Source organism: Nesoenas mayeri, assembly GCF_963082525.1.
Source record: "Nesoenas mayeri genome assembly, chromosome: 6".
Classification (NCBI taxonomy): Eukaryota; Metazoa; Chordata; class Aves; order Columbiformes; family Columbidae; genus Nesoenas; species Nesoenas mayeri.
The window spans coordinates 24,470,938-24,543,026 of NC_137545.1; the positions used below are offsets into that span (position 1 = coordinate 24,470,938).

General features: G+C 36.0%; 1 protein-coding gene across 9 annotated transcripts; it reads left to right on the forward strand.

Annotated features, from left to right (window-relative positions):
• Positions 1-8,833: 8,833 nt before the first annotated feature.
• On the forward strand, positions 8,834-47,346 carry LOC308041657 (sodium channel protein type 3 subunit alpha-like; the record flags this gene model as incomplete). Of its 9 annotated transcripts, none has more annotated exons than XM_080346521.1 (26): positions 8,842-9,114; positions 10,808-10,939; positions 11,286-11,380; positions 12,226-12,354; positions 12,802-12,893; positions 13,955-14,191; positions 16,938-17,001; positions 18,246-18,387; positions 20,406-20,612; positions 21,471-21,761; positions 22,398-22,778; positions 24,055-24,187; positions 24,983-25,221; positions 27,019-27,192; positions 27,962-28,318; positions 30,271-30,723; positions 36,052-36,169; positions 37,969-38,123; positions 39,147-39,320; positions 40,375-40,497; positions 40,769-41,050; positions 42,223-42,280; positions 43,072-43,209; positions 45,046-45,143; positions 45,557-45,827; positions 46,169-47,346. In XM_080346521.1, 26 exons carry the CDS (start codon positions 8,842-8,844, stop codon positions 47,344-47,346), a joined length of 5,994 nt encoding a protein of 1,997 aa, XP_080202647.1. The 9 variants fall into 9 exon arrangements, with proteins under 9 accessions (XP_080202653.1, XP_080202647.1, XP_080202652.1 ...); XM_080346526.1 differs by having other exon boundaries at positions 22,398-22,598; XM_080346520.1 differs by lacking the exon at positions 12,802-12,893 and adding an exon at positions 12,993-13,084.
• Positions 47,347-72,089: the final 24,743 nt, after the last annotated feature.

A 72,089-nucleotide genomic window follows, 5' to 3' on the forward strand; every position in this document is an offset into this window, starting at 1 on the left:
CTGTAAGAACGTATAGAAATTTCTATATACAAGATATACAAGAAGAAATGTATGTTCCATTTGTCCGAGCTGTTTAAAATAATTGAATTGCCATTGTTTGTAGATACACATCGACAGAATTAAAGCTTTTGGTGAAGTGGAAATATTTCAGAACATCTTTAGTTTGACTGACTTGTCTTTGGTTGCAGTGTAACCCTGCTCTTCTCCAGGTAACTTTGTGCAAGTTGCTCATGTACTGTAAGGTTAACTGATGCCTGGGGATTTCTGATAACTCAGGTTTTTTCAGGTTTTGGGAAAAGCTTCCGATTTATTCATTAATGTTTCAGTCTTAAACAGAGTGTTTTCATTGCTAGGTAGATAGTCATGCTGGTTCTGTGTTTGGGTGGGTTTTGTTTGTTTTTCCTTTGATTTTCATTTTATGAAACAGTAGTGAAAAAAATCTCTGGCAACAACCACAGTTTACACACAACCTTAAAACTATGTCGGATTTTGAACTCAACATGAAGATACTTAACATAGAGAAGTATCATGGCTGTGGTTTTGCAGTGAGGCTTCTCTCGACAGAATGTAGATGTTAGTCCAAACATTATGTATCTTGTTGCCGCGTCCATTGTATTTTGCAGGAAGTTTGCATTTTATGCATGGAAAAATGCCTCTGCTTTTCATTTAACATGTCCTTCTCTAAGCACATCACTTAATATGTTAAAATATATTATCCTGGTTTATATGGAACTGTAATACAAAGCAAATTCACTTCTTGTAGAAGTTATCATTCTCCCATTAGTTTAGTAAAAAAGTTGCTTATTGTCTCCAAGTTTATAATTTGCAAATGTATTTTCTTTGTAAAAGTTCACTCTTGATGACAAAGACTGTTTGGGAGACCTTAACCACTTTAAACATTGAGGTTTATTTTAATCTTCTTCATATGTTAATGGAGGTTGTGCGTGGCTTTGGATAAAATGAATTTAACATTAGTCATGTAACATAATGCCATATACAATTAGGCTTATTCTTCTGCTGTGCAGGAAAGCAAAGTAGCTGAGCACCTTCCAATAAGTGGTCCATTGTGAAAGGAGAATCTGCATAATCAGTTTTAGATATTATGTTAAAAGCTTCAGTTCTCATATATATGCTAAATCAAATAAGAATTATTGACTTAGGAACTTGGACCAAATTCTGGGTCTTAAGTTGTAATGTAGCATTTGGCAGATAATAAATGAACTTGTGAACTTGAAAGAAATATTTTTCGCATTTCTAATAGTGGAATTTCTGGATTTCTTTGTACTTGTATGTGAATATTAATTTTTCATCCTGTGGATCAGAGTCCTGCTAAGGACCACACAGCTTTGTTAGAATCACATATGGGAGCGGGATCACATATGGGGGCGGGGGGGGGAAAGTGAAGTGAGCACAAGTGCTGGCGATGATGCCATGACTGCTATCTCTAAGAATTCCGCGAGTATCTGCATTTTGTGTAGGCAGAACATTTTAAATCAATACTTCTGCCTGTTGTGGCAATTCTTTTATTCACAATTTTCTTTCAAGGAAATGTGCTTTTCTTTTTCAGCTGGCATTCATTCGGTGCAGGTGAAATCCGAGCCAGAGAGCTTCTGAAAACTTAATCTAGAAGTACTGTAGTACTTTTTCCTTTTCTGCACGTGTTATTGGCTTTTGGAATCACTGCAGCAGATCTGTAATGCAAGAGAAATCTAACTCTGAAAAGTAGCTTGCAGTGTTGTCATTGACATTCTTTTTTTCCTGTGCCTTTGAGGTCTTATTCTGTGAGACCAGAGTAAGTAGTTCTAAAAAAATATTTTTTAAATTTATTATTTTTTTTTAAACATTCGTATCCCCTCATTTAAATTTGAATGCTTAGGGAAACAGACACCCACCTGGAGAACTGTTTTAAGTTTCCTTTTAAACATCCTACTAAGCCTGCCTTTTCTAAAACTTTATTTTCTCTGTTGTACAAAGATAAAAGTTCTTTTTCACTGTGTTTTCACTAACTTGCTGCAAAAGTGTACAGGATTTAAATGATACAAGATGAAGTCTGTACAATTTCTGGATAGGATATATTTTGGATTATCATTTGAAGAATCTGTCAGTTACATTCTAAAGAGTTCCTATAGCTAAAGCAAGTTTAAGTGGTTTATTCAGTTTTGTAACTGAAAACAATTATTGGGCAATAAGTACTCCGTGTGAAGAAAATCCATTTATCCTGTATGATAGTTGTTTTTCCTTCGTGCTCTTTTCTCTAATGAATACAAGGAAACTATGCTACACTGTGCAAGCACCATGGTTATTTGAAAATACATATACAGAGAATTGTTTCATAGCTTAATCTCTAAGCAGCTTCAGTGTAGTGTGATACGCATGGAGATATTTAATTTTTCTATTTATCTTTTAAGCATCAGAACAAAGAGTTAGATGCATGCTCATTTAAATCCATAGACAGTATTTTAAAACTTTGGCAGTTGTCTTTGCTATGGATTTACAGAGAAAAGCTATCTGAAATTGTAAAGGTCACAATGTAAGTAACCTGATGTCATCATCACTAGTGTCATAAAACAGAAGTGTTTTGGAGCAAAGCTCACCCAACATACATTATCAGTACTCTGTGTTGGAAACTACATCAAGTCTTATTTTACCATAAGCTGGTTTAATGACACAAAAATATGGCAGCAAATTGAAGGAGGAATCTGGAGAACTGAGGAGAAAAAAATGCAACATATTGATAATGAAACCTTGAAGACTGAACACCAGGATTTACAAAAGTAAATTTGTCCCATAAAATAACATAAAAAGAAAAAATGTGAAAATAAGTTTCAATGACTGGTATAATTTATTTGATTTAAATAAAAGGTTCACTGAACTCATATTACCAGTTGAAAATGTAAGAGATGAGAATTTTTACTGTCAGTACATTTTCATGTAGGAAGCACCAGTGGCTGATGGGCTACTGAAGTGAAAAACAGCCTTAGTGTTGGAGCAAATCTGATATAAACTTGACTTTAAAGTTTAAAAGGAATTAATGGTTTGAGGAAGATTTAAGTTAGGATTATTATCCAGGGACTTGGCTACATGGCTTATTTGGACATAACTAGAAGCAGGGTCTTGAGATTTTGAGAAGTATTTCTGTGGTCTGAAAAAATGTCATGGTAGTCACTCAGATAAATGACAGAAATATCATACTTGCTAGAATAAAAATATGTGCATGTCACATTTCTGACAACGTGAATCCTAGTTTTCAATGGTTTCCATTGTGTTGCCAACAGAGAAAAAACTTTCACAGTTTTGTATTTGCTATGTTTTGAATCTATTCCAGATTTTCTGTTTGATACACCAGTGATTGGATTGCTTGTTTGTGAGGACTGAATTTCATGGATCTGCCCTTGCTTGAATACATTTTCTGACATAAAGAAAAGAGGCAGATCAGTTTGCCTAAGTGGTTGCAGAGTCTAAAAATGGACTTATATTAGAATTTTTTTCTTTTTTAAGATCAGCTGTATCATTCTCTACCTTTTAAACATTTTTCTTTCCTGCAATGTTAGTATTTTTCAGGCATCTTCTGCGTATTACTATAAATTCACATCTTGAAATCAGAGGTTATTGAATTGAAAATAGCTTGTTTGGAACAACTTTGGAAAAGACACAGGTCATGTAAAGTGAGTTGCATATAAGAAGCTGAATCCCTAGAACTGAACAGATATTCAGTCTGTCTTCCAAAAGCATTTGTTTTAGCCTTTAAAATGATTTTAATGAACAAGCTATAGAGAAAAAAGAAACAACTGATAAATGAAGGACATGGCAAAATCTTTTGTTCAAAGTGACTCCCGCTTAGTCCTATTGTATTGCCACAGTCTTGCACTGAGAAGTATCGGGGCGAAATGTACTTTACGTTTAATTCATTCAGTCTCAGAATAATTCAGAAATGTTTTCATTCTCATTGATGTTTAGTATTATAAGTGGACACAGAGTGTATGTACTGTTAGCATCTAGACAGGAAATTATTTGAAAGAAGGAAGAATACTGGATTTTTAATTGTTGATGAGAGCAGATGCTTTCTAGATTAACCCATTTGCCTAAGAACTTTCTGGATTTGTGCGTTATCCTGCTTCGTGTTTTGCAAAGAGTCACAGAACAGTAATATTTAAGTAGCAGGGATAAAACCAGCTTATTTTCTGTAGAAACTGTCACAGTTTTAAGGCTGCATCATTGAATAATGACAATGTAGTAGTTAATAATGTAAGTCTTAATTTAGCTAGTGAAATTCAATATCCCTGAAAAATGCCATATTATATTATATACACACATGCACAAAAAAGAGCGTAGCAAAGAAAATATGTGTAGGTTTGCTTGTGACTTATCGAATTTAAACATTTACCTAACTGAATTTCACCATACATCTTCAGCTCACTGTCATGGTGGTAGCTTCTTAGTTTTAGTTTTCATACATGTGAGACTTATATGGTTATTGAGACCTGGTAATTTTACCAGGCTTCTTTAGTATGCTGAAAACTTTATTCAAGTTATTCAAATAGCAGTATGAAAAGTGCCATAGTACAGAGAACATTGAAAAATCATATTGTAAAAATTCATCATTATGTTATGGAAGACACAGTAGTAAGAGCAGATATATTGTTTCCAACTCTGAAAAATAGACTATATACACATTTCCTTGGTACTGAGGGTTCATTGCTGTATGGTTTCAGTCTAAACTTGACCATTATTTTTGCAAATGTTAAAACAAACATTTTGTGCAGTCCTATAGAAAACAACAATTTGGTGGAGCAGCAATCTGTTTACATGTTAAATGTAGAAAATGTAGTAATAAAAGGGTCATAGTGTTTCTGAAATGACATAAATATGACCCTGATGCAGAGCGTTTAAAAATTATTCTTGCTCATTCAACCACATTCAATAAGAATATATCCATGTTTACATTACTGGCTGCTTCTTGGATCCAGGAGTTTCCTTCTAGTGCTGTGTTACTAGACAGTCAGTGGCAGCAGTTGTCTGTAGCTTTTGATTTATAACTTGCTTTTTCTGCCCTGTTTGATGGAAAGAGCCTCCATTCAGGCTTACATGCACAATATAGCCATGTTGGGTTAGGAGCGTATTTTTTAACAGTGAGCTGAGAAAATAGTTCTTTTGTGGGCTGTGGTGGTGGAAGCTTTCAGAAAGACCTTTTTAAAGCTCTTGGGGGAAAGAGGTGTCACTTCCTTCAGCATACACATTCTTTCTTGTTTTCGAATTTGATTTGTTATACCTCTTAGTTGGTAATACAGAACCCATCAAGACTGCAGAAAAGAGAGGAAAATTTAAGTAATTAAACCAATCCATCAGTCTTCATAATTTTTTTTCAATCCATTTCTTTATTGGCTAAAATGATTTTCATGAGATAATGATATAAGTGGCATCAGTTTACTCTACATTGCTACAGAGTTTATGTATTTGCAGTACTTTAAAAAAAGTCATGACAAGAAAATATAGTCACTGAACTGTAATTCAAGATGTGTTTAATAGGTGTGGGGTTTATTCCAAGTGTGGGTTGTGATTTGCCTGCTAGGGTAAATCACCAATAGAAGAGATTCCTGTTATGTATTGGAAAAGAACCTTTTTATGATAACACTGAGAGATGTGCTGCAGTCATTGGCTATGGTGTCTCTAGAGAGAAATACCGGAGTTCATCTCAGCCCTAAGGATACCACTTAAGCCTTGCTGAATAAACCAGTGAAATATGAACATGCAAGCAGAAAAATTAGTGTTTGTTCATATAACATCTGTAACAACTCAGAAAAACTGCTGTGAGGCCTTAGTGGCATTTGGTAAAACAAACAGTCATGAACTTTTAGTTCACAAAATTGGCTAGAAAACTATTTTTAAAGTTTTGTAAAGACTTTATCCAAGTGATGAAAACCCCCTATTTTATTTCTGAAAAAAAAAAACCAAAACAGAGCTGTAAGCTAAATAAATGACCTAAGGGTACCTAATAATACTTGCATTACTTACTTTAGCTCTTAGGTGAAAATGAAGCTTATGGAAAATGATCCTGGTGTCCTTCCTTGTAAGACAGATCCCTCTCCCTTTTTACTGGTGCATATTCCCTCAGTATTTAGAGCCAGAGATGTCATCCAGCTTCTGAAGGAAAAGTACCATTTAGACACGGCTGGTTTGCAGCCCGAGCATGGCTGGGCAGATCTGTGGGTTTGAGAAGGATTTGCTGGAGAAGGCCAAACAACAATCAAACCTTTCATTTAAGAATGGCAAATCACTTTAAGATGGCATGGATGAAATTCTTCATTCTTTAATAAGTATGGGAAGACTTGGCATTCTTGGGCTTTCTGATCCACATAAAAAAACATTTCTCTGTTTTCCTAAAGTGTTTTGTGGCTGATGTGAAAAATGTCGGATTTTTATAGCTATTTATTTGGAAATTACTCATCTTTTTTGAGTCTTTTATCATGGTAAAGAGTATTTGCTAAGGACTCAAAGCTGTTGTAGCTCAGCTGAAAAAGCAGGGATGTGAAATCTGTGCACACCCTGGAGTGGCGGCTTTTGATGAAGGGATGGCTTGTGGAACGTTAGGTTGTGTGTCCATGAGAAATTAGTTTCTCCTGGAAGACTTAACATTAGTTGAGGAATTTTTCCATTTTTTTAAGTTGACCTAAAAGTTACCTAAAAGTTGACCTAGAAGAGGCAGAATTCTGGGATTCATAGTATCATGTGTTAATTGACTTTGGTGCTGTTACACTTCATTCCCTCCCAGCACACCCTCACTATTGAGCTCACACTGTGATCAGAAGAAAAATTATGTCTTCAGCCAAATCTCACCTCCTGGGTAGAATAAGCTCAGTCTGCAGCATTTTTGGTGACAGAAGCCCATAGCAAATGGAGCAAGTCATGTAAATCCGTTGCAAGTTTTTTTGTCCTCTTGGGAATTAAGCCTCACAGCCTCCTGACTACTATTTGCGGTATTTCTGATATTTCTGTCCTGGATGCCCGTTTGTGGAGGGGCTGCAGGGGCCTCTGTGGGGAGCGGCTGGGGCTGTCCTGTGCTGGACACGGCCGGTTCCAGCCAGTTCCAGACTGTTCCAGCAGCACTGCACGGCCCCTCCAACAAGATGGTGGCGCCTGTGGGAAAACACATTCAAGAAACGGCAAAAGGTCCCATGTCCGTGTGAGGAAAAAAGTGCGAGACACAGCTGTGTGAATGCTGAAGTCAAAGAGGAAGCAGGAGCAGGGGGAGCTCCAGGTGCTGGAGCAGAGATTGCCTGGAATCCCGTGGGACAGGCCGTGGTGGAGCGGGTGTTGCCTGCAGCCTGTGGAGAGCGGGATGGAGCAGACACCCACGCTGCAGCCTGTGGAGCACTGCAGCCACACTGGATACTCCTTGAAGGAAATGTGGTATGTGGAGAGCCCACATTGTCTTATCCTGAAACGCTGTAGCCTCTGGGAGGGACCAGTGCTGGAGCAGGGGAAACGCGTGAGGAGGAAGGGGCAGCACAGGGGAACAGCCATTGTCTGACCCCAGCCCCCCGGTCCCCGTCCTCCCTGGGCCGTGCGGGAAGGGAGGGGGTATGAGGGTTGAGAATGAAGGAGTGAACTTGAGCCTGGAAGAAAGGTGCAGGAAATTCTTCTAGGTTTTGCATTTGTTTTTCACCATCCAAATCTATTTAAGTTGTCAATAAATTATTTTTGCTCAAGTTGAGTCTGTTTTGCCCATGACAGTAATTGGTAAGTGATCTGCCTGTCTTTATCTTGATACATGTGCTTTTGTGCTTCATTCTCCCCACCAAGCTCCTTTTGAGGCGTGGGAGTGAGGGGCAGTTGGCTGGGAATCTGCCAGCCCACCAGGGTCTGCAAAGGCTCCGGCCCTTAAGCATGTCAGCAAGTGGGACTGGATTCCATTTTGTCTCTGTCCATAACATTGGTTTATTCTGAAGATACTGCACCTGTGAGTGTTAACTCCGCTCTCACTGTAGAAAATGGAAGCCTAGAAAGATCTGTTGTAAAGTTATTGTTTGTTGTAATTTAACTGATTTATTGGTTTTAGGTCTTGAAAATATATGTGACCTCAGGGAGAGTGCTGTAACTTTGGGGACAGTATGCTGTGTTTTTTGTATAACCCAAAAAGACAAAGACTAAACTTCAGTTGCTTTCTACTTGTGCATCTGGCTTTAAATATACCATACATTTATGTACTATCTGTCTAATAGTATAATGTGTACATCAGTTTAGCAAGTATAGTGTAAGCCACCAGATGGAGTAGTGTTGCCATCAGAAATGAAGAGTAATAGAAAGAACATATTTTTTCTTTTTACTTTTGTAACATAAGTTGCAAGGTTTTTTTTTAAGCTACTGTGCCAATTTAATGTATAACTCCATATGGTAGAACTTGAAACCATTGACTGCAGTATATAGCTGTGTTAACACATTTCTTACTTTTTCACAATAAGGTCTACTTTAACTTAATGTTTAGGCTTGGGAAAGAGAGAAAGTTTTTCCTTGTGAGGTTTGTATTAACCTGAGTTGACAAACAGTATGCAAATTTGATCTTTTTATCTTTTTTTTACCTTTCAGTTTTTTTCTTTACCTCATAACTCGCATCTGTTTGCCACGTCATTACTTTAGGAAAACAAAGGTAGCTAATTTCCTATTAAGGATCTGACAATGTTCATATACCTCTTGCTACAGTGCTTTCGAATTAGAAGAGGCAGAAGAGATTTGGAGATTTTTGTTGCTGTTGCCCTCTATTTTCTGTTTCTTTTTTTTCTCCTGTTCTCCTAGGATCTTCTTGCACGAGAGTGTAAAAGCATTTAAAATTTGCAGAATGAAAAGATGGCACGGGCAATGCTGGTACCACCAGGATCTGACAGCTTCTTCCATTTCACCAAGGAATCTCTTGCAGCTATTGAAAAACGTATTGCCGATGAAGCAGCTCGTTGTCACAAAGACGAGCATAAAGATGATGGTGGTCATGAAGAATATCACCCAAAGCCAAGTAGTGACTTGGAGGCAGGAAAGACACTGCCATTTATTTATGGTGATATTCCTCCAGGAATGGTGTCTGAACCCCTGGAGGACCTGGATCCATATTATATCAATAAAAAAGTAAGTGCTTTATATTAAGAGTGTTTTAAGTTACCTTTTTTTTTTTTTTTAAATGAAAAAGAAGCTTTTCTTCTAATGTCTGAGGCTTTTCTTCTAATGTCTGAGGTTTACTTATGATATTTTGAGTTAGTGGATTTTGCATGAGATGTCCTTTAATCTCTTCAAACCTGATTGAATGCTGAAGCACTTGAAAAGTTCCTCTGTGTCTGGCTACTGTATTTCTGGGTTGTATAGCAAACAGACAGTACCTGACGTCTAGTTCAGGAGGGTAGTCTTTGGACAAAGTGCTTGTTCAGTCATCTGCCAAAATGATAATTTGTCAAACATTCCTTGAAATCTCATAGAAATACTTGTTAAATGTTAAACTCTATTTGACTAGAGAGGGACATAAGTTAAAAAAATTACTATTATCGCATACTGCCAGCTTCATGTGATTTCTGTGGATCGGTAACAGCTTATATCACTTACAAATGTGAGTTTGTATGCTAGTCAAGGCTAGAACAGTGTACTTTGTATTTCAGTATTGGGTCTATGTTTTAGGCCCTATGTAGACCTGAAGACAAAATCTAAATTTATATTTCTGTACTCTAATGTGACTCAGATTCTTTTTTAGATACAATGATAACAAAATGAGGAAAGAGCAAGGGTGATGACTTTGGCAAGTCCAGACGAAGGTGTTTTAATGTAGGCATGAGAAGTGGAACAATGTTCAGAATGAAAGCACAACTGAGTTTACATTAACAAGGCAATCCAAAATAGGCAGTGAGTGGTTATTTTACTGTGTAAATCAATAAAATGCTTGTTGAATTGAAAACATAGAACAGGTTTTTGAAATGAAGAACTGGATATTAGTGAGATTGATATCTTGCATGTAAGTAAGTGACCTAAGAGCTACATTGTCACTGTAAGAAGCAACTAAGTTAAACAGTGTTTGTTTTTTTCTAGTACAGAATGTTGAAAACTAATAATCAAATGTATTTTTTTTAGTTACTTTAGTTTTTGTTGTTTCAACTTCACGATTGCTACTGTCAAATCTGTTTCTTCTAAAACAGAATATTATTAGAAAACAAAAACATTCAGTGTTAAAATCTGCTTATTTCTGAAAAGTAGCCTTTTGGGAGAATCGTCATAAGATGTAGATTGAATTAAGATTTCATTAGATGACAGTTTCATTGTGTCTCCTAGTCAAAATCCCAAATGGTTGTATAAATGGTACTAATGATGACTGCACAGGCAATAAAGGCAGTAAAGCCCTTAAAAGCCAAGGATGTCTCACCTCTGAAGCAGTTTTAAAGTGCTGAAACGGTTAAAGGGTTGCTCCTAAGTGTCCAAAAATGGTTAACTAGGTGCTTTGTTTTGCATTGCCAGCTTTGATCTAAAGTGCAAGTAACATAGCTGGATTAATTTTTAATGTTTAAAAATGACAAATTGTTAATTATATTTTTAATGTAATGGCATAATCCTGGAAAATACTGAAATGCAGATTTTGTTTAAGAGCACAAAGACTGTATGGTGTTCAGTTTTCATTGCTTGTGAAAATGTAGAGGCTGATACTTGCTTGGATAATTCTGCTGAAAATAAATTTGGCTACTTACATCTGTGTAAGTGCAGCCTCTATTGATGACAAGTTTGTTACCATGTATCCTTAATTTCCTATTTCCTCCTTCCCCCACCCCTCTGTTTTTTCTTGAAGACATTTATAGTATTGAATAAGGGGAAGACAATCTTCAGGTTCAGCGCCACACCTGCCTTGTACCTTTTATCTCCTTTCAATATCGTTAGAAGAATAGCTATTAAGATTTTGGTTCATTCATATCCTTTTCATGTGGTTTGTTAAAAATTATTACTGGTCTTTTTTAACATTTGATAATATTGGAGGTTTTTTTGTTTAGTGTTTAAGTGTGTTCCTGACCTTAATTCTTTCTCCCAAAATGAATCAGAGCTAAGATTTGTCACTTTAACCCTCTGATTAAATTCAGAGAAAGAGATGCACAGCATGTATGCCTAGATGACAGGCAGTAGTATAGCTAGCATTATTGTGCAACATCTTGCATTATTTATTACCTTGCTAGTGTTGGGGAACTGTATCATATATGTTGTCGGTATTCTATAGCCTCGTGTTTTGTATGATGCAAATTCAGCATAAAAAAGAGTGTATTCCTTAACTACAGTCAACATTGTTCAGCATGCTCATTATGCTCACTATTTTGACAAACTGTGTGTTTATGACATGGACTAACCTTCCAGACTGGACAAAGAATGTAGAGTAAGTATAAGTAAGCGGTTTAAAAATGAAAAGCTAAATTAAGAGCTAGACCATGTAGTTTTACTTACCCTTGTGTGTATTACCAGTATTCTTCTTTTTCTAGCCTGGAGTTTGATCCCAGCTGCAACTCAGAGCAGCACAGACCTGCAAGGAGGAGAAAAGCTCTGATATTTTTAACCTTTTCTTTGAGCAAAACTTTGATTAATATTCTTGTTCAGAATGTTTATACAAGTCATGTTTTTATGCATTATCCCTCTTGAGACGTTCCTTCAGCATTTTTATTAAAAACAAAAAACAAGCAAGAAACCACTCAACTTGAAACTGCTGCTTTGCAGTGTGGAAGATGCTTTCTATAGCCCTTATGAAGCACCTTCATTTTGTGTAACAAAATCTAGAAATGCGACACACTATCTTTAAAGAAAACACCTCAGTTGAGGATTATTTTTAGTCATTCTTAAGTCTCCCTCGTTGGCTACCAACTAACTTAAGTAAGCACTAGGTTTCACTTACCTATGAATTTTACTTCTGACATGGCAACCTTGCTGAAATTTTTATTTGAGCTAAAATATTTTCTTCATGTTAGTCATGATTATTGTTATTTGTGCTCAAATTTCAAAATCTTAGATGCCAGAAACTGCAAAAATATGTTTCAGACAAAATAAATAAATGAATATAACTGATTATCTTACAGAAGAATGGTGGGAAAACAGTCATAGTTATATGAGTTTGTTACTGCTTGTACAGTGCATGTACTGATCACTTGCTTTGAGTGATTTTCCTTTATATTTGTGATGTTGTATCATTGAATGACAATCTTTAACTTCTGCTTTTATGTTTTCTCATAGGTACACTTTCACTGGGATTTATACTTTTGAATTTTTGGTAAAAATCCTTGCAAGAGGCTTCTGTATAAATGATTTTACTTGCCTTCGTGACCCCTGGAACTGGCTTGATTTTGTCGTCATTTCCTTTGCGTAAGTATATAATTTTTTTTAAGGAAAATATGAGTTAGAATTTTTTTTAACCTGTAATGATTTGTTTGAGTTATCTTAGCTTATTTAAAATTAATAGTAGTTGAATTGTCTCAGATTTTTCTATTTTAATATTTTACACTACTGTAGCGCACAACAGAATTAGTGGACTGTTCCACAGTATGAAAGAAAAACTGTCACTGAATGATCAATTTTAAGTAGTATTTAAACAATAAAATCACAGAAATCCATTTCATTTTGTATTTATATTCAGTGAAAATACTTAAGGATGTATTTCTTAGGGAAAACTTAATTGAAACAGGAAAATATGAATGTAAGTCTGTCATGTAAAGTTGACCTTTCCAAAAATAAAAATAGTCTGGATTACAGGTCCAGGTAAGTCGTATACACTCTACCTTAATTCTGAATAACTGTGATTTAATCCTACAGGTATATAACAGAATTTGTAAACCTAGGCAATGTTTCAGCTCTTCGAACTTTCAGAGTATTGAGAGCTTTGAAAACTATTTCTGTAATCCCAGGTAAGAGGTAACTGTGTAAAATGGTAGGCGTTCTACGTAACCTCTGTTTAATTTTGTGTGTGCTGTCATTGTGTTTGTGTGTGGAATCCCTCACTACAGATATGTGACAGAGTTTGTGGACCTGGGCAATGTCTCAGCGTTGAGAACATTCAGAGTTCTCCGAGCTTTGAAAACAATATCAGTCATTCCAGGTGAGAGCTAGGTTAAACACTGAGGCTGACTGAAATTCCACAGAAGCGGAACTCCTATTTTTAACAGAAGCATCAAGGTTTTAGTCTTAACTTCAATTCGACTCCTTTTTCTAATTCTCTAAAACACTCCGCATCAGTGTTTAATACATTCTTGCATGAGAAATTGAATTAAATAGCCTGTGTATATTTCCACTATATGATGTCAAATTTTCTCTCCCACTTTAAGGATCAAAGTTAATTATTTTCATTTTTCTCTTGCTAATGTGGATGTTACTCTTTATTGAAGACATTGGGATTGAAAATTTCACTCTGTTGTGGAAGTTGAATCACTGACAAAGAAAAAGGAATAAGAAAATGAGGGTAGCATGGGAATTGCATGATGAATTTTTCACCTTAAGATGCCTGTCTTCACCAAACCCAACCTCCAGTTGAACAGGATGCAATTGAATGCAATCTTTAACATTTCTGCTACAATGCAATTGTGTTCTGGTTTTGTTTGCTGTTATAGAACTAATACATTGTGTATTGGAATGGAACACTGGCAAAGGTTTGGAGCAAGATGCATCAAGAAGAAAATAAAATCAACTATTTTCTTTACATGTACTTTATATGTATAGAGAGCATGAATAAAAAGTTACTTTTTCATTTGAGGAGCAGGTGCTTTGGAATGTGTACCGTTCATTCCCATTAATATTTTCAAATTAATTTGTCAGGAAGTAAGAGACTTATTGGTAGATTTTTGCTTTGGGAAATATTTTAAGGCTATTTTTGTGAAGCTTGCATGATATTTAAGTGTGTTGGAGTAGTTCACATTCATTTTGGCTTAGGTAAATATTTAATATTATAATAAAAATCTGTCTCTGTTTGCAGGCTTGAAAACTATCGTTGGAGCCCTAATTCAGTCTGTGAAGAAGCTCTCAGATGTTATGATCCTGACTGTGTTTTGCCTGAGTGTATTTGCACTAATAGGACTGCAACTATTCATGGGAAATTTGAAGAATAAATGCTTGTTATGGCCATCAGAAAATTCAACATCTTTTGAAAAATACATAACTCCGTACTTTAATGGTACGATGTTTGATTGGAGTGCATACATCGAGAATGAAAGTAAGAAGTACTGTTATAACTTGCTAAAATTTTTGTGTATAAACTCACAGAGAAGATTACTGTTTCATTTTAAGTGATAGCACTGGTGAAGTTGTAATGCACAATAAACTATGAGATATACTATAACAACTTCTGATTGCCAATAATGTGATTGATTGTTACGTTTGTGTTGGAAGTAGATTTACAGGGTATTGCTTAGGAATTAATTGTAGAAGTAGTAGTATTTAAGGAAAAAGAAATTGGTAGAATAATAGATGCTGGCTTTCCTCCTCAGTGACCCAAAAGCAGAAGAAAATACAGTTGTTACAGGCTGAGTTTTGTTGAGTCATATTTCAGTCCTTACTTTAAAATGCACCTTAACATCTCTGCTGTTTTCTGTGTTTTCAGGTTTTCTTTCTATATTTCCGAATGGTTAAAGTTCTGGAAGTTCTGTGACTCTATTGACATTTTATGTGCGATCTGTCATTTTGACTATTTGCCTAAGAAGGGACACAAAAAGGGAGTGGTGATAGTGCTATCTATCAGCTTTGTGGACAATTTTGTCTTATAGCTTATATGCTGTAAAATACTTGTGAATTCTCTCTTCAAATACAGTATATAAATTCTCTGTTTCGATTTCCCACTAAGTAGCAGTGTAAACCTAAAAGACAGTACTTAAATCTTCCAGAATGTCAGTTGCTTCCTATGCTACAACTGTTGACTTTACTGGGAGTCGCTACGGAGTGCTGATGCAGGCAAAGCAGTTCCATCTAGTTGTGTTTGCATTCCTCCTTTCTGTAGAACCTGTTCTTAATCATTTGTATGTGTCAGTTGTATTACAATTGCACTAGGCTCAGTTGTGGCTCCTCCTGAGATCTCTTCCAGCATATCATATGTTGGTCAACTGTGACTGAGTGTGATACCCTCTAGTGGCTTTTCTTAACATCTGTGTGGGTTCATTTATTTAGGATCAAGGCCAGATCCACTTTTCAAGTCTTGTATCCACATGTCAAAGTACTGACACTTGGCATTTTGATCGGGATCTGAACACTTAGACTTTTGGCCAGCTCTGAAGATATTATGGAAGTGTAATAGGATTATAATTTTTCTAACATTGTATAAGTACTGTTCTTGAATGGTAGGATTTTGGCATCACTAGGTTTGCTTTAGGTGTTCAGTTTAAAATCCTCCTGTCTTCACATATTCTTCATCCCATGGGCTGTTTCTGACGATTTAAATACTGCAATAGTATTTTACCCTGTGAAAGCCAGAGCCATTTGTCAGCTTGAAAGGTACATTAAGAATATTAATTGAGTATGACTGAAGATTAGGTTAGTTGGGATAAATTTTTTCCATATCTGTCTGTTTTCCAGATTTTGGTGTCTGGCTATCCTCATGGTGAAAAGTTTTTCTTTATATCCAGTTGGAACCTCTCTTGTTTTAAATTGTGCCCGTTCTCTGCCATTCTGCTGCCAAACACCAGTGAGAAGAACCTGTTTCTGTCCTGTTAATAACCTCCTTGTAGTTGCTGGATGCTTTCTACCAACTACCCTCACAGCTTGCCTTCCTCCAAGGGCAAGTGCTCCAGCCCTCTCATCATCTTGGTTACCCTCTGTTGAACTTGCTCCCTTCATCAATGTCTTTCTTGCATTGCGGGAGCCAAACCTGGCTGTGATATTCTAGGTACAATTTAAGGAGTGCTGAGCTGAGCGGGACAGTTGCTTCCCTTGCTCTGCTGGCTGTACTTCTCTTCATGCAGCCCAGGAGGCTGCTGCTGCCCTTCCTGGCTGCCAGGGCACACTGCTGGCTCACCTTCACCTCCCTGCCTGTCTGCCGAGACCCCAATGCCTTTTCTGCAGAGCGGCTCCCTAGCCAGGCAGCTCCCAGGCTGTGCCATTGTAAGGGGCTCTTCCTTCTCAGGTACAGCCCAATTTTATGTTTCTTGTCAGCACATTCTAGCAGCTTGCCTAGGTCCCTCTGAATGGGGTCTGTCCTCAGGCATGTCACCTTCTTCCCCAATTTGTTGTCTTTTAGTCTGTAGTCTTTTTTTTTAAGAACAGCACAGTTGTTAATCATTAATAACAAATTCTATTCGTTTATTTCTGAAGGCTACCATCTTACAATTAAAAGAAAAATTCTGTTAAGTTGTTTATAGTACAGCAGCTTTTACAACATTGCCATTGGTATTAATATACATACGTCTTCATTTTAAATTCTACCTACATATTTTCAGTCACAGGATGTGCTAGCTAATGTTGCTCTGACTTCAAAACTGTTAGTCAGGCATTGTAAATAGTTCCATTTTTAAAAAGATAAGTTTTAATTGTCTCATTACAGTCTACCTACTGAATAAGAAGAGGTGTTTTAAGCTTTATACTTTCTCTCAGTTATTGAGATTTTGGAAGGATATTCAGTTTGCTATGGCTCAAGAAGAGAATATAGCCAACTTATGTTCTTCTAATAATTATTCTAGGATTTTGTTTTTACATTGTGTTTTTCTGTTATTCTTTAGTTTTGCAACTTTACTTACCTTTGTGGAAGTGCCAGTATTTGAACCCATTATTGGGAAAACATGAATAAGAGATTATGAGCATTCAAACCATGATATCTTGAACATAGGTTCATCCTCACAAAAAATGCCCAAAACCAAACCAACTCCCTAACGACCCCTCCCAAACCTCACAAACAAACAAACAAAACAAAAAGCAAGGAAAACTCAAAAAACTCCTTCAATTTATAATCATGGCGCTTCCTATATTTTCTTTAGGTCATTTCTATCGCCTAGAAGGACAAAAAGATTACTTGCTTTGTGGCAACAGCTCAGATGCAGGGTAAGTTACACTGAAAATTACATACTAACTGTCTAAAAAAAAACCATTAAAAATATCACTCTAAACTTAAAAAGCTAATTTAGCTACCTAACTTCACAATCAATGATAAATGGTCATGGTTCATAGTAAGTAAACACTTGAATGAGTAAAAATGTTAAATGAGAAAATACTTAACTATAAATTCCTTTTAAAAACACTCATGTAACCAGACAATTCCATTTGAGCAGGTAGCTGTTGCATTATCAGTGACTTAAGAGCACGCTTTATCGTGGGTTTCGTGCCATTTCTCTTCTCTAGAATATGTGTGGGGCACTGGGGCTGATGACCGAAGACATCTTCAGGATTCTTCTATCTGTGGACTGCATGCATGGCACTGTCTTGCTCTCTCTTTGTGACGGTTCTTTTTAACAAAATCACATTATTCTATATTCTAATGATTTATCAGTTCACCCCTTGGTTTTGGTTGGTTATATGTTTAAAAAAGATATATCTTATTTTTTGTAAACATTTTGTGTATGTATATTAGTAACTATCAGATAATTTTATGTGTGTCTGTAAATACAGCTCTAATTTACACGTGCATATATATGAAAATAAATCTTTCTAGTTTCTTTCTGTGGAGGTTTTGTAGGCAAGAACCTCATCTACCCTTCAAGAATGGAATCATAACTGAAACATTGTGCCTACATTTGATATCAAGATTGGATCACCTATCTGATATGTACAGTTTTTGGAGATAAAAGTATTAGTGTGATGTTTATTCGCTGTTAAGAAATTGGTAGAATTTGTTAATTTGGCTTGAATAATTCACAAACCTTAAGAAACAAAACAATCTGCTATGCCAGCTGACAAACAAAATTCAGCATATGTATACTGACTTCCTTTTTATTTGCACAGAAGTATTCACCTTATGGAATCTTTGTGTTAAGTAAACATATTATTTCCATTGAAGAGGTACCTGCAGAGGTAATAACTGAACTGTTGGGAATAGGTTTCACTTTATGAATAATGGTGAAAAAAGTTTGGAAGAAAGATTTTTCATTTATTTGTTTGCTCTTTTCTGGCTTTTTTTAAAGAACACTCTTTATTTCCTCACTACTTTTTAAAATGTTGTAAATCACAAATAGCAGCACCCTTCATAGATTAGATCTCATGAACCTTTATTAGATGCTCAAGAGACAATAATTTAAAAAGAATTTTGTAGATGCATTGCATTACATTTTTTTTTTTTTTTTCCCTCCTAGTAAATGTCCAGAAGAGTTTATCTGTGTAAAAGCTGGTAGAAACCCCAACTATGGATATACGAGCTTTGACACATTCAGTTGGGCATTCTTGTCACTATTTCGACTGATGACACAAGACTCATGGGAAACCCTTTATCAGCAGGTGAGTGTATAGTAAAAATTCTGGTTAGCATCTTACTGGCCCCAAATCAAACATGGAAAGGCCATTTGTATTTATATTACATACCATTGCTATTGTTAGCAATTGAAAATGAACAGTATGAAAGGAAGCAAATTCACAGAATCACAGAATGTTAGGTATTGGAAGGGACCTCGAAAGATCATCTAGTCCAATCCCCCTGCCGGAACAGGAACACCCAGATGAGGTTACACAGGAAGGCGTCCAGGCGGGATTTGAATGTCTCCAGCGTAGGAGACTCCACGACCTCCCTGGGCAGCCTGTTCCAGTGCTCTGTCACCCTTACTGAGAAGAAGTTTCTTCTCAAATTTAAGTGGAACCTCTTGTGTTCCAGTTTGAACCCATTACCCCTTGTCCTATCATTGATTGTCACTGAGAAGAGCCTGGCTCCATCCTTGTGACACTCACCCTTTATATATCTGTAAACATTAATGAGCTCACCCCTCAGTCTCCTCTTCTCCAAGCTAAAGAGACCCAGCTCCCTCAGCCTTTCCTCACAAGGGAGATGCTCCACTCCCTTAATCATCTTTATTGCCCTGTGCTGAACTCTCTCCAGCAATTCCCTGTCCTTCTGGAACTGAGGGGCCACAACTGGACACAATATTCCAGGTGCGGTCTCACCAGGGCAGAGTAGAGGGAAAGGAGAACCTCTGTTGACCTACTGACCACCCCCCTTCTAATACACCCCAGGATGCCATTGACCTTCCTGGCCACAAGGGCCCAGTGCTGGCTCATGGTCATCCTGCTGTCCACCAGGCCCCCCAGGTCCCTTTCCCCTACACTGCTCTCTAATAGGTCATTCCCCAACTTATACTAGAACCTGGGGTTGTTCCTGCCCAGATGCAAGACTCTACCCTTTCCCTTGTTATATTTCATTCAATTTTTCCCTGCCCAATTCTCCAGCCTGTCCAGGTCTCGCTGGATGGCAGCACAGCCTTCTGGCATGTCAGCCACTCCTGCCAGCTTGGTGTCATCAGCAGACTTGCTGATAACACACTCTATTCCCTCGTCCAAATCATTGATGAGTATATTGAATAGTATAGGCCCCAGTACTGACCCCTGAGGCACTCCACCAGATACAGGCCTCCAACTACACTCCGCCCCATTGACCACGACTGTCTGGCTTCTTTCCTTCAGCCAGTTTGCAGTCCACCTCAATACCCGATCATCCAGACCGCACTCCCTCAGTTTAGCTATAAGGATGCTGTGGGAGACTGTGTCAAATGCCTCACTCAGGTTAAGGTAGATCATGGTAGATCACATCCACTGCTCAATTCAGTTGCAGAATTGAACAGACATGGGCACAATTTCCAGAATCTCACATGGTTTTTTAAGAGACACATGAGGTTTTTTGATCCTTTAATTTTTACAGTGTATATTTCATTTTGTGCCTTATGATAAAACATCTTATTTTCAAAAAACTTTAATATTGTGTTTAAATTGCAAAAATACTGTGACAGCAAAATCTGTATCTTAATTTCTGTACCTTGTATCCTATTTTTGATCATCAAGTACACGTCTTGATTTATATTACTTTTCTTACCATAGTTTTTTGTTATATGGTATGTGAAAATCTGTTAATGATAATAAATATTATCTTTTAATTATTTAATCAATTGTGCTTTCTTGAATTCGTTTGACTAATTCAAGGAGAAGGCCTGCTAATGCCTGCTGAGCATACTAAGCATCCAACCTATGATATGTGATTTACATTAATTGCTGTGATCCCATATCCTTTTGAAGAGTATTAGGTATAAAGAGGATTGTCTCAAAGCAGCATGATCCTTAAACATGTTTTTCTCATACATGAGTGCTACCCTTATTTTGATTACTTTGTAATTCAGAAAGCTTGTATGATCTTACTACAGAAGGAAGAACAACTCAACAGTAGTTCTTCACTTTTCAAATTCAGTAGTTTTGCAGTTCATAAGCACTTCATGCATGTTTTCACCACATGGCTCATTTATCTTCTTCTCCTATAGACGCTACGAGCTGTTGGCAAAACATACATGATATTTTTTGTTCTGGTCATTTTTCTGGGTTCCTTCTATTTGATTAACTTGATTTTGGCTGTGGTTGCCATGGCCTATGAAGAACAAAATCAAGCAACTATGGTTGAGGCAGAACAGAAGGAGGCAGACTTGCAGCAGATGCTCGAACAGCTGAGGAAGCAGCAAGAAGAAGCTCAGGTATTTTCTAACAAGAATTTGAGCTTTAGTATATTCCTTTGCATGCTATTTGTTGAAAACAAACCAAATAATTAAATTAATATGTATTTTAAAAATCCATTCTTTTACATGCCTCACAAGTACTATAGACTGCTTTGGCTATGGCTTCTTATCGGTTTTAAAATGTATGATGTCTGAAGTGTTAATGAATTTCTGAACTGAGAACAAAAAGTACTTCCCAAATCAGAATAATAGTTTTAAATTAAGTATTTCTTATCTAGAGGTAGTATGTAATAACCTTTTATGATAAAATTTCCAATCGTCATTTTAGAAATAATTGCTATACTTGTGAAATACTTGTCAAGCCTTGATTAGAGTTTAAAATATTTTTATCCATAAGTTTCTGACTGATTTTTGCTACTTGTGTTATCACCGGTGAATGAAAGACTGAAAGTAATACCCCAATATTTTTTCCTAAGAGCAGCTTAAGGAAGCTGTTACGTACAATAACAGTTTAAATTACTTTACTAAATTAATATAGGCTGAAGTATGACCCTGTTTAGCTCTTTCATTTGCAGTTGCATTCACTCTAACTATTTTTTTTTAATTTTCATGTATTTTCTACTGAATTTTGGGGCAGAACACTGTATACAGTGCAGACTGGCTCCATGATAGAGATGCAAAGTAGAACTGGCAACTTTCATAACTGCTATTTTATTTTAACTCATTACAGAATTCCATTTAAAGTTTTGCACAAATCCCTCTAGGCTTTTGTCACACATCTAGAAGCAATTTGGTTTAAGTCTTAGGATCAAGGTCTCTAGCTTTCTTTTAAAAATGTGATTTGTTAAGCATCACATTACATAATTGCTGTGACAGGCAATAGCAGCAGCTGCAGTAGAGATGACTGAGTACAGCGGTGAGAGTGGGATTGGTGGACCCTCAGATAGCTCTTCAGAAGCATCCAAGCTTAGCTCAAAAAGTGCCAAAGAAAGGAGAAATAGAAGGAAGAAAAGAAGACAGAGGGAGCTCTCTGGAGAAGAAGGTGACATGAAGGATGAAAAGCTTCCAAAATCCGAATCAGATGGAAGTATCAGAAGGAAAGGTTTCCATTTTTCTTTTGATGGGAACAAACTTGCTTATGGGAAGCCATTCACATCACCCCACCAGGTACTGTGAATAGTTCAGTTGTCATTTTGGGGGTTTATGAGATAACTGTAATATGTGACAAACTTCAGTGCAAGTTTGTTAAGTGAGACAACCAAGAAAAAAATCATGTTGCGTTATTTTAAATATCGACTTACTGTTGGTATTATTTTCTAGAGTGTACCTGAACAAGTGTTTTGATCTCTCTCATTTTGTTGTTTAGGATCTGGTGGGTCTTAACAAGCACAGCAGCGTTACATTTTCCTAGTTAATTTGAAATGGAAATCTCTCTTTAATTCATGAAAGGAAAATTTAAGTAGAAAGTATCAATGTAGAAGACTAAGGATAGTAGTATCTTTTAAGATTATCTATGTGGATCATTAGAATTTCTAGAAGTCTTGATTTTTCTCTTTAATACAGTGAAAGAAACTACTATGGCCTTATACATATTCATTTTTTTCTCTCTAATAATTAAGGTACATGGCAAATTTAGCCATTCAGATGACTCTCATCTCTAGTCTGATATCTACCTAAGGCACTGTATTAACAATAACACTGACAGATTCCTGGGGAATATAAATTATTATTTTTTTAATACATAGACATGCATTTTATGTGTTTAAAATCTTCAATTGGTCATTTTGTTTGTTTCCTTTGCAGTCTTTACTGAGTGTTCATGGCTCCCTGTTTTCTCCCAGACGTAGTAGTAGAACAAGTCTTTTCAGTTTTAGGGAATACGGAAGAAAGATGGGATCTGAAAATGACTTTGCTGATGATGAGCACAGCACATTTGAGGATAATGGGAGCAGAAGAGGTTCTCTCTTTTTGCCGCACAGACATGGTGAACGGCGGAACAGTAACATTAGTCAGGCCAGTAGGTCATCAAGAAGGATGGCAGTTTTTCCAGTGAATGGGAAGATGCACAGCACTGTGGATTGCAATGGGGTGGTTTCCTTAATGGACAGACCACCAGGTCTGTTGTCACCTACAGGACAGCTTCTGCCAGAGGTGATAATAGATAAACCGACAACTGATGACAATGTAAGAAAGTTTTAAATTACTCCAGGTTTCATGACCTTTATATATTGCCCCAGACAATGTATCAATGGAATTAAGTATTTTGAAAATGGTTGAGAAATTGTAAATGCTTTTGCATATCTTACTGTAATGAAATGGGTTTACGGTGATTCACTGCAAAGTGAGAGGTTGAAGCATGAAAATGAAAGAGAACAAAGTAGCATGTTTTATATACTTGCAGATCAATGACATGCATACACCTGCATGGTGAATCCAATCAGTAATGTTCCATTGCTGAATTTGTTTTAGAACCCAAAATAGGGTGCTCAGCTTTTCAAACATTCTGCATATTATTATGTTTGTTTGATATTTTTTTCTTTATGGTTTCAACCTCCCTTTAAATGTGTTTTCTAATTCTCTATCAGAAATCTGCTGGTTCTGCTTGCCACCCCCACACCTCTCCTATATTTTAGTATCATGCAAATGTAGCATAGCCTTTAAGATTATGTTGACATTTTAGAAGCTCTGAAAGCTGTTTTTTCTCCTGGGTCTCAGAGATGATCTGAGTTTCTCACTGCCTAGAATCAGGGTATAATTAAAAAAACAAACAAACAAACAAACATGCAAATTCATCCATTTCTTCCTCTGGTCAGTTTACCCTTTCCCCTCAGTCTTTAGCAATGGAGCAGAGGGATCCATTGCATGTTTTTTCCTAGAAACCTGGAATCTGAAAGAACATCAGCCAGATTCCTTACAGTTATAATCTTCTTGCAGTTTGTTATAATTTCATTTTCATCTATTTATTTAATTTACTTAAAAAAAATCTATCTATACTCGTACATTCAAAACTTCTTTATAACTGAGTTGCGTTCAATGATATAAAACAGCTTTCATTTTTTTTTTTTTTTCCATAAAATGATTAAATACTTAGAAATCATTTGGGTTTTGGGTCAGTTAAGTCAGACTTCTTTTGTTGCTTCTGTTGAAATTCATTAAAAAATCAGAGAGGATAGCTTTTCAATGTAAGAGATATAATTTAAATTACTTCTGGATGGGTATAGAAGTCAAGGCCAATCTACAAAAATTACTGTTAGAAAATAATTGTTATTGCAGCAGCAAACTTCCTGGCATAAATCACGTATTATAAGTATTTTCTAACTAAACTAGTTGGGAAGTGAAATATTGGTGAAGTATACAACTGGGAACTTTTCTGATTCCAGTGTTGCAACAGTTTGTTTCCTTGGTTATGGCCTCCTCCAAAATTTCTTTGTGTCTAATTTTTTTTTTTTTTTTTTAATAGAGCACTACTACAGAAATAGAAATAAAAAAGAGGCGTACAAGTTCATATCAAATACCAATGGAGTTGCTGGAGGATCCCAATTTAAGGGAAAGAGCCATGAGTATAGCTGGGATTATCACAAATACAATGGAAGGTGTGTTATGACTGCAGATACATGAACTTTCTTGACATAGTCCTAGATTTTCTTGAAGGTATTGTATCACAGTGCAAATACAGAAGACAAAAGATATGTAGCCATTGCAAACATGTAAGCTAAATGATAGAACAAAAGTGCACGTACATACTGAAAAAAGAAATGAAGGAATCTGATGAGCAGGCTAACTAAGAAGCACATTGTAATTAAAATAGATAATGTGTAGGTGTTTTATACTAGTTATTCATGTTCAGCAGTACAGTTATTGGAAGAATGCCTTGCCATAAATTTTCCAGAAAAAATGTTACTGAAAATTAAAGACCAGGCCTTAGTTAAGAAGGAGAAGAAAATTTGTATTAGGATTAGTTGGAGCAGTGAAATTATTACTAGTGAAATTCTTGAAAAAGCCTGAATAGTTTTCAAATTCATGGTGAATTAATCTTATTTTTCCTGCAAATAAATAACTAGACATTTGAGAGGGCTGTGAAGTTGGAAGTTTTACTGAGAAAACTATCCTTAAATGTAAGCATAAATAGTTTTATTTTTTAAACAGGATTGCGTGATCTTAAAAACAGACCACTTTTTCAATTGTTAGCTCAAAACTCTTGAGATTTTTCTTCTAGTCTTCTAAAAACTTTTTAGTCAGCAATAAGTTAAATTCCTGGAAAGCTGAGGAGGTTCCTCCAAACATCCTTAATGTTTCCAGGGATAAAGACTAAAACCTGAAAAAGCAGATAAAAAAATTATCTTCACTTTCTCCAAAACTTGTTCACTATACATTTATTTTCTTCACAGAACTTGAAGAATCCAGGCAAAAATGTCCACCTTGCTGGTATAAGTTTGCCCACACTTTCCTAATTTGGAATTGTTGGGAGCCCTGGTTAAAAGTAAAGAAAGTGGTTGAATTTATTGTAATGGATCCATTTGTTGATCTGGCTGTCACTGTTTGCATAGTTTTAAACACACTGTTTATGGCCATGGAACATTATCCAATGACTGATAATTTCAGTAATGTACTTAAAATAGGAAATCAGGTAAGTCCATCAAGCTGTATAATTTGATACATTTGGAACTTGTTTTCTCTTTGAAATTGAATTACTTTTATTGGTTTTGGTTGTTTGTTGTTGTTTGTTTGTTTTGGTTTTGTTGTTTGTTTTTTTAATTATTATCATCCCATAAGATTAATGTTAAGCATTCAATTGTACTAAGAATAGAAAATACTGTTTGAGATATGTGGTGTTTAAGAGTTCAGTTTCTATAGTAAAATTTCTGCAAATAGTTTTTGACAACCAGAATTTGAATGACACAAAACCAAAAAAAGAAATCTGACTTGTTTTTGTTCAGTATTACCAAAAAAAAAAAAAAAAAAGGAGCCAAGTTATATCCTTTCTACTATAAGTATCATTGGTAACACAGGAAGAGTTTGATGTCATTTTGGATGATTATTTTGCACTGTTATTTTCGTATTTCCATAAAGAATGTTGCTTTGATTGGTCCATAACAATTTGGAAGGCAAAGAATGTGTGACTTATTCCAAGAGTGTCTGTTGAAACTTTGGGTTTTATTCCCTAGTGGACACAGTCTGTTTGTTGGGTTTGAGGTGGTTTTTTTCTTTCTTTTATAATGGCAATAACACAGATAATATTATCTGCTATATTCCTTAACCTATGCTTATTCTAAGTGCTAATTCTGGTGATTATGATGTAGCAATATAATAAAACCATTTGGTTATTAGAATATATGAAATTATGGTACATGTTTGGAATGTATTCAGGTTTAAGTCCAGAGTTGTTAATGTGCCAACACTTTAATTTTATGCTGATATTTTAGCCGATACAGACATAGTTCAGAGCTTTTACCTTAACCTGTAGTCTTTCATTGTCTATGGAAGATAATCATGTCATGTTGCTGTTTAAAATAGATGTAGGATGTATTTGAGGAGGAAGACAGGGAAGATGAATAGGTGAGGATCAATAGCTGTCACAGAGCTGTGATCATGCCTGCGTGTTTAGCCCAGAAAACACAACCATTTTTTTCCTTTCATGTGTAATAAAGTAGCTTAATATTAATCTTATTTTGAGCTCTGTGTGTGTTCCTTTGTGCTGATAAGAATTTGCGTTTACTCCCAGTCAGCTAAAATACCACAATAATACAGGTATAGTTTCAGCAGTTGGTTTCCTGCTTTTTGGACCATGTAGCACTAAAGACTGTCAGATGGCCCTGATTGTTTTTGAAGTTTGTTCATCTGTCTAGAAAAAGATAAAAAAATATTCCATTTTGTAGATACTGGTGGTCATACATCTACGGTAAATACAATTAATTTACTCCCTTTTCAATGACTTTGTTTGCCTTCTGCTCCAGAAGGCATCAGAGGCATTCAAAAGCAGAAATGAATTGTACTTCAAACATAAGCCTCAGCAGAATTGGCCTTTATTTTTTTTGGCAGCTAGGAAGAGAAGACAAGTTTACTGGATCTGTAAGTTCTCACAAAGGCTTCATTTAACAGCCACTCTTCAATTTATGACCAACTCATGTTTTTCCAAACATCTTTATTAAAGCAGCTTCCATTGTAGCAAGAGCAACTGTCATTATCGTGCTGAGGAAATTTCATTTAATTAGATGAATGGCAGATACGAGCAAACAAGTTAACAGAGTTATACTACAGCTCATTTGGATGTTGCCACTTACCTTTTCTTGAGGTTCAGCTTGTGATAATATTCCTGACCTACATCCTGCTGTAAGAGGGTTGATACTTCTTAAGTTGTTCTTTCTCTGCTGGTTCAACTTCTTCATACTTACCTATAAAGTAACAATAAATGTTATTCCTTCAGGTTTTTACTGGAGTTTTCGCAGCAGAAATGGTTCTCAAGATAATTGCCATGCATCCTTTTTATTATTTCCAAGTTGGCTGGAATATTTTTGATAGTTTCATAGTTGGCCTTAGTTTGGTGGAACTTTTTCTGTCAAATGTGGATGGATTGTCCGTTCTCCGATCATTCAGATTGGTAAATAAATTAGTGATAATAATATACCTGCTAATGTGTTGTATTTGTATTTTAAGTGTACTCATGTAAATAAGACACTTTTTAGTTTTACATTTTTTCCTAACTGTCACAGGCTATCTCTGCAAACATCCTTTACAAAATTACATGTTAACACTGAACAGTGTGTGCCATTTTACGGTTCAGAAACAACTAAGTAATTTTTCAAGGGAAGGGGCTGTAATTTTATTGTAATTGTTTTTACATGGATGGGTAAAGCACAGTGAAGTGTACAACCTATTTAGTGCATATTGAGGTATATAAATAAGTAAAACATTTGTAGCCTTCGGTCTACTTCCATATCTGGAAATTGTAAAAAGACTAGAAGTGGGCTTTTTAATGCCAGAATTACAAAATTCGTGTTTTAAATTTAAAAAGATTGATTTTTCTCTTCCATCTTGGGGGAAAAAAAAGGCATGCTTTACTTTATTAGATAAGTATTTCTATTTAAAAAATGATAAATGAATGTTGATACTTTGAACCAGTGTGCTATTTCTTTTATATAGAAAAGTATGCATATATGCCACACACCAAAAAAGAGCAAATTTAAAATGTATTTGGTTTTAAAAGTGTGGATTTTACAAAACTTCTCTTTCTGTGTAAGGGATGGTTGTTGGCATCATGCTGAAGTTTCTTCTTTTTGATATGACTGAGAGTGACTAGTTCATAATCTGTTGATTTCTATAGCGTTTTTGTAGCTACTGCAAATAACGTCTCTGTTTTTGTTTTTCAGTTGCGAGTTTTCAAACTGGCAAAATCTTGGCCAACTCTAAATATGCTGATTAAGATTATTGGCAACTCAGTGGGGGCTCTGGGGAATCTGACCCTGGTGCTGGCCATCATTGTGTTCATTTTCGCTGTGGTGGGGATGCAGCTGTTTGGGAAAAGCTACAAGGAATGTGTCTGCAAGATCTCCAGTGACTGTGAACTTCCACGTTGGCACATGAATGACTTTTTCCACTCTTTCCTGATTGTATTCCGAGTGCTGTGTGGGGAATGGATAGAAACCATGTGGGATTGCATGGAGGTTGCAGGCCAAACCATGTGCCTTATTGTCTTCATGATGGTCATGGTGATTGGAAACCTAGTGGTACGTAGCCAAAATAATCTGCGAAATCGTTTAGAGAGAGAATAGTAACAGAACCAGTAATGAAATTTTCAAGCATTATCAAATATTTTCTTTACATATATTTTTTATCATTTTGAATGTATTACTAGTGTGGGTTCTGATATAGAGTTTTCTGTTTGTTAGATTTCTGATCCTATGTAAAATCCTCAGCTTGGAGGATGGGCCCCCTCAGGGGTCCAGAGTACAATTCAGAGGATATGGGTGAGAGAGAAGCATCGTGTGTTCACATTTTTGTGGACTTCTCCTAGTTTCCTAGAGAGAGGGAGAGAGAAGAACAAAGGCACCCCAAGCGTTACGCTCCCAGGATGGGAGTTTGCTGTTTGCGGAAGAGGGCGCAACAGGGCCTTTTCTCCCTAACTGATTGAAGCATCACTTTCAATCACACGTTTGTTTAATTTGACTTTACTTCTGCTATCTCCTACCTAAAAGAATGCTTTGACATTCTTAGATTCTGAAATTTAAGTCATTTTGAGCCCTGCTTGCTTGACAGCCAACTTTTTACACAAATGGGGTACAGAAACTTGAATTGGAAAGCAGCAGTTCAGCAGAAAAAACATCCAAATACTTCATGCTCTCTTTCAACTCTTTAGCTTTTTGCTTCCTATTTTGTAAGTACTTTTTACAGACACTTCTATAAGTGGTCTGTGTTATATCTTTTTTTTTTTTCACAGGAAAGCATCAGATCTGTACCAGTTTGTACATTGTTGTGTATAAATTTGTCTTTTAAAATATTCTTCATATTTATTAACTCACCAGTATTTGAGACCCACATTGCTCCACGTTTTGCTCTGCTTTTCTCATTGCCTACTAAATCTTCCTCTATTATTCTGCATCTTTTCTTTAGGTAACTGCTAGTAGCAGAAGAGATTTTAAATTGGCCATCCTGGAGGCATTCTTTAGGACTGAAATTTCTAACAATGTGAATAAGCTAATTATCTCTAAACCAGTCATGCTACTAGTAGCACAGCCATTTGCTCCAGGATTTTCTACAAATCTAGTGTCTTATAATGAAGAGAACTGTGAAATCAGTTGACCAAACAAAACACTCTACTTAAATAGTTTTCTAAATCAGAAGATAGAACTTTGTAGAATGAAGTATCCATCTCTCTGAATTTTTCCACAGTGTTTACTATATTCTGATTTTATACCATAGCTCCAGAATAATTTCTTACATGAGTAGACAATCCCTGCTGTATGTTCAGGGCTCTGTTATCCAGTTATTTTCAGTGTTCCCAACACATAGTTTTACCCTGTTGCCTTCAAAGCTGCACGAAAGAGCTGATCTGAAGGCTTTAAGAACTGGTACTCTGCTGCTTTGTCTGTCCTTATACTATTTGAGCTCCTGGTAAGCTCTGGGCTTGTATAACTGGGTTCTGTTCCATGTTTTGTCTTGCTGTGGAAAGAGCATGACTTGAGGTTAGGAGATGGAGTGTGCATCACTTTTTAAAAGTCACATAAAGCAAAATATTTGTGTGAGTTTGGACCAGCATTTAAGCAAGCTGTTTTCTGCAGAGATCAGCTCCACAGATCTTCTGTTGCAGAGTGTTTCACTGTGCCAGAGAAGTAAACATGTTGGATCTGTTCAGTCAGTACCAAAGAATCATTCATTTCTGACCTTCTACAAACACGAGCAGAAAAAGAATTTACAGGTGTCTTCATGGTCATGCAACAATGCAAAATCACAAAAAAACCCAAACCAAACCAAACAACTGCATTGGGGTATAGGGCAGGTGTTGTGCTTAAAACACACTTTATTTAGTTTACTTAGGTTTCATGATTTCCTTTACTGTATATAATTCTGGAATCAGATACTATGTTCATAATAGGTTTCATAATGGGTGACAGAAACAGCATGTGAATGAAAAATTAAGAAAATTCAGCTTTCAGCTGTATTGTCTTTTTTTTTTTTTTAGGTGTTGAACCTTTTTCTGGCCTTGCTGCTGAGTTCATTTAGTTCAGACAGCCTTTCTCCTACAGAGGATGATAATGAAATGAATAACTTACAGATTGCTGTTGCAAGAATTCAGAAGGGAATAGATTATGTAAAGAAAAAAGCAGATGAATGTGTCCAAAAGTCTTTTTGGAAGAAACAAGCTGTTATAAATCAAAGAACAGCAACAGATCAGTTGAATGGTGAGAGAGACCATTGCATTTCCAACTGTACCGTTGCTGAAATAAGGATAGATACAAATTACCATAAAAATGAGAATGGAATGGCCACTGTTATAGGTGGCAGTGATTATACGTCATTCATAAACAACCCAAGCCTTACTGTTACAGTCCCGATAGCTGTTGGAGAATCTGATTTTGAACATCCAAATACAGAAGAGTTTAGCAGTGACTCAGAATTGGAGGAAAGCAAGGAGGTAAGATTTAAATATTTTTATGTTTTGTATTTGTATTTTTACATAGTATGGCTCTTTCTGCTTAGAAATCGGAAGTGTTTGTGATTTAAGATTGTTGGACTGTACGGAGAGTGAATGAAGTGGGAAAATGGAGCTAAAGAGAGTAGGAAATCCTGGCAGAACTGTATAAAACATATATAAACCTGTGTATAAAGGGCTTTGAAAACAAGCTTTTCTAATTTTTAGTTGCATAGACAAACTAGCATATATGTACAGAACAAAACAGAAACAAAATACATGAGGGCTTTTTATATAATAATAATAATATTCCCATGAAGTAAGGATAAAAATAAACTACTATTTTAAAACATTAGAGGAGATATTAATAAAGAATATAAATACCCTTTGCATCTGATTTTTAAAGCTCGCTGAATTCTGCAGATAATTTACCAGAGGTGCTAACTCAGGCTAATGAGAACACTAACAGCAGTTTTCAAGTCCTGAAGTTAAAATGAAATGGGAAAGCCAAGGGAACAATGTCAGTATTATAAGGTGAATATGTCAACTAAAAATAATGAAAAAATGTAGAATTACTGAATGAAAAAATATTAATTTCTTGCTTGTTTGTGAGAGTTTGTTTGAACCAGTCACTTCAAAGTCAACTGCCTGACCTTAAACTGAGCCAGCTTTACGAAAGTAGTTATTTGTTAGCAGCTGCAGACTGAGGGCAGAAGAAAAATCATAGATTTCAGTGGGATCCTGAGAGAACTTTGAAAAGTCAGATTTCTGTGCTGTGGCTCCAGGGCAGACTCTGTCTGGTATCAACTCCACTGGTACCTGAAGACACAAGTTCGTTAGTGGAATGTCACTGCTTTTGCAGACTACTGTACTTCAACCTGGGTTGCTTTGTCTGGATTGTTTTGTTTCCTTTTGGGGTATTTTTATTTGATTGGTTGTGGGCTTTTTAGGTTTTTGGTTGTTTTCAACTGGAATTTGCCCATATTCTTTCTAAATTTTAGAAAATAAGTTTGTTCTAGTGAACTGCAGTTAAACTAAATTTGGAAGGTGTAATAAGGTGGCTCTTCAAGTGTTTCTTTTATTGTAGAGTGCAGTGTTCAATAATATTACACTTATTTCTTATTTTAGCAGGTCATTTCCTGACACTTGATTTGTTTCATCTACGTTTTGGAGTTTCTGTTACTCCATATATTATGTTGACCTCTAAGTTAAGAAGACCTTAGATTACCATTGTGGTTTAACCTGACAGGCAGCTAAACACCACACAGCTTTTTACTCACTACCCTACCTCTTTGGTGGGGTGGGGGAGAGAATCAGGAACAACAACAGATATTCTGCTAATTTTACCTCTTTCAGTATGTCTTTGGATATCTAACTACACATATCTAATCAACAACTATAAATGTTATGTTTTGCGAATGTGTGATATATCTAGTAAACACATATTTATATAAGTAGGAATCCATACTTCTGCTGTTTCTAGAACTCAGCCCAAAGGGTACCATGTTTTAACTTCATTGCGTACCATTCTTACTTCTCACAGGAGTAAAATCAAGCTGGATCAGTCAAGAATGCAGATCTGGTGCTTTTTAACCAGGCAGAGCAACGTGTCAGCATGTTTACACAGGTTACCTAAACAAATCATACATATATGATCATTTTTGAGATTGATTGGCCTGCATGCTACCCAGCTACAATATATTTTTCCCCATCCATTGCAATGTGGTGGAAACACGCACAGTGCTCTGTAAGCTGAGTCCCATGACTCACGTCACAGCATGGTTGAGGGCAACCCAAACATGTTCCTCTCTCCTTGTTACATCTTTAGTATTTTCTGTACTACTTCCATGGCATAACCTGCATGCTTTGTAGGGATTTTTTATTGTTAACTGGACCTTAGGCATCATGACTGTTCAAGTTTAAGAGAGGTTAAGAGGCTACAATTTTCTGAAAATGGAAAGGTAATCTTCACTTGACATTTTCTGTTCATCTGTTGAACCATATTTTTAGCTGTAATGTATTTATGAACATTGTCTGATCATGGTCATTTGAAAAATGACTTCATAATATTGCATATATACGATTACTTGTGTGCTAACATATTTGTATCTTTTGATAGAAATTGTTTCATGTTTGTTGACAATGTTTTTGTAATTTACATTCAAGTTTTCTCATATGAGAGAAGCTAAAATATAAGGTGAAGGATACATGCCTGGAAACAAACATGTTTTTTATATATATGCATAGTCCTTTGGAATATGAATGTAATAATTTAGTTACATTCTACTCATGAAGTTTGTATATATCTGTAAGACTGGAACTTAGAGAATCGTTTATGTCAGTTTTGATCTTCATCATCAATAATTGTTTATTTGTGAACTTGATCCATTTGCTTGATTTTTAGAAAGACAGGCATAAAACACAGTTTCAAGTGAAAATTTGATTCTACAGGATTCTGTGTTAATGTCTAAATATATCTGGGTGTTTTAAAGTGATACAAATTAGAAAGTTCAGGCAAGAAAGAAATAAAAAATAGAGAAAGGCAGAGTAAGGCTAAAATTAAGACAATTGTTAAAAAAAAAAAAAAATAGGAACTGACATCCTCTCAAACCTCTAAACTCAGGAACCTCCACAACTGTAAAAAAAACCTTAATTGTACCAAGCTATTATTCTTCATGATCTCTTCTGGATAATTGGGCAGTACCTTTCCTTGCTCTTAAGGGTCAATACAAGTTTTGCCCATGTGGTTTTGTTGTGGAATCCTGCATTATCTTTCGTGTATTCTTTTACACTGAATTACGTACTGGAAATATTTCAGGTCTCGCTTCTGTGCCCAGGGAGTGTGCAAGCTATTCAGAAAGACGGAATGGAAAAATATCTTTGTAAGGATTTTTCCAACCCATTTTAGAAGAGGTACTTAAGTAGGGGAAAGTAGAATGTGGTAGTATCCCATCCTGCTGGCGCTAACTTTGGGGGAATGATTTTGATTTGGTGGAGATTGTTTGTGTGACACTGCTACTGCTTCAAGTTCTGCCGTCATGACTGGACAGGCATAGAACAGCATGCAAAATAGTAACCCAGGGCTTGTAATCATTTGACTGAAAACCTTTTTTTCGTTTGGATCTCACGTTGTCTTACTGTGAGCTTCCTTGCATGATAAGGCAGTTCTTTTTTTTTAAAAAAAAAAAAAAATAAAAATGTGTGCCCTTTGTTTTTTTTTTAAGTTATGTAGACCAGGAGAGGTAAGGTTTGGGTTTAGTTTGGTGAAAAAAACTAAGTACGTTCTACGGACAATAATTTTGCTTTCTTTAAAAGGTAAAAAATTTGTAAAACTTATTTATAGACGTACTTACTCTTTTCAGAAAAGGAAAATAAAAAGATCCCAGTAGAAGTGACTTCACCTACTGTGTTTATACTGAATAGTACCATACTCAGTGAGAAAAATATGTGCTTTTTGTCCTTTCTGTTGTTTTAATTAATAGTTGAAACTAAATGGAAAAATGAGGTTGTTTTTCTTGAAGAAGCATTTCCTGCTGAAAATAGATCTGATTAAGCAGAAAAATATTCAATTGATGGAATATAAGTGATGTAATGCAGGTGTGCTGAGGTTTTCTGTTGCATTTCTATTTAGTCATATTTTCTGATCCTCTTTTCTAAGAGATTCCTGAACATACTCTCCAAAGCGCTGTTACCAGTAATCATCTTTCACATTTTACTGCAGTTACTTTAACTCCTCCTCCAGTAAAAATGGACTCAGTCTGCTTAAATTAGAAAGAAAAAAGAGAGATATCTTCAGTGAGTGAGAAGATGAGAATATGCAGCACAGTCTTCCTTTGTTTTTTTGTTTGTTTGTGGGTGTTTTGTTTTGTTCTAAAAAAGATAGCTTGATTGGATAGTGCCTGTAACTTGTCTGCTTTTATGTCTTAACTGTCTCTTAATCATGCAAGTCTAGCTAAATTAACGAAAATGGTTATTTCTACGGAACCGAAGCTGTTTTACAAAGTGTGCTTACATCATTCCCTACAGACATGTAGTTGTGTGAATTCATTACTGATGTTGTGTACTTCTGGATAATAAGACTGTAAGATGTCAGTGGATGCTGTGACCAAAACTACTCTGACTTAGTTTGGTACTCAGATCAAGTGTACAGGACACCATATCTTCCTTTAAAATGTTCAGACTATTGATTTTTTGTAATATACATGCAGATTACAAAATAAAAAATAAATTAAGGCTTATTTTTTTATTAGTAACTTTTCTAATACTAATCTGACTTACATAATTTTAATGATTAAAAAATATCCTTTCTTTCTGGATGTTAACTGTACAGATATGTGTACCAGAGTAATGGGTAGTTTCAGAATGCACAATGTAATACATATGTGCATTCGCAAAAAAGAATGCAAATTAATGCCAGTTGAAATGTATTTTATCATACTTTTTCCTTTTTGAAGCTTAACTGTATATATGAAAAAAAAACAGAAAAGGTGTTAACACAGTAGTTATAATTATGGGTTAAGACAGGGTGGGCTTAATTTGTTTTATGAATGAGTTGAGGGTAGTGTTCAAATACACATCTGAAACAAGACTTCAATCCTGATTTTACTTTAACATTTTCCAATCTAGATCATAAGAATGATCTTAAAATGAAAAGTAACTGAATTGTCTGTGTTCAAATGTAACCAAATTTTATTATAAATTGTAGTATATGCCTGAAGTGGTTAGCTTGCATCACACTGATGTTGAAGATGTCCGTAAAAAAATAACTGATAATTTATTTCCTCTGTTTTATAAATAATGGGCACTGAATTAAAATCTGCCCTTAAAAATCTACTACATTTTCTCTATTGGCCAATATACCCTGACAGTTCACAATTTAAAGTTTTTTTTATTGTCAGAATTTACTGTCATTGGGTTGAGGAGACTGCTCTAATGGAAGTAGCTACTAACATATGTCATCTTAAAGCATACCATATAACTTGAATAGTATTTGTCTAAAATATAGCAAGAGAAATTATAGTAGGAAAATAACAGTAGAAAACAAAATAAATAGAATATCAGAAAATCTACTTGGTAGTTGTTAACTTTGATGAATGATAACACGGTGCTGTATTAAGGCCAAAATATGCCTTGCAATCTCTGGGTAAAAAGTGGGTGATTTATGCACATTTCAACAGCATTGACTGCTAAATGTGGATGTTTGTGTGTACTTCTGGTGACAAATATTGTTCTTGTTATTACTTGCACACCGTGTTGCATGCTTGAAGATAATTACAATTCTAAAAATGTAAATATTAATAAAGTGTAACAGTTATTGAATTCTGTTTTCAGAAGCTAAATTTTGCTAGCTCATCTGAAGGAAGTACAGTTAATTTAGCTCTCTTTGGAGAAGAAAAAGCTGAAACTGAACCAGAAAAAGACTCAGAGCTACAGGCATGCTTTACAGAAGGTATGGAAATAAAATAGTGGGTTAGCAATTCCATTTCAGTTGTTTGTAACAAGCATTGGCAGTTCAAGGAAGCTATTTGCTACAGCAGTCCTGGATCCCAGTTTGTCAAGACTTATGATATAGATAATTTTGCCTGTTGTAGGTAATTGTACAGAAGTCCATGGAGCCATTTGTGGACAGAAAGTTGTATATGTGTGTATGTGATCATTTATAATATTGCTAAATAAGCACTAGGCACAATACTGTAAACTGATTCTCAGCAATTAGGAATCCTGTTGATGAAAATGACATTATTAGTAGTGAAATCTGCAAGACCAAATCCTACACCAGGTGTGCTCCACTAAGAAATTCAAACCAGAATCATGTGATTACCCATGGTCCCTTCACAGGGCTAGAAAGCAATCGAGTGGATGATTCAGATCTTGAAAAGTACAACTCAAACAACAGAGTAATTATCGTGACATTACACCATTAATGGAGGGAGGGTGTGCATAAATATAATGTTTTTATTCAAGTAAAGAAGTCCAAACAGCATACTTGCACATCCTTAGCGATTTCCATTTATTTTAGTTCTGAACAGCTATATCCTTTAGGGGACTACTGAAATTTACTGTTTAGGAATGTTGTTCCCATTTTTGTGATATTACAGATTTTACTTTCTTTTAACTCATTATTAAAATAATTCAAAACAAAATATGTCCCAGGCTTAACTCTTCAATCCTATCCATGCTTTTTGATTTACTATTAGGAGGACACCATTGACTTAGGCTAGGTCTCTTGTCCTTTGAAATATTATTTCAGTCATCTTTAAAAAAATATTTTGTAATGTGAGGCTATATTGAATACATCAAGCTCTTGATTAAATAAAAATTACACTTCTCAAATAATATGTTACATTACAGTTCTTCCTTATCCTTATGTGATGTCTATCAATCCTTGGGCATAAGATTATTTTTTCCATAATGTAGGCATTTTGGTTAGTTAAAGTCAGTCATGCTCTTCGTGTTGGTAGCTGCTTTATTTGAGTTGATGACATATAGCGTAACTTATTTGTAACATATGAACTTAATGACACATGGGAATACTATAATGCTGCCTTTGGGACCCATTAAAATGGTTCAAACTTGACTATGTTTCTACGTGGTTAATCGTATATAAAGAAATCAGGGGACTACTGTTAGCCAGGCACATGCTGTGCTGTGAGGTAGGGAGCTCTGCACAGTGGGGCAGAACTCTGTGGATGGTTGTCACGAGTCTGTACCACATGGAAAAGCTCTCACAGTTTCCAGTTAAATCAGTTGTTTATCTCATGAAAGAGGTGTCCTTAGTCAGCCCTTGAAGCAGAGGTCATTCTTTGGTATAACAAAATAAAGGATGTTCACATCTGTGTGATTTATTAGAACCTTAGTTGAGAGGCAAAAGTACTTTTAAAAGAAGCTGCTGTACTCTTGAACTACTTTGTGTGAAAGCTACTGTTTCTGCTCCCTGACAGTTCTCATATGTTCTCTGATTATCTGTATATAAATGGAAAATAATTTTTAAAAACGTGTTTATAAATGAAAATGAGATCAGTTAGATGTCTCCTTTTGATTCTAAGCTTGATATAGCATCAGGGTAGTAGAAGAATTGTGTACATGCAAGCTTTCCTACATACAAAGTATCAAATCAAGAAGGTAAGGATGGTTAAAGTAGCACGCAGTAATTTCAAGTGCCAACTTCCACATTAAACAGGAGCTAATTAAGAGTGATTTTGTCTAATGACAATTCGACCGTATAACAGTTTGTCCTTGTGTTATTAGGCTGTATACGGAAGTTTAAATGCTGTAAAGGAAGTACGGACACCACAAAAGGAAGAATCTGGTGGAACCTTCGAAAAACATGCTACAAGATAGTAGAACACAACTGGTTTGAAACATTCATTGTCTTCATGATTCTTCTCAGCAGTGGTGCTCTGGTAGGTAGAGCATACACCCATAGAAACAGTACCTATAAAAATGTTTTGTCAAAGGTAGGATTATAATGAATCTGTGTTCGTTGAGGAAAAAATACAAAGTTGGCTTGAAAGAGACCTTGGAACTAAATTCCCAGAATATTTTGGGTAATGCATATAAAAGAAGTCATTAAAATTCTGCTGTCAAATAACACTCTGCAGATGAATTTTTGATGAATACAAGGTGATATATGTGTGTGATAGTGCTTATGAAAAGGCTTACACTAAGATTCTTGTTTAAGAAATTATAAAAATCACACTAAATTAATTGCATGCAATAGCTGGAACAATTATTCAATTGTCTGCCCTCTGCTCCGGCACCTGAAACACCATGTCCCTTTTTTCTTCTCTGACCTTGATGTTTGCAGAGTAGTTTTTCCCACTTTTTTCTTCAGTCCTCACACAGCCATGCAGCGTTTTGCCCTTTGTTAAACATGTTTTCACAGAGGCATCACAACCTTCACTGACGGGCTCATCTCCCTGTGGTGGGTCCACTATGGAACTGGCACAGAACAGCCCCTGGTCTCTTCTCACAGTGGCCACCCCTGCAGCCTCCAGCCACCAAAATCTTGCCACCAACACCCAATATTGGAATTCAGCAATCATCAGCAACATAATATTTGGTCACTGTAGCTCATTATTCAGTTTTGTTAGCTGAATTCATTATAATTGGGAGACTGCCTTCTGACTGAGCCTGACTGGGCTTTTCAGGGTGACAAATTGTAATTCTGTGTTGACTATTATTGAAATTTCTAAAAACATTTTTGGCAACTTACTTCATTTTATTGTAATTCTGTTATCAAGCAATGATAAACCCTAAAACTCAGAACAAATGCAATTGTAATCTCTGCTAATGCTGTCTCTTCAAGTTAAAACATCTAAAGTTGAAGGTGATTTTACTTTGCCATTTTTAATTTGGTTCTTTTGATTTAATGTGTAGTTTGAAAAGACTTATGAGTATCTGACATATGCAGCCCATTTTTACAGGCTTTTGAAGATATATATATTGAACAGCGCAAGACTATAAAAACCATACTGGACTATGCTGATAAAATCTTCACTTACATCTTTATTCTGGAAATGGTGCTAAAATGGGTGGCCTATGGTTTTCAAACTTATTTCACTAATGCTTGGTGCTGGATGGACTTCCTGATTGTTGATGTAGGTATTATACTTTCCTGAGTAGCTTATTTCTGTTGTTTAAGCAGGTCCTTTTATGTAACACCAATCTGATACATATTCTGCATTGTGTATATATACATATATATGTATTAATTGGGCTTAAAAGAACAGACACACTGGTGAATAAGATTCCACTGTAATTATTCAGTAAAAGTCTTCCTTTATGCTGTTATTGACTCCATGTGTTCTGTGTTTTACTGCGCTGGGTCCCAACCACTTAGAGGACTATTAGCTGTTTGGACTTTCTGGAGTTGGTGACAGAGACCAAGGAGGAAGCAGACACAGAAAGGAAAGAGAAGTTTAAGTGAGCACATAGGGTTGAGATAGGACAGTTGATCCTGGGCATGATGAATCACTGGCACGGAACTGCAGAGGAGAATGGTATCAGCAAATTGGGGAGGAAGCAAAATAAGAGGGGTTGGGGGAAAGGGGACAGCAATTGGAGTAAAAAGGATTGAGGAAAACAAAAAGTGATGGCCTACAAATTCCTGGTTCATGTATCTGCTACTATGTGAATTATTCTAAGTGTGAGTTAGCAGAAGCAAATGCTGCTGGGTCACGTTTTATCATTACTATAATAATGCATCTGTAGTACAGCACTGTTTACTATTATAACGTCATGTAGAATGGAATTAGGTTTTCAGTACGTTTCAGGCTTTGGCTGAGTTTATTTGGAAGATGAGCTTTTATTCAAATTAGTTTTACCCGAATTACCCTTCATTTTGTATAGGTATGATGTGCCTTGTTCTAACTAGCACTTTGTGATGAAAGTCCCAGAGATTAAGGTCTGTTTGTTTAAACTGTACTGAAATACACACACAATGTTGTAGTCAGGTTTTATAGATAGATAGATAGATAGATACACACACACATACTTTTTTTGTTCTTGTTTTTCTTCTGCTAGAAGCTTAAGATCCTTATGAACTTTTTTCCTGATATCCAGATCAAATTTTTTTTCCTCTAGGAACTATATTTGTATTGTAAGACTGTATTTAAAAAAAAAAAAAAAGTTCTGTTTTGTTTTTTGCTCTAGGTCTCCTTGGTTAGCTTAGTAGCTACTGCCCTTGGTCTCTCAGAACTCAGTGCAATTAAATCCCTCCGAACTCTAAGAGCTTTGAGACCTCTGAGAGCTTTGTCACGCTTTGAAGGCATGAGGGTAAGAAAAAAAAAAGCAGCAGTGTGTAAAACAAATCCATAAAATTATGCCTAATTATGAAATCATGGAGGGATACCAAACTGCATGTCTGTTTTCAAGGCCAATGGTAGCATGTTTGATTGTATTACATGTATTATTCCTTTTCTGTTGGCGTTATTCAATGTGTTTTAATGGTTTACATTATATCTTTCGCTGTATTTGGAAAGCAAATAATCTTCTTACTGCCCTATATACTGTTTTTAATCTTCTTTTTCCTGTGTTTTCCTCCTAGGTGGTTGTGAATGCTCTTACTGGAGCAATCCCATCCATTATGAATGTACTTCTGGTTTGTCTTACATTCTGGCTAATTTTCAGCATTATGGGAGTAAATTTGTTTGCTGGCAAGTTCTATCACTGTGTCAACACCACAACTGGTGAGCCATTCCCACCAGAGAAAGTCGATGATGTAACTATGTGTGAAAATCTTACCAGCACTGCTACAGATGTCCGTTGGCAAAATGTGAAAGTGAACTTTGATAATGTTGGAGCTGGTTATCTTTCTCTGCTTCAAGTAGTAAGTGTATACATTTTCATAAACTGTTTTTCCAGTATTAAGCTTTATAGCAGTAACATTTAATGCAATTTTTTTTCAGTGTTGTTTTGGAATATATGAATGGATATGAGATTGATTTTTATAATTGTGTTCCATGAAACTAATAATATTGCTTATGGTAAAAATCTGCTACGTTTTATGGCCAGATAGACATAAAGTTCCTTTGCACCCAACTGCTAGTACCTTTTTGAGTTCTACAGAAATACAGTACCTAGTTAAAATTAAAAGTGAAAAAAAAATAATTTTGAAGCGTAGCTAGGATTAATTTTCTTTTATTTTCTTGATCTGTTAAGGCATTTTGACTTAGATTTTTACAATGGCAGTCTGACAGATGCATTCAAGAGCTCAACTGATCTTCAAATGAAAAGAAAGCCAACTATTGATATAGAAAAGATTTTAAATTCACTTTTCCTTTGTCTTCTTTCCCATTTTATTATTCTTGTGAGTCCTACTCCAGTCATTGTCTATTATTGTCAAGTGGGTTTTTTTGAAGGTGATTTCTAGATTGGATATTAGGAATAATTTTTCTTTGTTTGTTTTAACAATAAGGTGGTGAGTCACTAGAATAGGTTGCCCAGAGAAGCTGTGGATGTGCTACCATTGGAAGTGTGTGATGTAATGAAAGATGTCCCTGTCCATGGCAGACAGGTTGAACTAGATCATCTCTAAAGGTTCTTTTGAAGCCAAACCATGCTATGATTCTATTATTTTCTTAAGATTTCTTGGGATGACTTGTCTTCTGGAGTTTCTTCTAGGACTCTTTGCATATTCTGTCTGAAAAACGCCAACCTATGGTGGCTGATTTTGGACTCCTCCTCCAGTTTTTTGGTAGTCAGCAACTTAGAGCCTTGTTATAAATTGCAGTCTGTTATGTTCAGATACTGATTGCAACTCATCCCACATAGAGTTTATATGAATTTGCATGAAGATTAGAATTTATTCAGTGTTTAAGTATTAGGGAGAATTATTCCACAGTAAATTACATTCTATGAATACCTTCTTGTGTCTTACCAGACTTTTAATATTCATCTTTATTTTTGTGGGTGCAAATACATTGCAGAAGACAGTATTTTATTTAGAATGTTAACAAAACTGTAACTTTGATCAAAAATATTAACAAACTTTGTTTTTAGGCAACGTTTAAAGGATGGATGCTGATCATGTATGCTGCAGTTGACTCTAGAGAAGTGAGTGCAATATAAAATTTACTGAGTGAAAACAAACATAAGATTGATGTAATGCTTCTTGAATGGCAGTTGAAATAAAGTAAAATATACAGAATAAAAATGTAAAACCTTGACTAAATGTTCTGTATATATCTATGCACTGTAAAGTAGTTCAGTGCATATACTTTTAATAGATAAAATAATTATATCAGTAGATCTGCATAAAGTATTACTAATTTAATAAATCATCTGTAAATTAAAAAAAAAATGAAATCTGTTTTCCTGTTAATTTATGTCACTGAAATTGTACAGCTTAGGAAATAGGTTTTTCCTGTGTCTCCAGAAATAACCACAATGATCAAATCACAAGACCTGCAATAGCTAATACAGAGCTGCAGATTCTGGCGATCTCTAAAAATAAAATGGCTGAATTTTGCCTGTTTTTCTGTTAATGTCAGTATTTATTTTGCATGTGTCCTCTAATCCAGCTCCTGATTTGTATCAAGTCCATAGGAACTGAATTGTTTTTGAGCACACTGCTGTCAAATTTTGTAGGAATTACACGAATCATCAAATGTCATTAGAGAGGAACTGGTAGATAGTAAAGGGAGGAGTGGCAGGTGTGCAGTTACAGACACCTGTTTAAATAGACCCTCAAGTTCAAAGATAAGGCAAATGTGCTCCAGAACAGCTGGTTTTCCCCCTTGCCAAGGAGTCACTGTTCAGCTGGATGGAACTGCTGTTTCTGCTCGGTATTCTATAATTTGTCTTAACTGTTATTTTTTATGTATTGCTGTTTTTCTGTTACATAGACAGGGAAACAGCCGAAGTATGAGTACAACCTGTACATGTATATCTACTTTGTTGCCTTTATCATCTTTGGATCATTTTTCACCCTAAACTTATTCATTGGTGTCATCATAGATAACTTCAACCAACAAAAAAAGAAGATAAGTATCATATGTTTCATTTTCATAATGCTTCATTGTTATTGAGCAGTCTGCAAATGTATATAGAAATAATATTTTTTTTTTCAACTGAAATAATTTCTGTGATTCAAATGAACACCGTATTGTGTCAAGAATGACAGATACTGTCTACTTTAGTCGTGATTTAAAAGGCAGAGATGCATTCCTGCCTAAGGGCTTTTTCTGGGAGTGTGGTATACACCCCTTGTACATTTGTGGCTATTGTAACTGTCTCCAGGAAAGTAGAATACTGCAGGTGTGACAAAGGACTACAATTAGGCTGGGGTAAATTCTGTGTATGTGCTATTTTTCAGGTTTGTGTAGCAAATTAGCAAATATTAGTCACCTGCCTTTGAATTTATAGATGTACCCTTACTCACAGAAATATACAGATCATGCAGTCTGTGGCTACCTCGCAGTATTTTTCTTGTCTTTATTCTGCCTTCACATCACTGAGATCTCTTCATTTTGGGCAATGAATGGGAAAGACCTGATGCCACACTATACTGTCCCTGTGTAGTTAAACTGTGTGCGTTTCTTTCGTCCCTATGTGTGTCTTACTTCTATTACTTTAGTTCCCATGGGAAAAAAATGTTCCATTAGCTGTCAAATTCCAAACCACTACAGTCCTCAAAAGCATATAAGATGTACCTTGAGACTGCTCCCTATGGACAGCACACTGAGACAATGATGGCTTGTTCACTCTTGATAGCCATTACATCAGTGAGGCATCAGAAGAAATCCCCAGTTCAATGCCTGTTCCTCTACACCTTTTAAATTTTTTTTTACTGGATAAAATATCCTGACAGAGTCACATCACTTTCCTGCCATAATCAGCAAATTAATTTTTTGTTATTCTCCTAAAACTCTTACTCTCTAAGAACTGAATTTGACTTGAATGTTTGGCTTATGGGCTGAGTGTGCTAAGCAAGATCTCTTTTGACTTCAAAATCTCTATGTCTATATGTCACCACAGCTGAAAGACTCAAACACATCTTCGTCCACATTTGTTGTTACTTTCTCCATAAGATCGATGCTGCATTTGACAAAGTCACAGAATCACCTGTGACTCTGAAATTCTTTTCCAAATGCCAGTGCTTTGGCATTATGCATTCCTGGAATGTACTTAAAAACAAATGCATGGAAAAAAACAAAAAAAGGCAGTTACTTGTCCATATAAATTTTATTTCTGACAAGTGTTTCCATATGTGTATTACACATACCAGTCTAGACACCCTTTTACTTGACTGCTGCCCTCTTATTCATGCAAGAAACTGTAGAGTAATCCCACACTTCTGATGATTTCCATACAGCGTAGGAGGATAATCAAGCTTCACATGCACTGTAGAAGTACTATTGTGGCAAAAAAAAAATCTGAACTGAGATACCGGTACTTGCATGATAAAACATGCATCCTGAAAAGTCACATCACTAATTTTTCCTTATATGGTTTCCCTGAGGGCAAATCAGCACTCAGTGAATCTTTCTACCTTTGCAGCTTTTATATTCCTGGTTGATTGATTTACAGTGTGGAGTTTGTGATTTAAATGTATAAGTATCTATGGGGGTTTTGTACCCATTTAATTGAATTAATCAGTTACGTATTTTTTAAAATAACAAAAGTTCTGGGTTTTTTCTCTGTTACTTAATTTGTTTTATTTTTCTGTCAAGAATTGTCAGATATTTTAACAATCTTTTATAAATTTATTATGTTTTGGTAACAATGTACGAGAATGAATACATTGTTCATAAAAAACATGTTCTGTAATGCTGTGAATTAATGCATTGTAATCGGTTTTATTTTTACTATTTTACCTTGGAGGTCAAGACATTTTCATGACAGAAGAACAAAAGAAATACTACAATGCAATGAAGAAGCTGGGGTCCAAGAAACCACAGAAACCTATACCTAGACCAACGGTAAGAATGCGTTCCATTCTTCTGTCATCTACATTTGGGAAGAAATTGCAGCAGTACTTTAACTATAAAAAAAGTTTCTCCCTTAACTCTAAAGTGGTTTAGGCCTAACTCAAGTTAGTCCTTCATTCTGAATTAAAACATGTACATAATTCTGTTCTGCAGGAAAAATCTCTGGTATTTGTTATGCCCAAGGAAGTCGAGAATCAAAGAATCTGAGAAAATAGAAACCTGTTGGGTTCTGAGGGGAATACTTAGAGCTGGCCAATAAAGAAGTTACTGGACAGTGCTTTTCTTAGATTGTTCAACCTTTTGCTTGGTTGCCTATTTTGGGATAGGAGGAAGGAAATGGGAGAGAGGAAAGTAGTGTTCATTACGTACAAGATACTATCACCTCTTCTTTTTTCTCCCCTCAGAACAAACTGCAAGGTCTGGTGTTTGATATTGTAACAAAGCAAGCGTTTGACATCACCATTATGGTTCTCATCTGTCTTAATATGGTCACCATGATGATAGAAACAGATGACCAGGGTGAACTTACGCAAGATATTTTATACTGGATTAACTTGGTCTTTGTTGTCCTTTTCACTGGAGAATGTGTCTTCAAAATGTTCTCACTCCGTTATTATTACTTCACCATTGGCTGGAATGTTTTTGATTTTGTGGTTGTTATTCTCTCAATAGTAGGTAAGAAATCCTTACATTCAAAAGGAAATATAGTAAGATGTATTCAATGCTTTATCTCTATCAAATTTTGCAAAATAGAAGAAATAGTAAATTTTAATTTCTTCTGATTATTTGAGAAATGAAAATCATACTTTAGAGTGTGAACTTTCTTAATTCTACATTAATACATTTTTTTCCCTAAGAGCTATGGGAAAATCTAAAATTACCCATAGCAGATAAAATTAATCTCCAATTATAGTTTCCACTAATTACACAGATAGAGATGTTCTTTAATTATACTTTTGTTGTGAAAAATGTAATCTATGATGTTACCCTTTTAATCTTATTTTTATGTTTGACAGGTATGTTTCTGGCTGAAGTGATTGAAAAGTACTTTGTGTCCCCCACACTGTTCAGAGTCATCCGACTTGCCAGAATTGGTCGAATCCTGCGTCTCATTAAAGGCGCTAAGGGAATCCGCACTCTGCTTTTTGCTTTGATGATGTCTCTTCCTGCTCTGTTCAACATTGGTCTGCTGCTGTTCCTGGTCATGTTTATCTATGCGATATTTGGCATGTACAACTTCGCCTATGTCAAGAGGGAAGCTGGTATAGATGACATGTTCAACTTTGAAACGTTTGGCAACAGCATGATCTGCCTGTTTCAAATCACCACATCTGCTGGCTGGGATGGTTTGCTTGCCCCAATTCTTAACAGTGGGGAGCCGGACTGTAACCCTAACAAAACTCATCCGGGAAGCTCTGTGAAAGGCGACTGCGGCAACCCTTCCGTTGGGATTTTCTTCTTTGTCAGCTACATTATCATCTCATTTCTGGTAGTGGTGAACATGTACATTGCTGTGATTCTGGAGAACTTTGGTGTTGCTACTGAAGAAAGTGCTGAACCCTTGAGCGAGGATGACTTCGAGATGTTCTATGAGGTTTGGGAAAAATATGATCCAGATGCAACACAGTTCATAGAATATGGCAAATTATCTGATTTTGCAGCTTCTCTGGATCCTCCTCTTAATATACCAAAACCAAACACAATTCAACTTATTGCGATGGATCTACCCATGGTAAGTGGTGACAGAATTCACTGCCTTGACATCTTGTTTGCCTTCACAAAGCATGTTTTGGGGGACAGTGATGAGATGGATGCCCTGAGAATACAGATGGAAGATCGGTTTATGGCAGCCAATCCTTCCAAAGTCTCCTATGAACCAATTACAACTACGTTAAAACGAAAACAGGAGGAAGTGTCTGCTACCATCATTCAGCGTGCCTATAGGCGTCATCTTTTAAGGCAGTCAGTAAAGAAACTTTCATTTATGTATCGGAAAGATGGCGTTGATCTGCTTATGAAGAAAGATATGGTTGTTGGTAACTTAAGTGAAAACTCATCTCCAATGGATATGTCTGCACCTACCACATCTCCACCTTCTTATGATAGTGTAACAAAACCAGAAAAAGAAAAATATGAAGATGACAAATCAGAAAAAGAAGACAAGGGGAAAGACAGAAAAGGAAACAAAAAGTAAAAGACACAAAGAGGTTGTCCATGATGAATCTTCATAAGCCTGAGAAGATAAAATTTTTATCAATAGCACTCTTATTGCAGGATTATGCCAAAATTACAAGTTTTTACATATTTACCTGCTGCTACAGTCAGTGCCTGTACCAAGACAATGACCCTTCTCTACCAAACTCTCTCTGTAACAGGGAAACAGCTTTGCCAGAGGAATAGTTTTTATCATCAGCTGGCACTAATGGAGAGGGGACACAAAATTTCTACTTGGCCTATAGGAACCCGTAATGGATTGCAAAACTAACAGTCTTAATAAGTCTGTATTTTTGTGGAATAAGTGTGTACATTTCATCTCCTATGGATGCTCCATGTGTGTCAGTTTTTTTCGTGCTCTCATTTGCTTTAATGCGCATACTGCTATTTGTAATTCTGCTGAGAAAAACTAAATACTCTTGCAGAGGAATGCAGATGTCAGGAATATGTAATTATGGCATAATGGGAACGTAATTCTCTTCAAGCCACTTCTAAAAGCAGAAAAAAAGATTCTAGGTTATTGAACCTCAGGATCTAGAGACAATCAACAACAAATGATATAAAAAAAGAACAGAGTAGATAGAGAATTTATCAGAAAATAAATCAAGGGGATAACTTTCACAGAAAAGAGGTTGGTAGTTTAGTCTCTTGGTTTTAATATACTTATGTTTAATACTTTTTAGTAATTCTTAATTTATTATACAGTCCATTTCAGATATAGTGATTTAAATAAGCGATGCTACACACTCAACTCCTGTTTTGAAAAATGTGAAACTATTAAACATACTTACTTTCAAAGTCAAAGGTATCTCGTAATTCCTGAGAGATTTAAACAGTTCTTTTCACAGAAAAGCTACGAATGCCAAAGTGTGCCTACAAGGAATTACTGAAATTAGTCTTTTTGCTTGTTTTAACTGTAGACCCTGTAATTTCATGAGTCACTTGCATACTTCCTTCCAAAGTTTGTTTCTACACTTCTTATTTCACATGAATGTATCACACTTAGGAGAATAATCAAAGCTACATGAATAAATTGATAGCAAAGTATCTTTTGGTACAAATCCTACCTTAATGTATACCTCAGGCTAAAATTTCCATGCTTTGGAGGGATGGGTCATGCCAGAGACACAAAATGTGAACATCAGAGGTGGTTTTGACCCCCAATGGCACTTTAGTCAGCTTTCTGCTGCAGGTAATGCAATCTGCACTGGAAGCTGGGGTGACCAAAAGGAGATACTGAAGTCAGTTTTGTCCTGCATTGTGGTTTAGATGACTTTTTATCATCAAGGCTGACACTATATATGGAAGTAAACTATCCTCTGTTATTTAATCAATTGTTTTATGCAGTGGTGCCTGTTTGAACAAAGAAGCAATGACCTAAGTACTATATTTATTGCATCTAATACGTACCCTAGTATGTATAGCTGATAACATTTCAGTAGATAATATGATATATTCTGTAATACTCCACGTAATTGGGAAGCTTTGACTGATGCATGCTTGCTGCTATTATCCTACAGCTATTAAAGGCTAAGATGGGAAGACATGTGAGTGGTAAAAAGAATAAAACTGTTCGACGAGACCATCGTTCCTCATACCAGTAAGCAATAGTTTGCTGCTATTATAGATATTATTTTGTTTGAGTTTTGTAATCAGCAAGTATGCAGTAAATATCCAGACTACACAGGGCAAATATATTGCTTAAAATTAGGGCTAGAAAAAAAAGTTTATAATATATATCTATTGATCTATTCTTGTTATTTTGAAAACAGTTTTGTTTTATAACATTTTATACTTCTTATAGGAAACTACACATAACTTCATGTTGGTAGTAATTTTTGTTGGTGTCTATCTGTGACACCATTGGGAAACCTTAGATACAAAGTGAATTGGTAATTGCAAGTTTCTGCTAATTATATTAAACATATTTTAATTAGGAATAATTTTAAGAGAAAGTACAGTTCAGTACAGTTCTTTTTCTGATCAGTTGGTAGGTCTTTGTATGGGAAACAAGATAGGAGGGTTTCTTTTGAAATTATAATCCTGTCTGTCAGTTGTCAGGGTCATCTTAGTCATAGAAACATTGCTTTTCCTGCATGTTAGTCTCACACATAATCTGCTTTTCTTGTTGATTCACACTGTAGTAGAAGTGCTTTAAATATATTTTGTTATTAAAAATTTTTCTTCGTGAGAATGAATAGTGAACTTGTGCAATGGACAGTGGAATACCTTACATTTCTTAAAAAAGAACTAGAATATAGATGGGCTCCCGCTTTTATAGAAACTATTGGCTCATGCTGTACTGATGAACTGCATGCAGGAAGTTGTTTTACCAAAAAATAACTACATTGCTAACAACCCAAAGGAATAAAGATAACCTTTTAATGTACTTGTTTTAGTCTTTGTGTTTTTCTTGTATGAAGTTTATACAGATTACCAAGTAATGGTTGGCAAAATTAAGGGGGAACTTTAGCAACAAGGCAATGGGTTTTAGACCTCTAGATCATATGTTGCTTGATGACTTAGATCAGTATCAACTTGTCTCCATCTAGGTGAAATGAAATGCTTATGTTGTCCTGACCAGGGACGTTTTTCTAGAATTCAGAACAGAATTGCATTCCAACCTTGGTTTTGTCAGATTTTTGCGAGTTGCCCAGGAAGAGGCCCAGTGGCGTCCTCTGGTGGCCAAGTCCAAAAAAGGCTGTATCCACATTGTTGCTGAGCAGCAGGTCGAGCAGACACTGATCACCCTGGGGTGGGTGATCTGGGATCTGTCGACGAAATAGCCCCACAGGGAGATAACAGAGTCCCTTTAATCCCATTCCCCTTCAAGAATCCCGTCCTTTCCAAGAGAAGGGAAAAAGGCCTGTTAGAGGTGTTAGCGGCGCCCCAAAGCTGTCTGCAGGCAGCTGATGCCTGGACGCAGTTTGATGTGGGCTCTGGCAAGAGGTCACAACCTACAGGTGGCAGGATATGGGGTAAAGCACAGGCAGGTGGACCTGTGCCTGGAGTAATTAATGCTTGTTTTTCCATTTTCATTTCTGTTGTGCAGAGTAGCTATTGTATACTTGGGCGAATATAGCTAACAGAAAAAAAAGAACAAACCTGAAGTATGCTGTACTTTGAAGGACAATGTATATGGTTTTAGTAACTGTATCTGACTTGAATTAAAACTTTTTTGTTTGTTTTAAATCTTGAACAGTTACTGGTTTAGTATCTTAGTTGCTAACAATAATTACACAAAAACATAATGTAAATGCTTTAAAAAAATCTTGATCATACTCTTGAATTGCTGTTTAAAGGACAAATTTTTAAGTGAAGGGTGGAGAGGTATGTAGTTAACTTAAAAATTCTAGGTGGAATAAGGAAGAAATGTGTATGGAACACTTTTTCAACTAATTTGGTCATGCACAGAAGTATATGAGGTCACTTATAAAATCATTTTACCCTATAAAATTTGGCATCGTTAAAATTATGTTCATTGAAAACATAATTCTATTGAAGTCATTCTCAATTTTTATTTACTCAAATTCTAAACTTCTTAGTCCTTCACAAAAAGCATAATATATTTGCAGATTTCAACTGTATATATTTGAATAAAATTGTATCCTTTTATATTTCTTAGAAATTGTTCCACTGACTTTATGGAAGGACTTCATCCTTAACCTTGAGGTATAAAATATATACATGTTTTAATGTTGACAGAAGACAGATGTTTCAGCATAATGAGTCAGTCACATATCATTATGAAAGCATTAAGCAAAATTCCTAGAACAGAAGGACATGGCACTCTTTTACTGTCCCAGTTCACAGAGAATGGAAAATTAATAAGCAAAGCTCTCTTAAAATTTTCTTGGAATTGAGCCTTTGTTTACTCTCTTTTACCCACCCAAGAATGTAAATATGTTTTGTTTTATGAAGGTGCCATCGATCTCCCCTCCCACCTCCCCCCCGCAAAAAACAAAACACCTAAAACCAAAACTATATTGGAACAGAAAAGGGGAAAAGCTCTGGTTATTTAAACTGCTGGCCTTGCTCAACTCCATAACAAAACTCTGTTTTACTTTTAAGGACGAGACTTCTGCATCCAGCACACAAAATTACTTGGATTGAAAAAATATAAAAGGGAAAGTTGACAGAGGGAAAAGATAGAATATTGCTCACTTGGATTTTTTTGGAAAGAGGTGTGAAATACGTCCTGGGGGTTGTCTGTGTTATATTTAAGCAGGAAGGTATGTTGCGTACCATAAATACGTCAGATTCAGTAAAAGCACCTCTTCTCTAGCTGTTAGCTGAGGATTTTGAAGAGTAGTGAAGCCTGGCTGCAGCCAGTGGAGGGCACAAGCACCCACCAGATGATCCTGGGACTGTGCCTGGCGTCTTCAGCCACAGATAGAATCCAGAAATAGAAATTGCAGTCACAGATGCAGGGGATAGCTTATAGCTTTCCAGAGAATGTATAGATTTTATATGTGTTTTGTTCTAGTGAACTAATGAAGCTACAACATGGTAATTTGGCTTGTAGTGTAAAGATAGCTTTGTTGATAATACTTCTGTGACTGGATCAGCAATTTTTTTATTTGGGTTCTGTAGTCTGTAGGGCAGGTGGCTCTATATCCAGAGCTGACACCACATTGGTTAAGAACTGCCACACTTGCATGAGCTTACTAAAATATAACTGAAGGGTGTTGATGCACTGAGAAATGCCACAGATGGATTTAGCTTTACGTTTTTAAATAGGCATTATTCATTTAATTCCACGGTGCACCTATGAATCAGCCCCAGCCTTGTAAAAGAGTCACGTATGAGAGTATATCTCATTTTCATGGCAAACAGTTATAAATAATATGAAGTTTTATTGAAAATGTAATGTTTTTTTGGACATAGAAAATTCATAGGATACTCATTCTGTAGTATATACTCAGAAGGGCTTAGCTAGCTTTATAATGCATTAGGAAAAATAATCTGAAATATCTGTAGTGTAGGAATATTTAATGGCTCACAAACCTCTGCATTAGCAACGTCGTTTTCAGTGGAGGATGGTACACATCTCTCATTCTCTGAGCAGAGCTAGGTTTTGTGATGCAGCATGCAGTCTGCGTTACTTCGCATATTTTCTTTTTCCTTCCTGATCAGTGGGAGCTGTTGCCCAGTGGAACAGGCATATTCTGCTGCTTGCCTTTAAAAAAAAAATACTGCAGTGTAACCCAAGCGAAGTAACTGCGGCATATTCTCAGCATTCCAGAGAGGGAAAATTGCATGCTGAAGCACACTTCTCTGCTGCAAGAAAAGCTTTTGATGAATATAAGGAATGACAATTCATAAACAATTTACAACAATCAGATCCAGCAGTGCCAGACATGCTCTGCACTTGCATTTTCCATTGTCTTAAAAGCATGTTATTTTCTCTTTAACAGCAATCCTGATAATAATCTTTGTAGAATCCGACAGCTGATTAAAAAAACCCTCACGTTTTTCAGAAAATGTGTATCTGAAACAGAATATAATAAGCTGTTTTCAGTATCTGTAACATTCATGTTCAAAAACGGTCAGAAAATTACATGCTGTGCTACTGTTTGCAGTATTGCAGTATTATAAAAATGTCATGCTTGCAGATACCATAGCAACCCCTGTTGTGATACTTTTTGATTACCAAAATATACTGTAGTTTTATGTCCATATTCTGCATCGATATTTGCATTAATGTCTGTATATAATGTTTAGTCAATCCTGCATCTGCATCCATCACATAAGGCAAACTAGACTATGCCAATGATGATCATGTTCATGGTCTGAGGCAGGCAAAAAGTTAAAATACTCTCTCCAATAATAGGTATTGCGAATCCCTGTAACCTTTCTCTTAACTTCCTAGTAGACTTGATGTCTGTCAAATGTGATGTATAAAGGGTCATGCAGCATTGCTGCAAATACTAGTGTATTTATTTATATAGACAGAAAGCAGCTGCTCATGTTCTATCTGTATAAGATTGGAAATAGGATGTGATTTATGTGGTGATGAATGGGTGGGCAGATAAATGCAGGCCCCTGATAGGCTCTACCTGGAGCTGCATGTAGATCCAAGAAACAAAACAATTTTGGGAGTGATGCTCAAGAGCACTGTGAACTCAACAGCTTTACTGCTCTTGCTTCCTTTTTTATTTGAAAAGCATTTACTTGAAATTTTATTTGCCATGTTGCAACAATCTTTTAGAATTTTCTTACTTTTTAGTGAAAATTAAGAGAACAAGGAGTTGAGAATGTTTGTGTTGAAAGGATAGTAATTAATGGCAGATGTGGAGAAAACACTATGAAATATTAACATTACTTTTCTACTTGTATTTTAGGATTAAAGCCATTATTTCACAATTGAATTCTACCCCTTTTAAGGAGAGCTTCAAACACAGGAAATTTCAAAAGGTACATAGAATAACTGATGACAGGAAAGGAAGTTATGGTGCAGATATTTCTGAAAGGTTATTTTTATATAATCTGTTTCAGTAGTTAATTGGAAGTTGATGCACTCTAAAAGATTGTACCAAAGAACATGGAAGGGAGAAAAAGCTGCAGCAGGGTACAATTAGAAATGGTTGTTTTGGCACAAGTGAATCTGTTTTGCTCTTGTGACCAGAGAGGAAACTTCATACTGAAACCTAGGATCAAAAAATACTTTACTTATCTGTTAATATCCCAAACATACATATGTATATTATTATACAAACTTATTTAATAATTCTGTAGTGTAAAATTCTCCTCAGTTTTCTTAAGAAAAAGAGAAGGGGAAAAGGCGTAATAGGAGGGTATGCAGTCTCAACTTTTCTGTGTCTCTTGGTACCTACTCACACTCCAGCTTCTCTTTCCCTGTTCCACTATCAATTCCTTTGCACGACTTGAAAATTTCACATTCTGATTCAGACTGAAGGGAATGAACTCCTTTTAAAAATCCATGATGAAGTAAAATAAAAGATTTTTTTTTCCCTTCTGAAGGACAGAGAAAGGTTGCATTTCAAATGCATGTTCCTTTGGTTGAACAAGGAATTTGAAAAAGCTATAGCACTCAATGAGTAGTCTGTTTCTGGAGAAAGTGGGAATTAGTATACTATCGGATGCTGCAGTTCAAATCCTGTTTCAGATACCCAAATTCCTTCTTAGTCCCCAGGTTTTTGTTTTAGATTATCAAGTCCAGTGAAAAAATGTATTAGAAGGCCAAGTGTAATTGAACATAAGAATGGATTAAATTTGATTAAGTTTTCAGTCTTCCTCAATTCTGATACTACTCCTCTCTACAGTTAAAGAATTACTGCATTTATTAAATAAAATTTAAAATTTTTAAATATATGTCTAACAGTTGAAAAAAAATGTTAACAATTTCAAAATTCATGTAGCACCTATTTGATATAAAGGGGTCAGTACATTTACCTTTAATGCTATATCTGAGAGCCTACACTTGTTCCTTTAGCCATAGGTTCTTTTCCCTCCTGACTTTAGGGAACTCTACTAGAGTATAATGCAGTTTCCATCTCTTCTCCTTCCTGTTCTGTTCCCAGTCTGGAAGAGAAAAGAGTTGCCTTTCAAGCAGGAAGGTTGCAGCAGATGGTTCAGACAGTGGAGCTGAAGAGTAATTGGATCAGCTGTAGCAGTTATTTCACATATGACAGCACCAGCAAATGGTGGTAGGTAACCTCATTAGCAAATAGACTTCTGCAGCAATTAGAAGAAAAGTTAAAGAATGAAGAAAAAAGACATTTAGAAACATAAATTAGAGACAAGTTGAAGTCTTTTCAGTTTTATAACTTTAAGCCATATAAAACTATAGCTTTGTTTAGGTATTCTTTGAAAAGCAGATTTGCGGTACTCAGCCCTCCCTTATGGGAGTAGAAGACACTCCAGAAGTGATTTTTTAAAACTTTGAAACATAACAAAAATACTACCTTAAAATGTCTCGTTAAGCTGTAAGCAGAAGCAGATAATAGTTCATACTTAGAAACTGATAACCAGCTTACTTCCTGCTTGTACTTTATTTTTTCATGTAGATAAGTTGGTTCTGTCCTTTTAAAACTTGTCCCATCTGATGAAAGTGTTAAGGACTTTTGGAAAGGATCTGATTTATTCACAATCTTTTGAGAGTTTCTTTGGGTTTGACTGCATTTTCTTAACAGTTTCAAGAGCATAGTTAAATGTCAAGACAATTTCAGCTACAGACTTCTCTAACACTTTAGAAGTTTTCTTATACCGCCTAAAGATTTTCTAAAATCTTGCAAATCTATACAGCACCAAGTATATTAAAAAAAAAATTCTAGTCCAAATTTCTAGTCTTTCTGAGCACAACTGAGGTACTGGTCTGGAAAGCCTTTCTTGGGGTTCACCAGCTGCTAGCCATTTCAGTGGTGAGAAACTTTGGGGTGCCTTTAATGACAACAAGCTACCAAATGTGTTACAAAGGTGAACTAAAGCTTAGCTGACTCCCTGGCTGAGAGACTGACCAATCTACTGCTTTCCGATTCTTCCCAGTCTGGTCATTGAAGATGCACTAGACGAGTTATGGTAGTTACCAAGCAGGTAGAAAATTCTGTCTTTTCAGCACACCACAAATGAGAGCAGTTGTGTCACCTCATTGGTTTTATCAGCACTGTCCCCTAATACTTTTAGAAACTTGTTCTGGCCTATCAAAGCAGATAAAAATATGGGGACATTTATATTCTGGTATAACGGAAGAATATTATAAGTGGCTTGAGAAATCTGCTAGGATACGCTGTCAATTTGGCAGTTCTTTCACAACGCAGTTGTGAAAGGTATTACGTGAAAGCCTTGTCAAAGTGTTTTGGAAAAGAATTTGTTAACGTGCTGTTAGGTACTTTTAATGTTCAGGGTTTACATAAGAGACATTTACACAGCTGCTAGACAGTGAATGGAACACAGAGAAGTCAAATCTTACCAAATAAGTGACTTTTCCTGAAGTTGAGTGATTTAGGAAGAAAATGTCATTCCTTGCATATTATTAATGCAAAATTATTCTCTTATTTTATAGACTTACATAAAATTATTTTCCAGTATTCCAGTTTCCTTCCTTGAAATGTAATGTATTAATCTTGTATTTCCTGATTCAGTGTGAGTATAGTATGAGTAATACTGACAGTCATAATTTTTATAAAGCTGGCTATCATACAATCATAGTTGCATTTAAGTGGGTATATTTTATGTATCTGTGGCTTTCTCTTTGCCTCCTTAAAATTCTTGAGAACTCTTTGGTGAGTAAGATCTGGTGCTGGTGACTCACTATGATTTTTGTTTCAGTAGCACTTCTGACAGCTGACATCTCTGAAAGTGTCTCATCCTTACTAAGTGTCAAGTAGAAGGTCTAAATTAGGCCATAGTTTCACAAATATATTTGACTGCCATAAGCTGGCAACACAAGTGAAAGAAGCAGCCCTGCCCTTCCTTTTTCCTAGGTTAGCACAACCATTTGTGTTGTGCTACAATAGACTAGATTGGAGAACTAAAAACTGAGTGAGAATGAAAAAATGTTTATCTTTAACCTAGATAGTTTCCCTGTTCAGTTCACAATATGGCCGCACAAATGCTTGTGGTAGACAGAGGGATTTGGACAGAAGCAGCAATGCCTTTTTGTGCTAATTGGTATTTGTGAAACTATGGCTTTGGATTTCTCTTGGTGCTCCCTCACACTAGAGCCTTGATGGTTTCCTTCCCTCCTAGAAGAGAAACAAAATTCCAAATTAAACAAGAAACCACCTATATTATGAGAATTAAAAATCAGGATTCAGACACTGCAGTATCCTATGCTTATTTAGGCCAACCCTAAACCTGTGTATGTTCAGTGTACAATACTGTCTACCCCTGACATAGTCTGTTCTTAAAACCAAGAAATTTGCTAACTAAAATTGGTAGCGCTTTTGTAATATGGAAAATTCCATTTTTATCTTAATTGAACTTCACTTTGGGTATTAAATTCATTTTGTGAAATTTTTTTTTTGTAGAAATTTTTCATGTCAACAAAGTGAATATTTATCAAAATTCTATTTGGTTAGAAATTGGTATATGATTAATTTCTTTTGAGCTCTTTTATTTAAAATGGAACCCAGTTACTAGTTAAATCCAGTAGGAGAAACTCAGTGGACTCCAGAGGATGCTTCCTCTTAAAGCAGTGAGGATTTTGCCAAGATGTGAAGCTCCCAGGGAGCACAGCTCAGAAGCCAGGAGCTGGGTGTCATGAGTTAACCTGCCTCACCAGCCTCTGAGTCCATGATTCCCAGGAGCATGGCTGCTGCATGCTATTCAAAATCCAGCCCTATGCTGTCTTTACCTCTATGCAAATGCTAGCTGACTTCTAGATTAAACATCAATTAATATGGTGTGTTATATTTTTCTGTTTTCCTGAATTATTTATCTCTGCTATAATTTCTAAGATATAAACTGATGTCATTGCAAAAAAACCTAACTCAAAACCAAACCACAAAAAAACCCAAGAAGATATCTATGGAAACTGTAGCTACTGATTTTATCAGCTAGTTATTTCTTCTACCTTGAAGAGAAATAGAAGATGTGTAGCTGGTCAACTTCACTTACTCTTCTGACTGATGATTTTTAAAGCTGGATCCTTTATAGCCCTTCTGAGGAGTCACGTCTCCTTACTGAATCTTGCTATAAATAATTAGATGAAACTACGACTACAATGCAGTCCATAAATAATATATAGTGCTACTCCAGTTTCCAGAAACACTGGTTTCTGAGAGTGAATACTTAGAGGGTTATAGAGAAAGCCAACACAGGCTACTTCCATTTACAAAGAAGAGGGCTTTGCTCCAGTTCCAAGCAGAGGAACTTCATCTGTTACTCAGTTGTAGTATGTACAACTGTATTTTTGTCTGACATGAAAAGGTACCTTGGCAGGGACGGTGAGATGGCAGCAGGGTGGGTGGCTTGAAGCAGAGGCAGCGACCTAGTGAGGTGGGAGCAGAACTCATCCTCATGGCTCAGCTACAAAATGTCTGAGAGCAGCTACCACAGATAAGCGATGTGATACCTCTGGCATGTGGCAGTTGTATAAACCCAGGACCAGGGGTAAGATATCATCCGTTCAGTGAATTTACCTTCACTTTCAAGTTGACTTTCATATTTTGTTTGTGTCTTCCTATATTATTTATTCCATGATGATCTGTGAATTTTAGACTTCTTAAAAAAAAAAAGTGTTAGGTTGGGTTTATTTCTGGATTTTGAGCATGCGTAAGAAGTTATTAGTGAAGAATGCATTGAATCTGGGGATTAGTGTGATTTCCTCTTTAGGATTTGCATAACTTGGAAGTGCGTCATACATAACTCTCTTTGTCATAGCCGTGTTTTCCAGGGATCAGAAGAGATTTTGAGTTTTATTCAATTAAAGAATTCCAGAGATCTTTTTATGAAGCAAACTATTTCCATGACCTTTTTATTAAAAATAGGCTGAGTTGATGTTTTTTTACTATGCAGTTGATTTTTAAAAAAATTTCTACACGAATTGTTCTTAAGGTATTTAGAGTCAAAATTAGGGATTTGTATTTTTTTTAATACTTTCTTAATGTTTGACAGGACAGATAGTAATATGAAGACATAATGTCCCATGAGATGTTTTTAGCGTATTGCCACCCTACTTCTAATGGCTTTTTGTCACTTTGGCCACCTCCGCTCACCAACCCGAGTCACACCATCAGAAAGCAGATTGTACCTAAGCTGAATGCAAGGATTCCCAGATGGTGATTTTTTTAAGTCAACCTGATAGAGTTATCTCACAAAATCCTTATCAGTCATTAAATTTAAGAAATTCAGCTTTTACCAGCAATAAACCTTTTGAGAAAGAACATGCATCAATTCACTTCTTTGAATAACCATTGTTTCTGATATATCTAAGTCATACCTCTGAAAATAATTGATTAACCAAATTCAAACATATATCTAGTAATTACATATGCCTCTTAAACTACTAAGAGAATAAAACTATATTTTCCTAGCTTTAAAGGACTTAATCAAAGCAGTACTCCCCTATGAATGGAGTGATCCACTCTCATCTTTTGGGTCTCTGCCAAGATTCCTGACCATGGCAAAAAAATTAGACTGAAGGCTTTAAAATTAGATCTCACCTGTCTCTCCACGAATGCTCATAAAATGGAAAAAATAAATCACTTGGATGCCAAGCTCAGTACATGTACTGGGATTTTGGGGGCTAAAATGGAGAGAGTCTGGATTAATTCTGCAGCAGCCTTGCTGAGCAGGGGGGAATTTCCGCTGCGCTGCAGCACTTTGCAGGTGAGGTTAGGACAGCAGCCTTTTGCAGTTTGTGCTCTCAGAAATCCACTGATTTTGATGATGCCTTTTAAGAGAATATGGAAATATTCAATAATCTCTTAGTTCCTTAGAGGCTTATGAGTGTAAATTAACACTATGAAGTCCAGAGGTATGAACTGGCTAAGATTATGTCGTCTTCACTCTACAGATTCAGGGAAGAGTCTGTGTTACTGTAACAAATAATAAAAAGCCTCCTAGTGCTCTTGACTACGTTTGTAGGAACGGATTGGTAGCGACTCTTTGGCTTTTGTGGGTTTTGTTCCAAGTGTGGAATGTAAATTAATCAACTAATGAACTTCAGGATTAAAAGAAAAAAAAAAAAAAGCTTATATTCACTGTCATAGTATTTTGGGAAGTAGAGAATAGTGCCTGTGAATTTATTATTTCAAGGTGAATGGTAGATGTACGTGTATTAGTTGCATTTTGTTGAGTTTTTTTCAGGGCAAAATTAGAGGACTGATTACATGTACCATCAAATGAAATGCTAGTGCATGATAACTTGAGGAATAGCCAAGAATGGTAGCAAGAAAACTGCAGGCTAAATTGATGGCTAGTGTAGTGGGTGAGTACAGTACATTCAGTACTGTGATTGCTACATGATTATTGAGCCAAATGTGAAGGTATCAGCATGTTCACAGAGCAGACAGCTATTACTTTGAACCTTATTTTATTGATAATTAAAAAACCAACATCGCAAATCAGGTGTAGGGGCGTTCATTTCTACCTGCCAAATGGGGAGGGAGGCATGGAGGCTTCAGAGGGCCTATGAGCCGGAGACGACTTTGTTACCGAAAAGGGCTTCTTCTCTAGAAGAGCCAGCTATGGGGTGGGGTTGTAGCAATTAGTGCAACATCTTTTCCTAAAAGCCAGAGTGCCTAGACAAACCTTCAACATTTGGTGACACAGTTAGACTTAAATGCATTTGTACCATTCTGTGCCCGAACCCATTATGCCTGGAGTGCACAGCCATGCAAGAATAGGTCTGCAGGAGTTTGTTTCAGTCAGATTTGTGTTATTTACCCTGCCTCAACACCAGCCTTGTCCTGAAATCAATGCAAAAGCACACGGGTACCTTTACAGAGTGTTACCTTGCTACTCCCTTTTTTCCTGTTACTGGATAATGAGAAAGACCCTGTTTTGGTAGCTGTAATGGATATAAGCTGATTTGCTGTTGCTTTGCTAATTAACTGATGTGAAGATAAACTACTTGTTCTGTGGAATGATGTAGACAAGGAAACTATTTCAGATGAAATAGTCGGGTTTTCTTTGTTTTTTAATTCTGCACAGCATAAAGAAGGTCCTGTCCTGTCTCCTGACTGCCATCCAAAGAACTACTAGTAAGTGGAATGCTGAATTAATTATTTTTCTACTTTGTTCAAGTTTTCTTTGAAAAGCATTTCATACCAGTATTTTAGAGGGAAATTCAAAGAGATTGATTAGATATCGCCTAAGAATTTTACCTACCATCAGTTGTACTATGTCCGTGTTCCTCAGCATTTCAGAAAATGATGAGACATGCTAACTAAAATAAAAATTACAGGGCTAAAAAGCAGACAAGTTACTTTTAACTCACTTACTATGGCACATAAACAGACATCTGGCAAATAGCTGTTCCTCTAATCCTACTTGCAATATTTTTTTATGTACCTAACAAAACTCTCTATTACTGCAGTAGTGTTACTCCAGTTAAAAATAAAGGATGCTGCTTAATTTCAGTGATTGACAATAAGTTATAACCCATACTTCTAGCTATGGAATATTAAGCCAGTAGTCTAAATCTCTCTAGGATTTTAGTGATGGTGAGCAATTACCATTGACAGCAGCTTGTGTGAAATGCACTAGTGAGCTGGGGGGCAGTGTAAACAAGCCTGCATTGCTGCTCTGCCTGTTCTCTGTACAGACAGGAGAATTCTCCAGAGGCATCAGGCTGGCACCTCTCACAAGCCTTGCATTTACTTACTATTCATTATTAATTGTTAAGTGCTTACAGCACACTCGATATTGTAAAAAGTACAAAGATACAGTCCCTGCCCAGAGGAGCTTACTTTAGAAGATAAGCAGAACCAACTCTTTTTTTTTTTTCTTTTTTTCTTTTTTCCTCCTATACAACCAATACAGTTTTCTTTGTGTTGTATTCGAATTCTCTCAAACTCGGATAATATGGGCTTCAAGGCAGGTTATATAACATTTCTTTACTGACTTTCACATTACCCAGTTCAGAGTGAAAGAACTGTCAGACCGTACTTGGCTATATGCAGCGTGACAGATTTCACTGTTCTGAACAATTGGTCCCAACTGCTCTTATTTCTTATTTGAGGTTTCAAACCATATTCGAAAGCTATCAAATTTCATGTTAATCTCCTCAGGAGGAGAAAGAACAAATGTCTGGATGGCCAGGCAAGCCAGAGCTGATGCATACTGAATAGCAGGAAAGGCATAATATTACTTGGGAAAGCCTCTGACTAGTCTGTGTTCCCTTCTTCATTAGGCAGAGAGTTTTCTGATTTGGCTGGGTGGGGGAAATGGAATCAATAGGTTAAAAAAGGTAGCATTCTCTTGAAGAAACAAAATACAGACAGTACCCTGCATATTATAAATACAATGCATATTATTTTATTTGTAAGTGTTTTACTCTCACATAAGAATTAGTACAACACAGATTATTTTTTTATGTTATACTGGTTCTGTCCCATTCATTCCAGAATCCCAAGCATAGTCGCCTGTTTTTGGAAAGCTTCGTAATTAGTAACAAAGTGCTAAACATTAACATGTGGGTGGCTGAGGGGCAACTTTGTAACTAAAAAGAAAGTATACAATGGAAGGGAAAAACAGTTGAGAGGAAGTGGGTGACCTGAAGCCTGTAGAGAAAGAGAGAAATATTATTCTGAAAGAAGTAGAGATTAAAGAAAAAAAAAGTGATCAAATAATGATAAACACAAAGCATCTCTGCAATAGTTTCTGAATACTGTATGTTTTACTTGTAGTAAGCTGATCTATGAATGAATCTGTTGTTTTAATTGGGCAGCAGATTATAATGAGAAAAGAAAAATAGGGGAGGATTGGATGTGGTCTGGGGTCTACTAACAGGAGGGCAGTTGATACACCAGGTCAGAACAAGTGAGTCAGAGACCACTGGTTTGGCTGCCTACAGGTCTCACCAACATGAACCTGGTGAGCCAGTGCCTGGAGCTTTTCAGGATTGTGAGAGCACTGGTTGCAGGAAAGGGGGATTGTCTTCTAAGAGGGATGGTTTGGATCTGCTCAGCTTCCTCCTGTTCAGTGTATAGGAACTTAGGGCAGCTCAAGATAAGTTTTAGCCAAACAGATACTCCATGAACCCTGTTCTAAATCTTTTCCCTGTTGGTACCTTATTCCTTCTGTTAAGTCAGAGCTGCCTAATCATCATCCAGTCATAGAATTCCCAAATGGAAGACCTACCGGTGCCAGTATCAGCTGGAATTGGGTAAGCACAATTCAGAAAAATATAAGACACAGCCACTCAGCTCACTATGATTTCACTTTTCAGTTCAGGATACAAGATAATCTTCACTGACATTACAGCCCTTTCTGTAACATTCAGACCCTCTTACAGAGAGGTATTCAAGTCTAAATATCCATAATCTAAATGATCTGAAAGTATTGCAAATATAATCATATACTTTGCACTGTGGTCCAAATTCGTATGTTTTAAAGACTAGGCCAGGAGGAATACCAAGCTGATCCAAGTATAGCTTCTTAGCAAATGTGGCTAATGGGAGGTGATCAACTGATGAGAGAAAAAAAAAAATAAATTCAGAAAGTGCATTAGAATAGGCCACAGAAGCAAATGACAGATCTAGGGTCGATATTTCAGACACTTATCAGCAAATTTAAGCAAAACTAGCTTAGATACTGAATACTAAAGGCAACTTCAATGTAATGCGGAAACATAGATAATTGAAAGTGTTCTCCGTGCTTGAAGCTCGTGATTGTGTCATCAATTTTAAAAGTAACCATTCTGGATACCGTCTGACCACCATAAATGGAAAGCGAGGGAAATGAGTCTTACTTTAGTTGTAACCATTTAGACAGAGCACTGAAAGCCAATCAACACCTACAGAGTGCTGGAAAAAAAGAATTTTGCATTCTTTAAAATGTGGCAACTTGTAGAATTAGGCTTAGGCTTTATTCCAACACAGGAAAATGTTTTTAAATTCCACTAATACTTATATATCTAAATGGTTGGAGAAAACACCTTTGGGCATGATCGTCCATCAACCTAATTACTTTATGTTTGCTGACTGAGATTTTGAATAATAATAGCTAAGATCTGAAACTGCCTTTGCTTTGATTCTGAAATTGCTGGAATATATAATGTTTCAGTCTTCTTTAAAATAGAAATATAGATACCAGGCACATTTGAAAGATGAAGAGGTTATTATGCTAAATAGAACAGCTTGCACATATATGCTCTGCTCTAGACACTCCTATACAGAAGCACATGCATGGGCCTTTATTGCAGCTGCACAAAATTTCTGTGTTTCTGATCAGTTCTTATTGCTCATGATCAAAAGAGTTCCAGCTCCCAGTGTATCTCCTATGCTATGTTATCTGGATATGGCTTAGACAGGTTTTATCTCCAAATCATTTGGGTACAGGCAAGGAAACACTAAGAAGTAAGGTCGCAGAAATGTTTCCTCAGCTCCTGTGTTCCTGTACTACAGCATCTGCAGGGAAATCAGGCTTTATAATCCCAAACGTGTAAGCACAGAGCGACAGAGAAATGCCTGTCTAGATGTACCTGTCACAGGAGAAAAAAAAAAAAAAAAGTCAAAAAAAAAAGAGCAAAAGCTTATTATTTGATAATGCCTTGTAAAAAAGGAATAATTGCTCAATTTGGAATGTCTGCTCCCAAACATAGTAGGTACCCAGCTGTACTGATTAAAAGAATTGTTAATATAAGCAAGCATATTTCATTCACTTTCATTACTGAAAATCACAGGGTTTTTCTGCCAAATTGTAGAAAATAATAATAATATAAAAGCCGTGCTTGTAATGGCTTCAGACTTCAGCCTGCAAGTGCAGTGCAGAAAGCTGAATGCAGCAGTATCACTAGGCAGCTTCATACAGGTGCACAGTGGGAATACCTCAAGAAGCAGTTAGCACTTCAGTTGCAAAACCTTCAGAAGACAAATGGAAACTCAGCTATACCCATACAGAAAAAGTCATACATAGTCTCATGTAATTGTATATTTTAATAGCAAACTCAATAATTTTAATTTACCAAAAATAATACAACTCTAAAGTTTAAATGTTAACATTTCCTACCATATTATATATGTTACTTATTCTGGGCATTTTTTAAACTGATTTATTTGGGGAATATAATTTTTCCCCACTCATGTTTCAATAGGCCAGATAATGCTTTAGACTCAAGGTTTTATTATCTTTTTAAATATCTTTAATATCTTCTTTTTTTTTTCCCCTTTCACAAATTTAATAATTTGTTCTGCACTTTGATTGCAGATTTTGGTTGAAAATTATCTAAACTGTCTTTGGTAATTATTTTTCTTGCTATTATTACAAGCTTAAGATCCTTTGGGAGATTATCACATTTTATGTCTATAATTATTTGAACTCCCTCCTGGTTCTGTTCAATAAAAAATTAAGATCAATAGCTCCTGGCACACAATAGCTATGCAGAGCTTCTTGTCTCTGCAGGCAAGAAATCCCGATCTATAGAAACAATGAATTCTTAGTGCCACAAAATCCTGCATCAAGTTGTCTATTATTCACTGTTCATCCAGAGGTTGTGTGAATCCCCTTTCTCTAATAGTTACATATTTCTAGGAGATAGACTGCAAAGATATTTGGGAATAGGAGGAAGATACTTCTGGGAGCGTGCTGGGGGAACCTTGAAAATGTTCCTTAATGTATTCTAGTGGCTATTCCAAGCCAAAGAAAATGGTGATTCTAAGACTTCAGGCTCCTGTTGGATATAAAGTATGCAAAGCAAGACAGATAGGCATTTGAATCAAGGTAAACACTACTGGTGCATCTTAAGTTGTTAGAGGAACTGTGCTCTGTAGTGTGATGCCAAATAAGAAAGACAACCACCTTTTATACTGTTGTGAGTAGTTTTACAACATGGTTTGCGGCATTTTTGTGGCACCCCCTGGCTGTGTGTTAGACTTCAGGAAATTAAAACAAAACAAAACAAAACAGACTTGCTGCTCTTCTGCAGCTACTTGTGTTTACCAAAACCAGCCTCAATTATAATTCAGCTGTGTTGACAAACTTCACTGTCTACTGCTATGGTGGCAATGTCCAAAACATTTAGTTTTCAAGCATTTGTAATAGATCCAGAACAATACCTTTGCATATTTGTTCCCAAAGTTAGACAGATCAGAAAAAAACTCTTCTATTCAAAACATTAGTGTAATGAAAATTTTAAAAATTTGAAACATTAACAAAATAGCAACACAAATACAACTCAAAGAGTAGAGAATCATTTAACTCCAAATTTTCAAAGTCACGTCTTAGCCATGTTATGACTTGTGCAGGCCTGCTGCTGCTTCGTATTTTCCATTTCGAATCTCAGTTAAAAGATTGCTAAAAATACAGAAAATGCTTTTCTACTGTTGTCATGTTAAGAAACTGGCATATTTCACTTCAGGCAGTTATAGCATTCTTAATGTGTTGGCATGCAGTGAGCACAGGCAGTGCTATGACCCTCCAAAGTTTGTCTCTATAAAGCTGTATGTTTGAGAGCCTCAGAGTATTTTGTGAGAATTTTCAGTATGGTCCAAAGGTAAAGACGTGAATAGACACTCAATATTCACAGCACTAACAGTAGCCCTTGTGACTGCAGAGGGTAAATTGCATTTTACTGGAACAGCAGGAGAAAGGAATATAAGCATCAGATCTTTAGCATTAATGAGAATAAAAGGAGAGAAACAATACTTAATTTTATCTTTGGTATTTTGAATGCTGTCTCTTGACATATCAGACATGGAATACATTTTATTACTGTGTATTAAAAGTTACAATAAATGAGATTAATCAGTGAAGGCTTGATGAACAATAATAATATTCCTTATTGTTAGCACAGCTAACAGCAAGCCTCAGAAAATGTGTCATTCAGAACACTGGATGAATGCCAATCTTACTCCAAATTTATAAACACTAGAAATGACATTTTGAAGAACTATTGATTAGTTACATGGATGTCAATTTCAAGTAAAATCGTGAAAATTTTGGACTTGAGCAACAAAGAAATTAGAGGCTAAAGTGGTAATTATGGAAATCAGCACAAAGATAAATCTTGTCCAATTATTCCCTTTTTTTTTGACAAGATCATAAATGTATTTAAAAATGCAAATGCAGAAACATAGTTGGGATTTTTTTTTTTTCTAAGGCACTAAATATCTTGTATTCATTAAATGCTTACTTGATTTAGAAGTAATAGAGAATACATTAGATGGGCTACAACCTGTGCTGATAGATCTAAAAAATATTACTAATGGGGAGATGTAACTGAGTGTTATTATTTCTAGAAAGGACCTTCTATGAATAAGTTAGTTATTTGGTGTAATCAGAATTTTTGTCATTTATGCAGACAATACTGAAAGGTTTTTGGTAGTAAAGGTTGCAGATGATGTGAAAAAATAAGAACGTTAACAAGGTTGCTATTTCAGGGCAGGCTGGGTAGTCTTAAAAAATTGAGTTGAAAACACTATGTTTGAAGATAGTCAAATACAAGGTACAACAATTGGGACATCATACCACAGGATAAGAATGTTCATTTTCAATTGAAACAAGAGTTAATTTAAAAGCCCAAACAAGCTCAAAGTCAGTGGTATGGGAAATAAGGTCTATGTGATCCTGTGATGACTGGAATGGGGAGCTGTGAGTAGAAGGAGGGACATGAGCGTGCTATGAGTTGCAATGTGTTGCACTGATCAAGTTTCTTTGGGGTATTTTGCCTTTTGTTCAATAAAGGTTTTGACATTATACTAACAGATTGTGGGAGAGATTTTAAGGACTGGCAATGAGATTTAAACCAGGCTTGAAGAACTCAGCTTATGAACTTGCTGAAGAGAAAAATAAAGAAGCTCTTTTGACTGCTGGAGAAGATACTACTGGGACTTCCCAGCATGTCTGGCAATGGAATAATATTATCTAACAACTAGCAGTGGATAGTAGAGAAGTTCATCTTGTAAAATACAGTTTATTGGAAATAAGTGTTTGAACAGCTAATACAAAAGGCAGTGGACATAGAACTAGTCTGGGCCTTTAATTCAGATTCAGAGCAAATTGGATTGAAACTGTTCACTTCCATCTTGGAATTTGTTAACTTAGCAATTCCTCTTTTCCCTTCATCTTAAAACAGTATTTTCTTATGAATAGTAAGGACAGTTCTGCTTTAAGATTATTATAATCAAATTATGTCCTTTAGAAGTCATGAAAGAACTTCTCCCTGATGCATAAATTAGTCAACTGTATTCTTTTTATTTTTTTTTTTTTACTCTGAATTGCTTTGAGACAATATAAATTAGCCACTAGGGAGCAGATAGTTTTTGGAATATACCTGTAGTCTGAAAGACAACTGGGAATGAACCAGCTGTACCTTCCTCATAAACTTGACTTTAAAGTGGTTGTTGGGCTTGGCCTACAATTCAAATCAGCAGAAAAAGGTTTTAAAAGGCTTTTCCCTTCTTCTCTTCCACACCGCAGAGCATCTTGATACATTTCACCGAGCAACAACAACTCTCTAGTGTCATTTGCAGCATTTCTCTTCATTCTGTGCCCTTTGTCACCCAATTATTTAATCTCTGCCAGATTTCAATCAAAATAAATAAATTTTGGTTTCATTAGAGGAGTAACTGGGCTACATCTACTGGAGTGAAGGTCAGACTAAGCATTCTAGCCCATGAGGCCCGAACTATTAATACTATGAAGCAATACTGCTTATATTTTTCAGCTTTTTTTTTGCTTAAAATCACTTCCCTTCCTGAAAGGGGCTGCAACTGAGTAAAGTCATCAGGGATTAGTATTCTTTTCTGTATTGCTATTGAAAATGTTTAAGACTAACTCTAAACAATGGCAGGTTGTACCATACTGTTCCAATTCTAGGCTGACATTGCTACTCTAGCAGACTCGGAGTAACAAAAGTTGGGGCAGAGGGTGTAGAAGGAAAATATTGATATAGCCCCACAACCAGTATCAGAGGAACCCTGCTTACGCTTAGCATTAGGGGAGCAGCAGTTATATAGTTAGTGTCCTCACAGAAGTCCTATGTTAAAAATGGATGATTGAAAAATTACTTGATCCTGTTCTCTTAGTCATGCAGGAGGGGGTGTGGAAAGTTCTGTGGAAAACCCACTGTTTCCAGAAAGCTGGTGAATCAAAATAGAAATCCCAAAGGAAGGTTTGAGACCACAGAGCTGTGGTTATAGACAGAAAGTCCTATTAATGTTTCTATTTGAGTACCATAGGAATCTTCACATCTCCTGTGAAAGAGAGCTCAGTCTCTTTCCCAGATGACTCTATTTAGACCTGGAGCTGCCAGGTGGCTTCAGCCAGTTGTCCTTAGACAGGAAAATGAATTGATTTGTATTGCTTGACCTTTGCAGGTCCACTGTTGGACACAAGGAGACAGCAACCTGCATTTTGCAAAGCAGTGATTCAAAGTTGACATAAATTGAGATATTGGTTGTGGGAGGAACGTGTTCTCTGACAAAACTGTGATAGGCATCCCAATACTGCACTGTACGTGACTGAAAAATGAAGACGTGTCTTTCTCAAGGTCACGTCACAGCTTTCAATAAAAATGAAAAACTGTTGATGTAAATTTGCTGAAGTAAAGAATTTTGCTTCATTAAAGTGCCATAAAGAATAGAATTTGCTGAATTCATCTGAGATGACCTGAAAAAATAGAAAAAGTATTTTCCCTAATTGATCTCTAACAACTTAGTGATTTGAGTATGGCTATAGCTGAATCTTGAAGAATGACTCACTAAGAGTGATTAAGGAAAGGAGAACTTCTGCAACAGATTTTTGTGAGATCTCATTGCTTTGCACCATGAAATCATAACAAAAGATATCAACATGAAGGGCTAATATCTTTAAAAGACAAGGCATTTTATCACTGCTTTGGTCAGTTTACAGTTACTTTTTTTTTACTCTGCCTGACAGCAAGTCATGGTGGCTTACAAGGACATTCAGTTTGCTTGCTCACATAAGGGAATTAAAAAGAGACAGCTGCATCAAAAAGATGCGCATGATAAACAACAACAACAAAGTATATTTTCAAAAATAACACAGTTTTATCTCTCCTTTGTCTTGTTAATTGTTTTTAGTAGAGAGTTTATTTAAATGAAAGATCAGAAAGATCAGGCCAAATAAAAACTTATTCTGACAGGTAAAAGGAATGTTTGAAGATGGCGCATTCTAGGAGTTCCTGAATGTTGTTTAGATGAGATAGTGCTAAAATATTTTTTAAGGCTTGTATGTCATGCTTCTACGCTCAACATTAGACATGGGATCACTTAAACTGTAAGTGAAATGTGTATGCAAACCTAAGAATGTGAAGAATGTTGGCAAGTATGCATCTTGCTATATAAATAAATAATACACTGCGTATCAGTCAGCCAAGGACTGGACTGGAGAACCTCAGAACCTGGGAGCTGCAGAATATAACTGACAGCACTCTGAACCCTCCTGCTCTGCAAGGGACTGCCCTCAACTTACAAAGGAAATTTAGAAGATCTGGTGTGCTGGAATACTGTGTCTCTCAGCACTGAATGCAAGTTCCGCATTTAGGTAAAAAGTATTGAACGAAAAGACTTGTCTCATTCTTATTAGTCTTTATCTTTGGGTTGGTGGAGGAAAACTGAAGACAGAGGCATGCTCTGACCTAGACCTGTGCATCAGCTGCATTTAAATCTCTGGAGATTGTGAAGGCTATGCTGTCTCTTGGTTTTGAGTGCTTGTAGTGTGCAAGTCCAAAGTTTGAACATGGAATACATAGTCTGAAAAGCTTTGATTACTGCTTAGTAAGTCCTCTATGGAAAAGAGCTGCAGATGCTAGAGACCTGAAAACTTGCCAGAGATACAGGCTTCTTTTTTAGGCAAGTGTGAGCTCTTGTATTTTAAGCTATGCCCAAGTGACTAGGAACCTCTTGGGAAGGAAAGCAAGAGACCAGAGAGAATCTGTGTTATTTCCTGGAAGCATCCAAATGATGGAAACAAGAGGAACAGTTACCAGGAGCTGGAACACTTTCTTTGATGGGAGTCAAATAGATCTTTTGAAAGCATTTAACAGCTCAGCCACACCTTTGTTACCCTGCACTTATTAAACCTATTTCTAAAATTTCTGGCAAAACCAAATACAAGCAATATCACTTTTCTATTAAGAACTAAATCTGATTTTTTTTTTTTCAGAAGTATAGACATTTCAAGGAATTGAAAAGAAATTAAAACCTAATGAGGATTAAATGTAATTTGTTTGACAGATCCAGGTCCCATGTCAACTGAAGGAAGACAAAAACAAGCTACTTGGATTCAGAATGAAATTGAAGTGATAAATGTACACCTTTTAGCTCAAAGTCAATACTGATTGCATCTTTACATGTTGTTAGAGGGCACGATCAGTCTGTGAATTTGTTCATTGCAGTAGGTCTTTCAAAATGTTGCGTTATAGAGTTCTCTGTGTGGAATCAATATCACAAATGATGCTTGCCATGCGCTGTTTAGGAGGGTTTGGGGGGGGGCGGGGAGAGGGGAAAAGTAAGGTGCCTTATGCTCTCATGCTTTTAGTGCTAATGGTACATTTGTTATTCTGAACCATAAATCTGCTCTGCCTGACATTGTTTTTAGGCATCAATATCTCATGGCTTGGACTTTAAGGTACTGCAGTTTCTGGAGGAGTTTTCATGGACGACTTACAATTTAAGCAACGTAGTCTCCAGACCTGTGTGTATTGTTCTTTGCTCTTCAGCTTGTAAGAACTAGTTTAGGGAGCTACTAAAAAAATTGATAATCTAATTTCAACATCCTGGAATAATCAACAGAAGAAAATTCAACAAAAAAGCTTGCCAGTACTGATTATTTTCAGTTGATAAAGATCATTCATTACCCAAAATAAATAGGAATATTTATTGAATGCTTAATTAACTGCTTTTCAATTTTAAATTCTTTTCTCCTATTTTTGCCATTCTCTTTTAGCATTAATATGCAAAAAGCAGATGGGCTTTTTAGGAGATAAGTACAAAAATAGTGGCTTTGAGAAATCAGTTTATAGGCACTCTCAGAGGTATAATAGGCAGACCTATAAATCTTACAAAAAATCTGGGAAAGGAATTAAAAAGGCTACCATAGCTAGTTTTATTGCAGAGGAAAAGATATCAA